The 72,089-nt window shown below is 35.9% G+C and overlaps 1 protein-coding gene across 1 annotated transcript; it reads left to right on the top strand.

Annotated features, from left to right (window-relative positions):
• Positions 1-13,540: 13,540 nt before the first annotated feature.
• RGS21 (regulator of G protein signaling 21) lies at positions 13,541-37,305 on the top strand. The gene is made up of 4 exons (XM_035009510.1): positions 13,541-13,551; positions 17,982-18,058; positions 22,543-22,709; positions 37,102-37,305. The coding sequence occupies exons 1-4, from the start codon at positions 13,541-13,543 to the stop codon at positions 37,303-37,305; spliced, it is 459 nt and encodes a 152-aa protein (XP_034865401.1).
• The last annotated feature ends 34,784 nt before the right edge of the window (positions 37,306-72,089 follow it).

Below are 72,089 nucleotides of genomic sequence, written 5' to 3' on the forward strand. Positions count from 1 at the left end.
ATGATAGACAGTAATATGAAAGACAGTGAAGTCAAAAGAGCTCCCCACAAAGTTCTAGCAGACACAAGGCTCTAGTACCCCCTTGGTTCTGTTTTAGAGTATTGTCAAGGATGGTAGGAGAACCAAAACTTGCTTTGTTTTCTGGGGAAATAATTTTACAATAACTCTTTCCAGAAAAGCTTTACAATGACTCTTTTTAACAATGATTCTTTCAACCATTTCCTTGAAAAAATAATAAGAGAATCTCTGGGAACACATAAACTCCCCTTTCAATCTGCATCAAATCATAGAGATGTTGTTAAACATTTTAAAATAACTGGCCTAAGAAGCTGTTAAGAGTCAGCCAAAAACCTTGCAACCTTAATAAGGAGATGGATGTGCATTACCAAATGGTAAATGGCAATGTGTATAAAGAAACTAAGTGCAATATAAAATAAGCAGAGCCTGGGAAAATGACTGGAGCTTTACAGAAAAGTTTAGGAGACTAACTCTTTTAGCAACAAGTAGATCATATAAATTCTAGAAAGCAGGAAATTGAAATATAAATAAAAATCCTGAGTTTCAAAAATGTATGAAATAAGAAATATTGTATTTTTAAGCGTAAGTGAAAGCATCTTTTTTTTTCATATTCTTTATTATGTTATGTTAATCACCATACATTACATCATTAGTTTTTGATGTAGTGTTCCATGATTCATTGTTTGTGTATAACACCCAGTGCTCCATAAAAACGTGCCCTCTTTAATACCCATCACCAGGCTAACCCATCCTCCCACCCCCTCCCCTCTAGAACCCTCAGTTTGTTTCTCAGCGTCCATAGTCTCTCATAGTTCATCTCCCCCTCCAATTTACCCCCCTTCATTCTTTCCTTCCTGCTATCTTCTTTTTTTTTTTTTTTTTTAACATATAATGCATTATTTGTTTCAGAGGTACAGGTCTGTGATAAGTGAAAGCATCTTAAAAAAGATTTGCTATATGGAAAACAAAATCCTATTAAATAATTAACTGTTCATTTGGGGAATGTAGAAAATCAGTTATATCCTTAAAATGATGACATGAAGAAAAACTTGGCAGAAAATTGAGATTGACTTCATCATCTGTAGCAATAGAGTATTTATAATTTCTTATGAAATGCTTATTATTTTTAAGTTGTATTGCCTAATCAAATGAAAACCGTGAAAATTGTCTTTACTTTAGCAAAATCCAAGTAATTGGCAATGCGATTATATCTCATATACAAAATAAAAATGTAATATTCTCAATTTTTAAGAATAAAGGCATACACAATGATGTAGACCTATTGAAATTAACACTGATTTCATATAATGTATACATATTATGTAATAGTATATTATTTAGTAATTTATCAGATTGGAGATATAGAAATTAAAGATAAAGGTTAAACACGGATGGTTATGATTTACCTGTAATTAGTTGGTTTTATTATTGGTAATGTGCTTAGTAAATTCCATTAATAATTTGTCTCTCTAGTTTTTTTTTTATCTAAATCAAATATATTTACAGATTCCAGGTAGGAGTTCCAACAAAACAGAACAGTTTCATTACCTATGCTATACATTTTATCACTTCGTTCAATCGGAAAAGGCAAATGCTTCAACTCATCTCAACAATGAGTTGAAAAGTGTGTGTAAATGCGAATTAGTAAAAACTCTCTAATGGGTAGTTTGACAATAAGAATAAAAATGTGTATTGTGCATAAAATTTGACCTAGCAATCTTATTTCTAGGATTTTACACTGATATAACTACATAGTAAATCATGTGACCACAGGAATGTCCATCACAGTATTTTTTACAATAGTGAAAGAAGGGAAACAACCCAAACTTTAGTAGAGGATTGACTAAATACATTATGACATCATTTGCAGACACAAGTTATTATGTTCAAGAAATATATTTACTGATACAAAAAAATTAAAGGTTAATATTAATGGGATCTCATACTAACACATTATAAATGTGATTAAATTTAATTAATTTATTTGTAAATCATTCTGTAGTTTAGAATTATTTCAAATAGATCAATTCATGAAACAATTCCATGAGTCACTGTTTTTCCTAAAGGACAAAAAGAGGTTTAGAGACATTAATCTCAATCAGAGTAACATAGGTAATAAGTTATTTGATCCAATAAATCACAAATTTAATATTAACAAGTTTTGTTTGTGCATCTAGTGGCTTTGTACTATCAGGTTTAACTGGAAACAAACTGACAGCACTGCACTAAATTCAGTGAAAAAAGTAGATATTGGCTGCCTAAATACATACAGAACTGATCTCACTAGTGTGAACACAAAATCCAATTACCTATTCTTTTTTCCTTTGAATATATGTTAGCATCATGATGAGCATAAATTTGCATCCCATCATTAATTTTGTTACTCAGAGCCATTACCCTAAGATTAACCAGGTCTCCTGTTTATCAAAGTAATGTTGTGAATATTTCTGACTCTGTGCACCTATTTTTAAAAAGTGAAATGTGAAAAGGTTTTTTAATTTATCTGCTTGTTTTTATTAAAGAAAAAAAGGTAGTTATGCAAACTGCAGCTAACATAAGAAAAATAAAATTGTATGAGCACCTGTTACTCTGACTTAAGTATTTGTAACTGAGGAATTAAAGTATTAAGACAATTTCTTAGACTATGAAGGAGAGAGATGTTTCTCAAATGAGGTGTGTCATGAAATTAAAGTAAAACTATAGCCAAATCTTTGCGCCATAGTCTTGCTGCCTGAGGCAATAATACAAATGAGGACTGGAGGTCAACATAGACAGGAAAGAGTAAAAAAAAATGGAATCATGCTTCAAACCCAAAAAATCTACATATACAGATTTCCACATTATGAGTAGCATTAGGTATGGGAACTTATTTATTTAAATAGCAATACTCTAACTCAAAGACAAATTCCATCTTGCAGGTATGTTCATGGCAAGTTAAAGCCATGTTGCCATGAAAAGCTATTGAAGGGGGACATAGAATTTTAAAGTTATTTTTAATTCCAATTTAATTATTTTTATACCTGATGTTATTAATATTATATGTCAATCAATTTTGTTGTTACATATGAAGTAATGTGTTAAGTATTGAGAAGGAATTCAAAGCTGACTAAAAACTTATCTTCGTGGATAAGAAATCTATAAGGGGAAAGAAGACATGCTCATACACCAGCAGTACCCAAGTTAAAAAGTGATTAAGCATCATATAGATGTGATGGAAGTTCAGAGCAATAAGAGACCACTGTCAGCTCTGTGGATGAGAAATGGGAAAGCATGCAAGCCAAATTTTAATTTATGGGCAGAATTTAGAAAATTAAATATGATGAGGCTAAAGCAATTCCAGAGGGGATTTAGAGTATAGACAAAGATACAGAATAGATTAATGGAATTTACATGGGAGCAAAAATAGTTTTCCTAAAGTACAACCTACTTTGAGACAATAAACTTTGGAAGAAAAATCTAGAAAATTGGGTCGGACGCAGATTTTAGAAGATGTTGAAAGTCATCTGAAGAGGTTCACACATAATTTAGTAAGTAACAGAGGGATAGGAAACACGACAGAAAATAATGAAATCATACGTGTTTTCAGTAAGGCTCTTCTACGATATATAGGATGATTTGGAGAGAGAAAAATCTGGAGACAGCACAATCAGTTAAGACAGGTTAGTCTCACTAAAAAGTGAGGGCATGGACTAGAGTAATATTGGCAGACCTGGGGAACTATAGATAAATGTGAGAGTTATCTAAGTGAGACCTGGCAATATATTATCTTTGTGTGAGGTAACATTAATGATAACTGTGAAATTTACACCAGAGTGGCTGAGAGTAGAGTTTAGTAATAAGCAACATATGAGGAATGAATGATAAAGGATAGAAAATGAGGAAATCAGTTTTGACACATTGAATTTGATGAGCTGAGGGATAACCAGGTTGAGGTGTTTAATAACTGGTGATGTGGCACTGAGGCTTATTTTGATAATTAATAGGGTAATTGCAATATAGCAGTTATATAGTATTGATGCCTGCGTATATATTGTAATAGCCCATACTTATGGTTGATGTATACTATTTGGTCATGCCAATCTCTTTAATGAAGATTTAGTGGCAGAGTACGTGTAGCCTGGGTAAAGAGAAGCTCTGCATTCTCATTTAGATCTAGCTGCACTGTAGCAGTACAAATTTTTCACAACTTACTTTCTTCCCTTTTACTGGATCAAGAAGCTGTAGGTGACCTGATAAAAAATTTGTTTTAAATAAACTGATTTCTCAGCTTCATTGAGTCATAATTGTTGAATAGGAATTATATACATTGAAGGTATATATGGGATGTTTTGATATATGTGTATATTATGAAATAATCACCACAATCAAGCTCATTAACATAACCACCACCTCACATAATTGCCATTTTCTTTCTTAGTGAGTGTGTGTGGTAGGAATCTTTAAGTTCTACCCTTTTAGCAAATTTCAAGTACAAAATACAGACTATAGTCACCATGCTGTATATTAGATCTCTAGAATTAATTCATCTTGCATAACTGAAACTTTGTACCTTTTACCTAATATGATTCCATTTTCCCCTTGAGTCCACCCCTGGTAACCACCATTCTATTCTGATTCCATAAATTTGACTATTTTAGATTCCATATGTAAAATAGATCATGCAGTATGTGTCTTTCCGTGTCTGCCTTATTTCACTTAGCGTAATGCCCTCAAGGTTTACCTGTGTTGTCATAAATGGTAGGATTTCCTTCCTTTTTAAGACTAAATAATATTCCAAGTGTATGTGTGTATGTACGGATATAGATACAGATATCACCATTGTCTTTTTTCATTCACCCACCGATGGACACTTAGTATTAAAAATAATATTTGTGGGGCGCCTGGGTGGCTCAGTTGGTTAAGCATCTGCCTTCGGCTCAGGTCATGATCCCGGAGTCCTGGAATCAAGCCCCACATCGGGCTCCCTGCTCTGCGGGAAGCCTGCTTCTCCCTCTCCCACTCCCCCTGCTTGTGTTCCTGCTCTCGCTGTCTCTGTCTCTGTCAAATAAATAAATAAAATCTTAAAAAAATAAAAAATAATAATAATATTTGTAAGTTACATATCTGACAAAGAACTTATATGATGTACTATATATAAAGACTTCTCAAAACTCAACAATTTAAAAATAATAACTAATGGTCTAATTAGAAAATGAGCAAAACTCATGACGAGATACTTCACCGAGAGGATATCTACAAGGAAAATAAATACATGAAAAGATGTTCCCCATCATTAGCCATAAGGGAACTAAAATAAGACCATGATGAGCTATTACTACATACCTATTAGAACATATAAATACAAAACAGTGACAAAACTAAAGCCGGTGAGAATGTAGAAATGCTGGATCTCTCATACATTGCGGATAGAAATTTAAAATGGTAGTCTCTCTGGAAATATTTCATCAGTTTCTTAAAAAATATATATGTGTGTGTATGTATATACATATATACGTACATGTACATATATGTGCAGTTACCAAATGACCCAGCAATTACAACCCTCACTATATATTCCAGATAAATGAAAACATGTCTACATAAATAACCTACACACAATTGTTCATGGCAGCTCTATTTGTAATAGACCAACAACTCTAAACAACCAAAATGTTCCTCAATAGATGAACAGTTAAACAAACAGTGGTACATCCATACTCTGGAATACTACTCAGAAACAAGAAGGAATAGGCTATTCATACACACAACTTGGATAGTTCTCAAGGATACTATGCTAAGTGAAAACAGCCAATCTCTACAGGTTACATACTGCCTGACTTCATTTACATAGAACTATCAAAAGACAAAAAATAGAGAGGTGAGAACAGATTAGTAATTTCCAGGGGTGAAGAGATGATGCAGAGGGGGAGACTGTAAAGGAGAGGGATCACGGACATGATGGAATAGTCCTGTATCTTGTTGCAGTGGTGGTTACATGAATCTACACACGTGATAAAAGGACAGAACTATGTACATGTATAAAAATGTCAATTTTCTCATTTTTAAATATATTTGTTTATTTATTTATTTATTTTTAGAGTGGGGATGAGCAGAGGGAGAGGGAGAATCTTAAACAGTCTCACCTCCCAGCACAGAGCTCAATACGGGACTCAATCTCACCGCCCTGAGATCATGAAAATGAAGAGTCAGATGCTTAACTGCTGAGCCACCCAGGTGTCCCTCAGTTTTCTCATTTTGATATCATGCTATAATTTTGTAAGATGAAACCACTGAGAAAGACTTAGTGAGGAATATATGGGACCTTTCTGTCCTATTTTTATGATTTCCTGTGAATCTATAATTATGTCAATATAAAATGCTTTAAAAAAGGTAAATAAAGCATATTGTATGGCTTAAAATATAAGGCAAAATTATATCATTAATTCTGTGATAAAAATGAATTACTTTGACATATGGTTCTTTAAACACATTGTGGTTATAAAAAGATGGACTCCCTGTATATATAACACTGTCTTTGGGTCTGCATGTCCTTTGCTAAGCTAGGAAATATTTTAAGATTCATCAAAATGTAGTAGAAAGCATATTTGGATTTAGAGAGATCTGAGCTTCATTCCAAGGTCCAGAAGTTGTTAATTTAAGAAATTTACTAGCTATGTAATCATAAGTAAAAATCTTAATGCATTTTCTGAGCTTCAGTTTATCATCTTTAAAGTGAAGATAATAAATAGCAATTGTAGGGGCGCCTGGGTGGCTCAGTCATTAAGCATCTGCCTTCAGCTCAGGTCATGATCTCAGGGTCCTGGGATCGAGCCCCGCATCAGGCTCCCTGCTCCGTGAGAAGCCTGCTTCTCCCTCTTCCACACCCCCTGCTTGTGTTCCCTCTCTCGCTGTCTCTCTCTCTCTGTCAAATAAATAAATAAATAATCTTTAAAAAATATATAAATAAATAAATAGCGATTGTATAGTTTTGTGGTCAAGATAAAAGACAATTTATAAAGTGATTTCTACCAACATTCTTCCATTTTAGTTTTAGAATTGAATTTGTCTATATTGGAAGGAACTTACATCCCTTCACAGAACAATGAGTATAACCTACTTTTATAATCGTATCATGACAGGCCACTTAACATATGTTTATTTCTAATTTAGAAACCTCATGAAATAAAGAGAATAAGCAACGTCTAAACTCTGCTGAAATATTTGTAGGAAACTGAGGATCCCCCCAAAAATTCAGGGAAAGACAAATGCTGAAGCAGAGGAGATGAAATAAAAACGGAGTTGCAAACAGATACTAGGGAATAATAATGTGATGCTTAGGTGTGCACATTTAGCCTGCAAAGAGATTCCATGCAATAAAGGGCATAAAGTATGTGAAATCATACTGTAAAATTTGCAAAAGAAAAAAATTTGCAAAAGAATATGTGCTCTATCCACCCTCTCTTCACTTCCTTTCCCTTCTCCCACCAAGATTGGATTGATACTAGGGTAGCCCTTCTTTTAAAATCAGTTATAATGCATGAGCTACTTACATCATTACAAAACTTGAAAAGCTGCCCTAATGAGTTTGCACAAATCTTATTTTTAAGTTGCATTTCATATACTTTGCCAAATAAATATTTAAGACCATATTAGGACCTATAAATAACGGCATTAAGATGGGATCCTGAACAAATCTGTTCATTATGTTATTCTCACAGACATGTCTTCTATTAAAAAAGGTAATTTCATAGGTCATCAGAACAATGCTTGATGCATTTGTTCTTTTAAACTTAAACCAAATATCTTCACATTGAAGGATGTACATAACTTGAAATTTTAAATTATATGCAAGGAAAGAACATAGGTTTTAGAATCAGTTAAGCCCATGTTTGAGTCCTTACATAAATCTACACATGTGATAAAAGGACAGAACTATGTACATGTGTAAAAATGTCAATTTTCTCATTTTTAAAATATTTTGTTTGTTTGTTTATTTATTTATTTATTTATTTATTTGTTTATTTATTTATTCATAGAGTGGGGAGGGGCAGAGGGAGAGAGAATCATAAGCAAGCTCAACGCCCAGCATGCAGCTCAATTCAGGGCTCAATCTCACCACCCTGAGATCATGACCTGAGCCAAAATGAAGAGTCACTTAAGCCAAGTGACTTTTGGGAAGAAGAAACTGACTTTTTCAACTTGTTGCCTCACATATATAATGAGAATCTTAGAATTATTGAAGAATGAAATTAAAAATTCTATATAAAGCTCTCTGCAGGATATGGCATATAATAGAGACTTGCTACTGGCAATCACTCTCATTCATTAGATTACCTATTAATCTCCTTCTCACTGTTGTTTATTTTTGTTTTCTTTTAATACTGCCAGTATGTCCCTTAGTTTTACATATGCTTTCATACCATATCCATCTCATTTTATTCCTTCTGTAAATATTCACCGGGCATCCTTACAGTGCAAGGTACTATGCCATGTGCTTTGAGATACACAAGACTGTCTCTGCTCCAGACAAGAAAATAAGACTGGCACACAGTATTACCTTAGGAAACAGGTGATTAATAACATTGCAGTGCTACTCGCTGAAGGTTATTGGTAGGATGGTCCTTTGGAGAACACCAAAGATTCCTAAGAAGTAACTTTTAAGCTATGCTTTCAAGGTATTTCAGAAGACAAAAAAAAAAAAAAAAAAAAACGGGTAGACAATTCCAAGTAGAAAAAAAAATCCGTGAATAAGATAGTTCAAATAGTTTCCATACTGTCATGCTAAGGATTTTGGACATATCGAGTAAACAATGGGAAACCAGTGAAGACTTTTGTTGTTCAGGAAAGTACACACTGTAAGAGTATCTACGTTAACAACTCTGTATAATCTCCTTCTGCGAAAAGCATATTGTCTAAAAATCAATTGATTGAAAATTAATGTATATAAGACATTTCTGAATTTCCTGTGGCCAGTCTATAAGTCAAACCTAAGCACCGCAGATCAGAAGATTAAAAGGCTCAAAGAGTCAAAGAATGATAAATGATAAATTCAATGGAAGACAGTGCTTCTGTCTGCTTCCCGGCAATGCACATATTTGATGACTTCCTGCCTTCTTTATAATGTTGAAAAGAGAGTTCTTAAAGCAATAATCTACAAATTAAGAGAAACTCATTCATCCTGTCAAAAAATTAAATGGTTGAATGTCCCTAAGTATCTAGCCAGATATTTTACTAATACTTGCTATAAAGAGTGAAGAGTTTTTCATTGCCTTTTTTCCTCCTCCATTCTAGAAAAGAAATTTTGCAAGTTTAAAAGTTACATATGTATTTATTTATTTATAATATATATTTTCATATCTATGAAAACAAAATTATTGAGCAAGGGTAAATGCCTTGTTATGAAGAAAAGAAATGAAAATAATCTTGTCATGTGTTAAGGAAGAAAGGTAATTGGCTTGGTGAAAATTTTATTTGCCTTTTTCGTTTTCCCTTCTGGATAACTAAAAAGTAGAGAGGGCCAGGTTGCCCCTAGCTGGAGTTTGGATTTGGTTGAAATAATATAATTAATATTTTTTAATTTGTGTCATGGCTTGGATAATTGATTCTAGTAATACATAATAAAATAAATAGAGCTATTATTTATAAAATAGTAAAGAATACTGTATGCTATGCTTGAAATATATTTAGATGTAACAGAGAACTTCAATTTAGACACACATATGTGAATTGTGTTTCATCCATTCTTCTTAGGGATTAGTGTCCTCAGATACATGTAGCACCTTAGTATCTTCTCTCTGTTGTATGTTTTAAAAAGCTCCAATGTCCAGAGAACTATTCAACTCAATATTTCAAAATTCCACTCCTCAGACTGTGGTATTTATTCCCTATGAAAATGTCTTGAATATTCTCCTGGGCCACAAAAAGTGAACAAAATATTTTTGGCCAAAGATGTATATAGATTCCAGTTGCAATTGTGTTCTATAAATCATATTACTAATTTTATTAATATCTCTCATGACAGCTATGTTGCCCTACATGTTTTTGCACTGAACAGGGAACGCTACCAGATAGTAAAGCAGAGAAGTTTAGCTCTGGAAAAAAGTCAAATAGTTGCTGTGTGTACGAGATGGAAACACAGAAATTTGAACTATGGGGGAGGAAAGTCAATTAAATGGTTATTTACCTCTATGTTGTTAAAAATCTCAGCTGGAGTAAAGAAAAACTGCAAGGAATTAATGAACAGATATTATGAAGACTATGAGATTATAATGTGGAGTTAAATATTCTTTACTGAAAAAAAAAAGAAAGAAAAGCTGATCTTTTGATTTAGATAACACTTTTAGCTCCAGTCATTTCAAACTATCCAAATTTAATCCTAATTAATTAAGTATATGAATCCATTAAAATGTAAAATGGCATTTAATTTTTAAAACATAAGAAAAACATTTTTGCTTGCATCGGAAAGCTTGTTCAACTTCTAAACTACTTCACTTTACTGAAGCAGATATTTCTTTGACTATCAGTGACTTGGTATTCTAAGATAACACAAAGAAAGTACATTCAGGACATACAACATGAGATGTGACTAGCAAGTAATGTGACAAGCATACAAAGAACTAAACATCCAAATGAACATTATATTTCTAAGCAGACACTTTGGGAGATCAGACACATTTCAGTGGTGTTGCCATTGCTCAAAACATTTCAAACTTCTCCTTTAGAATGCTCTCAGAAATAATTTATGAACCATACAAACTCAGGCTCATTGCTTTATAAATTGCACCTCATATAGCCGTAACTTGAAGCAAAGCAGAATTGAAAAATATAATTTTCTCTTTTGTTTAAAAAAAGAAACTTACATTTTAAAGTAGTCTCCAAAGAAACTGTTTTTATATAAATCCAGAAAAAACAATTGGAAAAGTAATAATAATAATAATAATAATAATAATAATAATGAAATTCTTCCTTTTTCCTTATAATTTGAATAGAAACATAATGTGGACTAAGAATCAAAGCAACTTGGGGCGCCTGGGTGGCTCTGTCGGTTAAGCGGCTGCCTTCAGCTCAGGTCATGATCTCAGGGTCCTGGGGGTCGGGCTCCCTGCTCAGCTGGGTGTCTGCTTCTCCCTCTGCTCCTCCCCCTGTTCGTGTTCTCTCTCTCTTTCTCGCTTTCAAATAAATAAATAAATTTTATTTTATTTTTAAAAAAAGAATCAATGCAACTTTGTTGTGAAGTATCATCCATCTAATCTCAACTTTGTTGATCCTGTTTGTTTTTCAATGACCACCTTGGCAAATTTTCTCTTTCCTCATTCTTCTTAACCTCCTTTAGCTATCTGACACTCCTGATCATCCTTTCTTTTTCCCAAAATGCTATGAACAGTGTTCTTAAAGGAAATTCCACACCACTCTATATCCTTAGCCTTTTCTGAACTTACTGTGCTGTCCTCTTCCCCCATTCAGGTAAGCATTACTCTATGTACAGAAGTTATTAAAGTATTTAAATACTTATTGAATAAATAAATAGGCAAGCCCTTGGTTCTCTGCTCTATTTTCCTGTGCTATTTCTCTTGTTAAACTAAATATCACGGGTGTGACTATCACCAATGCTCAAATATCAAGTCCCCCCACTCTACCTCTCTCTTTCCCTACCACTCTCCAACTGTGCGAATGTAAGCAAGTGATTTAAACTCTCTGAGTCTTAGTTTCCTCATATGTAAAATGGGGACAAAATTATTGTCTCTCTCATAAAATAATGCCCAGGGAGATAGTGCTTAAGAAGTTCCTGATACATTTTAAATGTTCAATTATTGGGTTTTGGGGGTTTTTTTTGATAAAGATTTTATTTATTTGAGAGGGAGAGAAAGAGCACAAGCGGGGGAGAGGGGAAAGGGAGAAGCAGTGCACATTACACAAATAATGACTGGGTGTTATGTGGAAGGATGTATGAGAAAGAGCATGCTCGGGCGCCTGGGTGGCTCAGTTGGTTAAGCGACTGCCTTCGGCTCAGGTCATGATCCTGGAGTCCCGGGATCGAGTCCCGCATCGGGCTCCCTGCTCGGCAGGGAGTCTGCTTCTCCCTCTGACCCTCCCCCCTCTCATGTGCTCTCTCATTCTCTCTCTCTCAAATAAATAAATAAATAAAATCTTAAAAAAAAAAAAAAAAAGCATGCTTGCAACGGCATTGAACTCCAAATAGAAATTTACCATTTTTGTTTTAAAGTTTTAATATAAAATAAGCCTATTCTTGTCTTGTACTTCTTACAGACTTAGTATGGCTTTTACCAAGAGGGTCTTTAAATTTTGACAGTTAATTTTTCTAAAATGTACATGTTCAAATATATATTTTAAAGTTAGGACTTCATTATACACCCCCAGCAAAACAAAAAGTCTAAATATGCTTAATGATTCAGTTTTTGCATAACATAAGAACATTGCTTAATGGTGCTTGAATTAACAAAATGAATTGAGCTAATTGATGACATCCCTTCTTAATGAGACACTGACTTTCTGAGTCATCTCTTGAACTTCTGTCAGTCTCATTAGCCCAGGGCCACTTGCCTAGTAGGTGTCCTTTTGCATGTCTATAGATCAGCTAAATGGGCCTGTTTCAGTGCTAAATCAGGGAGAAGCAGATTTCTGTGGTCTTCTGACTCCTTTCTTTCTCCCACCCTGAAAATCATCAATCTTTCAGGAGTGTTAAATTTACTTTGAGGGTCATAAATATATACTGGTGGAATTTTACTACTGAAGAACTCTGTTATATTGAGATAAAAGCTTGATGAAGCATGGGGTTACCTGTACAAAACTTTGACTCCAAATAAAAACACCAATATATGGACTTTATTTCAATAAATATATTCAAGCATGATTACCTTCAACATCAGCATTGCAAAAAGAAATATTGCCATGAGATTCATGGTTAAAAGAAATAGAGAAATATGTGTTATTAAGCTATAAAAAGTGCATACATTTTGAAAAAATATAATGTCTTGTACTAGAACATTTTTGTCCACGAGTAAAATTGTGAAAATAATTAAACGCGCATAGTTGTTGAAGATAAGTGTATTAAAAGTAGAGTTTTCCTTAGACTTTCTGAAAAATCAAAGAACAAAGGGGGAAAAAATGATCTTTTAAACAGAAGAAAGACCTAAAGGTGAATATTAAATTTTATATACTTTTCTTTCTGAGTTGATCTAACCTCATGTGAACAATAGTTGTCTGGTAAATGGATGTACATGAACTTTAGAAACCAAACTTTCTAAAGGAATTCATTTAAGTTATGCCACAGACTCCGAGAAGTGTCACATTTATTCCAAGAGTTATTTTGTTACTTAGCAGTTTAAGTGTTTTGACCAGTGAAAAGTTAACAACAAAACGAAAAAAGCTGAGCATAGCATGATTTAAAGAATGCCAATTTGTAACCCAGGGGATAGGTATTTGCATACTAATTGTAATGTTCCTGCTGTCACATTACCTTCAGCTTGAAGATCAGTCAGAAAAAGAAATTCGGCATCATCTGTGACAGACAGTGGAAAGAAAAATGCCAGTGAAGTGAGTTGCTGTTTAAAGCTATTTTTAATCTCAGAAGATGTACAAATGAAACACTTGAGCCTTCATTAGTCTCGATGTTTTGTTTCCTTCATTTATGATAAATATGCTAATTTTGTCTTTCTTGCTGATTTATTTTTTTCCCCTTTCTCTATTGATTTCTTCTTCTTTTCTAAAATATGTCAACAATTCATGACTTGCTTTTGCAGTTAATTCTTTATATTTGCCAAGATAAAGAAAGGTTATGCAGGGGAGAAAAAAACAGTGAGTTCTTTTTTTTTTTTATGTGAAGCTTTTCAAAATTACTAAGTGTTAGAGTTTGAGACAAAAGATACATATGATCCTTTTTTTTAAGATTTTTTTTATTATGTTATGTTAATCACCATACATTACATCATTAGTTTTTGATGTAGTGTTCCATAATTCTTTGTTTGCATATAACACCCAGTGCTCCATGCAGTACGTGCTCTCTTTAATACCCATCACCAGGCTATCCCATCCCCCACCCCCCTCCCCTCTAGAACCTCAGTTTGTTTCTCAGACTCCATAGTCTCTCATGGGCCGTCTGCCCCTCCGATTTCCCCCCCTTCATTTCTCCTTGCAAAAATTACTCATTATTGCGATATTTATTAAGAAATTTGAAAACAGATATTAAATGCCGGGTAAGGAAGCAGCTATCATTTCCTGGGGCACATGGACCCCTTGCTTGAATTTCCCATTCTCCAGCACACTGCTAATTGAGTGTGAACAGCTAAGTTGTTGGATTCCACACTTCTTAATGCAGTACACCCCGTTCTAGCTGGCGCAATTAGCAAGATCACTGGTAGCTTTCACGCAGTTCCCATCTGGCCTGGCTCTTCTCCGGACACATAATGTCGGGACTGCTGGCCTTGATGGCGCTCGCTTAATGAAGGAAACAGAAAGGAAATCAGCCAAAACCCCAGGAAACACTAAGTGCAATTTTGGCTCCAGATAGATGGTGAATTTTCATGGCAAATATGAAATGTGACTCTGATTATGCCTCACAATTATACAGGAAATGCACACACAGTCACAGATGAGAAGAGTCAGACAAAAGCTTTGTCAGAGTTACAACTAAAATCAAACTAAAAGAAAGAGAAAGAAATGATAGAGTGGTACATTATCCATTTACTTAAGGTAAAACATACCAAGTAAAATTTAACCAAATCAGTACATTTTTAAATCAGCCACCTTCTTTTTCCCCCCAATTTAAATTCAGCAGTTTCTTTCTTAACATTTGTATAGTTGCATTTTTTAAAACATAAAACATATTTCTCACTCACATCTAACATGAGAAATGTCCTATTTTCACTTGACAACGTATCAGATTTAAGAATCTATCTTCTGAAAACTTTCTATTGAGTACTCGATTACTGCAATTTAGCTATTATTTACAGGAAATATTTGTATGAAATGCAATAAACTCTATTACAGAAAAAGCACTTTCAAAGTATTTATTATAAATGTTCCAAAACATGAGCAAAGTATGAGCATATGTGTGTTGCCTCATTCATCCTAGGAAGGATTGTAAGGAGAGTTTGGGTTATAAGGAGACACACCTGGGTTTGAATTCTAACTGCCCATTAGTATTTGCAAGATATTGCACCAGTCATTAGCATCTCTGAGGCTCCTTACCCACTGGTAATGTAGAATTAAAACAGACTGTCATTTACAAGATTAAATAAGGCAAAGTAGATGACATGCCTAGCACAGTGTGGTATAGATGGTGAACATTCAATGCATTGTTGAACATTTTGATGCTGGTAAAAATATTATTTCAGTTCATTCATATATAACATAATTTACTCTTCCACAGAATTCTAAATATACAATCAACCCAGAATTTAAAAATTTAAACAGCAAATTAAGAACATTATTCCTTTAAATAGTTGCATCTTGCCTAGCTCCGGAAAGGGAATACTGCATTTCCACTGACCTCCCATCATATTAGGTAGTCAAAATTGAACCTTTCAAGTCAAACTTGAAATTGGTTAGAAAATAGTGAGCCGAGAGCATCCCGGGATTTGTCACACACCAGCAGGGATATTTCTTCAGAGAGCTGAAAGGCAGATTTTCCTTTTATAATAATGAGGCATTTGATGGGCCTTAAGTAATTCTGGAATATCCAAGTATCTCTAATTCTATTACCTATAATATTCTCTATCCTTAGAAAATAATATTCTAGTATATCTCTCTAATTCGAAACATTAAAATTTTTCTTTTGTCCTTGGTTTTACACTATTCCTCAGACTTTGTTTTCTTCCTTTGTTTGTACAGTTTTCCTACATTAATGAAGGTAACAAGAATAGCTACCATTTATTTAAATACTTCCATTCCTCAAAGGCCCCTTTACATCTGATAAGGTTTTCACTGAATATTCCCTTTTGCTTTTGGCGTAAGCAAAATCTGGCTCTCCCTAAATGACATGACTAGCCTTGATGCCTTCTAGAATGGATGTTATCCATTTTCTCCAATTTCATATTCCTCAGGGATGAGAGGACAGTGGTCTGTCGCTCCCCCGTGATGTTTTCACATCATGTCTCCTCTTCCTTCCACCATTAATTACACCCTTTGAAGCTAATGCAGTTCAGTTCTCACTCTCAATAGCCTTCTTATCACTATCACCTGCCAGCATCTTGAAAGCCATTGATCTGCTTCCATTGAAGGTTTTTTAATACCTGCCACTATTTAGGGTTTGGTCATTCATTCATTATTTGATTATATGTTCAACAAACATTTTTGGACCAGAAATACTGTTCTTGGTAGTGGAAAATAACAGTATTTATTCCTATCATCAGAGACCTTACACAACAGGGAAGTGTATGTTCATCCCTGAATGCTTTTTGCCTAGATTGTTTCTCAGCGGTTTTTGCTTTGTTTGGTTTTCTGTGTGGTTTTTTTGGTGGCTATTCCTCATTCAAGATGGTTGTAGTGTGTGGCCAGGCTTGGGCTCAGAATTCCTCACTGCCCTGTTCATTAACATATATTTCACTCGTACTAAGTGGTTTGCAATCTGAATACTATTAACCACCAAATACCAATCTTCAAATAGAGACAGTTATTTAAATGTCCGTTTGAATGAAAAACCACTATTTCAAAATGATTTCACAGAAAATCTTACATCCCTAAGATTTAGTAAATCAAGGGAGAAAGGAAAATCAGCTGTCCACCATTAGGGAAGAAAGTTTCAGACAGGAAATGTAAGTAATGGAAGAGAGTAAAATGAATCTCCAGTCACAGAGCCCCCTCTATGTACCCTCTATAAGGAGAACTATTATTATCTGAAAACACAATCACATCTGCAACAGCAGAAGGGAGCACAATCAATCCCAACACAAATAATAAAAACAGCAGCAAATTACAAGAAGTAATACAATATAAAAGCATAGAGATCGCTTCACATAGCACATTCAAGATCAATCACCTTGATATGCAAAGGTAAAATTTTATAAGAATGACTAAATATGAGACTCTATTTTATCATCATTTTAATAAAAAAATTTAAATTAGCTCATCCCTTTCCATAAGTAAGTCATTTGCACACAACAGCTACATAATCTAAGATTTTTTTTTCTGGGTAGCAGATGCTTTCTATGGATGGGAGCTTATCTCATCAGGATCTTAGTTTATTAAGGGGGAATAATGCATGATATATTTGCATCTCAGAAACTTTATACCTTAAACCTGATTTACTATTTCTTCATCACATCCCCCAAAGTATACCTTCTTCAGAAGACTTAAGTCTATAAATTTAGGACTGCTTTGGAAAAGATATTACTCTGTCCTGACAGATTCCTAGATTTAAATAAATCATCCCAGAACTGGAAGCATACCAGTCTAAGGAGAAATAAAGGCTGATTCAGAGTGGGGCAAAGCCTTCTCAAAATACTATAAATAAACACTTTTAAGATCATCACATGTTAGAAATCCTTAATTGAAACTTTTTTTAAAACTTTGAGATACCTAATTATGACATGGATAATTTTATATACTGTGAAAACTTAGAAAATAGTTCATTCATCACTATTGCTATCATGACAACTTTTTGGGAATAGACCAGAGTAATGCCACATAAATTAACAATCAATATATTTATAGTTGAGAAGAAATCCACTATACTTCATAGAACCATGAGCAATATCTCTCTTGTGCCTTTATTAGAATGTAAGAATTTGCAAATATTAATAACATTGTAAGCTAGATTAATAAATAATTGCTGATGTCAAGTTATATCCCAGTCTATGTTGCTATTGCTGTGCACTGTGGAAACATTATACAATTTTTGTTGACCTTTTGCAGTTTGATTAACGGTGCAAAACTCTTTTAAATTATGTAATTCAACAAATACGCGTAACTCAAATATTACTACAGGTCATAGAAGAAAAAGATCACAATGCTATTGTCAAGGGTAGATGTTGTTTTTACAGGTCACCAACGACAGAAACAATGGTGTGGTCTGAAAATATAGACACACTTTTAACCAACCAAGGTAGGATCTGACTAAGTTTAAAAATATAATGATTAAAAGTAAATCATTAAATTCTGAAAGCTGTAGTTATTATAAAATATGAGTTTGATCAATATTTGAAGCATAAGATTCCCAACAGTCACACAAATCTAAATGGAATATAGGTCCCAAATCTCAATGGAATTAGGTTAGACCGAAAATACGACATGATTATAGCAATCCAAACATTAGCACAAAAAGAAAATCCCAAACAGGAACTAAGAAATTTGTCATTTTCTTAGACTCATTATCATTTGATGTATATATATTGGCTATTCTTATTACAAGTTGAAAGAAACATACAAATTATTGAAAAGTTGAAAATTTAAATAAATCACTTGTTTTGTCAGGTCTCAGAGGCTAAAAACAGTTTTAAGTATTTATTTCAACTGAAATTCTAATTTTTAGTGAAAACAAAAACATATTTAAATGCATTAATATGTACATGTGTAGATATGTATTTATATTATTTAATATTGGCTCAATAAGGTAATTTGATTTTCAATAAATAAAATACCCCATAATTTGATTCAAAGTAGTCATTTGGAACTTCTGTTTCTGTTATAGACAATTCTGTTTTGCAGCAGTTTTATTTCAGTTGTATCTCATACAGGAAAAAAAATGGCTCTACAGAGACATGTATTAAAATATGTTTAATAATTAATATTGCTGGTACTAATCAAATGGAATTTCTACTTTAAATTTGTAAAATAAATATCAGAAGATTAGAAAAGTTTAAAACATAATAAAGTTGGGGGAATTCTTCATAGCTGTTTATTCATATGAAAAATTAGATTGAATTAGACAAAATTATTCTGATTTTATGATTCTTAAATAATTAATTCCTAAAGCATAGACATAAAATAATCCACATCACTCCTAGAATCCAACTAAGGACATATACTAAAGACATCAAAGACATGGAATTGCATTTTTGTAAGTTTTGAATGGCATGTTTCTTTTTTACTTAAGTGTATAACCAGTGGGACAGATCAGGTTTACTAGAAGCCTTGAGAAAGTGTCTCTGCAGGTGGTGGGTTGGCTGGTTGGAGTAGGGGAGTTCTAGGGGACAGCACCACAATACAGAGGCATGGAAGATGTTGAGCTGAAGGCAAATGCTTTCATCTGCATATCTCCTGAGATTTTCTATTTCATGCCCACATAAAGTAGAAGAGTCGTAGATTCATTTGAGCAGATGTTTGGTTTTTGCTTTTTATAATACCAGAAAAATAGCTTGGAAATAGAAAATGCTTTTTAATGTTTTAAACAGCTAAATGACTCACCAGATTATCTGTTTTGTCAACTTGGGGATATGTCTTGCAGGTACTGTGCATTGGCTTTCATGTAAGTTTCGACACCTAGTGTTTATTCCATTTGTCAGCCCCTGTTAAGCCTAACCAGTAGCCATTCCATTCTGTAGAGAGTGCCCTCAGAGAATATCATTTTAATTGCATGTAACATATTGTTCCAAAGTCACATGACATCTTTTGATCATTCAAATTGTATGTAGAGAATAGAAGCGTATTTCAATAAAATAGTATGTCCAAGACAGAGATAACTAGCTCATTTTAGCTGTTTATTCTGTTTCGTTGTGTCCCGAACTGAGTGTTGGGAGAGGGAAAATAGACAATAGCTATTATCTCCGAGTAGTCCTTCATTAAAATTGCAGGATGTGAGAAAATAATAAGTTTCCTGATCTCTAACTTCCCATCTCTCAGGGATACATTTAGGTAATCCTCAGTGGGAGGAAGCCTCATATGCCTCAATGACACATATATAAAATATTGCCAGACAGGAATCTATAATTTATGGTAGAATAATGGTATTCTTTCAATACCATGAAAGTATACTTTATCCTCTCTATAAAATAGATTTTAGCATAAATTCTGTTTTGAACCCTCAAATTCATCATTGTTCAGACAAAACTCATGGAAATTTTAATTGAATGTTAGTAAGAAGATTTTTATAACCTAAATTTGTGTCACAGAAGCTTCTTGGATGTATTTTTAAATGCAATAAATGTGTAGTTAATTGAATTTTTTATAGTGCTCACATATTAACGACATCCACATTCTCCAATATTTCTACTGAGAATTTTAATTGGTACCTGATAACCTTTTGCAATGGCTTGTTATTTCAACTGTATTTCGAATAATAAAAAAATATTAAATCTATTTTTAATTTCCCAATGTTTTTAGATGCTTTTATCTTGCTCCCTGAAGCCTTTTCTATTTTCTCTCACTGAAATCACTTTGCTTCCCACCTGCAGCAACCTGCAAATAGCTAATTTTGGTCCCTTTTCCATAAACTTTCTCTTACATTTTCTTTTCCACTAGTTTATTTTCCCTTTCCCCTGATTCTCCACAAGCTCTTTCGTCCCTACTTTGGCACTAGAAGGATCAGATCTCTGAGTATGCAGTCAGGGAAGAGCTGCTTTGAGCAAATGCAAAGGGTTCCTCGTGGCAGATGGAAGAGAAAGTCACCAATGTTTTGGAAGGCAAATCCCTCCTGAGGCAAATGTGCTGATGTACATTTTCCTGCTCAGAGAGATCCACAGTCTCATTTATAAACAGATACTGACCTCAGGCAGGTACAATCTGTGACACCAAATAATATGAACTCAAGATACTACCTTAGTCCATTCAGCTGTGGGAATGTGATAATGACCTTTCTAACCTGCTCTCTAACTAGAAGCACAATCCTTTTTTTTAAGATATATATATTTATTGCAGGCAACACTCACTATTTATGCTACCAATCCCCTCAAAATTACACTATTTTAAAAATTCCTGATGTTGAGCTTAAATTTTCATTAGTCAAACAAAGACTGATATATTTTTCTTTCTCAATTCTCCCCAATACCTTTTGTGTTATAAAAATAATTAGATAACCAGATCTTTTTTTTTTTGTCCTTTTTTGTTGGTTTGATTTTCTTTTTTTATTTAAATCCAATTAGCCAACCCTACTCATCCCTAACTCATTTAGCAAAAATTACCTTCTTCAGTGACCTCTAGATATACTAAAGAAGAATATTTCAGGGCACATTTTGATGAGGAAAATAAAGAAAAGAACAATCTTAATCTCAAATAGGAATAATACACATGTAAATTTGGCTGAAAGTTGGGGCGCTTGAGTGGCTCAGTCGCTCAGCGTCTGCCTTTGGCTCAGGTCATGATCCCAGGGTCCTGGAATCGAGCTCTGCATCGGGCTCCCTGCTCAGCAGGAACCCTGCTTCTCCCTCTCCCATTCCCCCTGCTTGTGTTCCCTCTCTTGCTGTGTCTCTCTCTGTCAAATAAATAAATAAAACCTTAAAAAAAAATTGGCTGAAAGTCAAGTAATGGGGAGAAGTGGGACCTATGGGAATCACAGGCTGAAAGCTCACTACCTGTTGTTATTAAATTTAAAAGAAATAACATACTAATTGAGGCAAAGTAAACAAGCCTGCAAGTAAATGGCCTAAAGTTTCCCGAGAAACGCATGCTCAGGAGAATACCTGGGAGCAGGAGAAAAATACCATGCACAGGCTAAGTAAGAGCAGGTACCATGAGGGAGAATGGGGACATCAATGTTTTACTTAAGGCAACACTGGGGAAAAGCCCATTCATTTGCTTTATTGACTTAAAATTGCCTAATACCACATAAAGCGAAGAAACACCAAGTCACACCAAGTATCTTGCTGGTTACTTTTTTGGTTTAGAGATTTGAATTGGCCAATATATTCACTCAAGATTAACAAATGCCAGTCCTTCCTTCTTTGCCTTGAGCCCAAACCCACACAATCTAACTCCTCAGCATCAAATTGTTTCCTCACCAACTCATAGCAACACAGATATTCTTACTCTGAAGTTAGTATAACATAATTACTTGATTTGGGTTTAGTTTATTGAGTGTAGAAAACTAAGTCCATGGATTTCCCATGAAGTAACTGCCATCAAGACTTTCCTCTAAACACAACTCCTTGATGTTTCAGATCTAGAAAGAAAAAGTACAGGTTAATGTGTTAATGGAGCTAATTGGAGAAATAGAGACAAGAATATCTTATGTTTATGATTACTGATCCAAAATAAGGTTTCTAAACCTAAAAACAAAAACATATAACTATATAGAGAGGGATGATAAATATTTACACTGAATACTCAGTGAATGCTTATATATATATATAGCAATCTAAATATATATATAGATTAATATATTAATCTATATATAGATAGATAGATTTTATTTGACAGAGAGGGAACACAAGCAGGGGGAGTGGGAGAGGGAGAAGCAGGCTTCCCGCAGAGCAGGGAGCCCGATGCAGGGCTGGATCCCAGAACCCTAGGATCATGACCTGAGCCGAAGGCAGATGCTTAATGACTGAGCCACCCAGGTGCCCCCAGTAAATGCTTTATTATACAATGTATTCATTTTGGTTATTTATACTGCACTGTATGATATACAAAAGTTTTTTTTTTTATATTTAATAGCTGGTTTGGATGCTTTTCGAACATTTCTAAAATCAGAGTTTAGTGAAGAAAATGTTGAGTTCTGGCTTGCCTGTGAAGACTTCAAAAAAACAGAAAGTGCAGAAAAAATTGCTTTTAAAGCCAAGATGATTTATTCTGAATTCATTGAAGCTGATGCCCCTAAAGAGGTGAGTAAAATATTCCAGGATAGTGAATATTCATCTCCTAGCAAATTTGCTCCCAATTATTAGACACTTAATCCATCTAAAGGGAAATCAAATTGTCACTATGTATTCAAATAGAAATGTCTGTAAACTCCAATAGAAGTGCCTTAAGATGATCCTATTTTTTATTGACTCAACAAATCTTTTCAACACCTACTATATGCCAGATATGACCAATATTTTTGTTTCCTTAGCACAACATGCAGACTCTTGAAAAATGATGTCCATTATCTTAGATTAAATCACTCTAAAATTTACCCTATAGAAATGTTACTTAAGTGTGTTCTTGCATTTCAAGTTCACTTTTGTTTTCCCTTTTATAAATCATGGTGGTCAAGATGGAATAGAATTCTAGAATAAAATAATTTATTTAAAAATTAAGGATGATATGTGGGGGGAAATAGGACTACTAACCAACAGCATGAATTCTTCATTTTTAATATTTTGGATGTCCACATTATGGCATGTAATGTCTTAACTTTCCAAAGAAAGAGTTTGCTTACCTTTATTTCTTTGAGGGTAAAAGTAGCCAAAGCTGTGAGACAATGTTTCAGGTAATCAGGATCCGCCTATGCTGTTTTAAGATCAGGAAAGGAGAAAGGGCCTTCCAGGAGAAACCTGGAATGACTGATAATAGTCCCCCCCCCCAAAAAAAAGGGTTCAATGTGTGTAACAATTCATTTATATTTGATTTCATTTCCAGAACCAAAACAATGATCATCTCCATATACCCTTTACTATTAAAACTTTGAGCAATTTATAATTTAAAACGATTTCAGCCATGAGAGATTGTGGACTCTGAAAAACAAACTGAGGGGGCGCCTGGGTGGCTCAGTTGGTTAAGCGACTGCCTTCGGCTTGGGTCATGATCCTGGAGTCCCAGGATCGAGTCCCGCATCGGGCTCCCTGCTCGGCAGGGAGTCTGCTTCTCCCTCTGACCCTCCCCCTTCTCATGTACTCTCTCTCATTCTCGCTCTTTCAAATGAATAAATAAATCTTTAAAAACAAAACAAAACAAACTGAGGGTTTTAGAGGGGAGGGTCTGGGGGGATGGGTTAGCCCAGTGATGGATATCAAGGAGGGCACGTATTGAATGGAGCACTGGGTGTTATATGCAAACAATGAATCATGGAACACCACATCAAAAACTAATGATGTAATGTATGGTGACTAACATAACATAATAAAATAAAATTTAAAAATAAATAAATAAAATGATTTCAGTTCCTCACTGAATATATCATATAAGCAAAGAATTTTAATGCATAAATAATAAACAGAAAGCTACATTGAATTACTAGTACCAAACATAAACTATTAGTACGAGTCATCTTTCCTATGGAGGCAAAACACCAATTTCCTCCTAGGGGATAGTTATCATATTTTCTGATCCAAAATTAGGATTCATGGTGTGAGAAGGATTATTACACTTATGGAGACAAAGAACAGAATAGATGAAATGAAAACACTTACAGAAAATCCAGGACATAAAGTGGCTGTATTAATAGTTCAAGTTTTAATTGGACATTACTTACACAGCATACATTGGCTAGTATAAATTTACACACATACGAGCTACTAAAGCATAGCCTGGAATTCATGGGGGGACAGTGAAGAGGGTGAAGAATTTTAACTGCTGTGGAGCCATTTCAACATTCATTTCCCAGTCACCATCTAAGAATCAATAAATAATTCTGGAAAATTGAAAATATAGTATACGAGATTTGTCAAGTTGATTAATGTGTCATTCCCTAAAAGGGCTTGAAATCAGCTCTAAAGATATCCTATATATTGTGATATTGATATGAAAGCCAGATTTTTTTCTTCTTTATGAATTCAGCTAATTAACAGTGATTGTTTTAGAATAGCATTCTCAAACATTTTGCATGAGAAGTCTTCTAATAAGAAATGTCATCTTTTAATTATAGCTGAATTCAATCTTACAATATATAATAAATTATCAATTTTGACAAAATAGTTTTGTTTACTTTCCTAATCTTTTCTTCTAAAATAAATTTATATGGTAATAATTTAAATAAATAGCACAGTTAAGCATATAAAACTTGTATGACTTTTTATACTTTGTCCATCTAATTAATTTGACTAAATAAAATATAATTAAATTTATGGCTGCTTTTCAAGTAATAATTATATTTTCTCCTTGAAGTATCTAAAAATGTTATCATCAAATATGACAAAATTCACTGAAAACAAAACACTATATAGATATACATTTGAAAGTCATTATCTTTCTTATTATTTGCCATTAGTTGTTTCCAGTTCAACAGATTACTAAATTTCACTTCCCAAATTACTAAAGGGCATTTGCCTTTTATATTATGTATCAGTTACAGTTTTCAAGGTATTTCTCTGTAGTCCATCGGTTTTATGTTAAATATAATACAACTGTGAGTATATTGACTCATTAAACTGATTTTTTGGGTGCCTGCCCCCACAATGAAGTCACAAAGCAGGAGAGACTGACATGTAATAAAACCAGTCAAATACACAATAAACAATATAATAATAAAGCCACATTTAAAGTTCATTATTAGCACACTGGAAAAGTGATTAAATCTGGAGAGTTAAGGGACACATTTTCAGGATGATTCACACATGAAAAACGTATGTCATGAAAAGAGTAATATCAAGACGCAAATGAAGAAAGAATATTTCAGACTGAGGGCACAGTGATATAACATGGAGGCACAAAGCTGCCTAGTGTTTCCTGAAAATTACAAACATTTTGATATTGCTAATGAGAAGTGGAGGATGAGGTTGGATAGGCAGTAGTAAAGATAAAAAAGGGTGGGAAATATTCTAGATTTATCTAGGAGGCAGACTTAATAAGACAAGGTCATATCTTTGATATGGAAGCTGGAAAACATGATTTTCACAAGTAAAAAAATTAATCCAAGAATGAGATTTATATGAGAATATGCTCTATTTTTCCATATTCAATTATAGTTGTATAAGTGAGTCATAAAGAATCAAAATTACAACTAATTTTCTTGATAGAAAATCCTAAAGTAAAGAACAATGGCAAAGTCATGCTATGTAGAGGTCTATTAACTCATATTTATTTTCTTTTCAATTTCTCATGTCTCTATTTCCTCATCTATAAAATTGCTAGTATAACTTAATTTTTAATTGATGCAATTAGACAATTTATAATTAGACTATACTAAATTTACTAAACAATCCCTTTTTATAAGTTGACATTACTAATGGTTCTCCGTTTCCTGTTCTAACAGGCAAAGACAGCACACTGAACAAAACAACAAAAATTGAACTTCTAGGTCTCGATGAGAAATGATAATAATTGTAACTAGACTTTATGCCCTCTCCCTTACAGGATTATCTTTTCTCTGGTTTCTACACTAATAGAGAGTTAGTGTGATATAGTAGATAATTGGAAATTTAGAGATACCTAGACCTAAATTCAAATCCTGTAGTAATCTTGTGGTAAGCTGTTTTATCTCTCTGAGCCTCAGTTTCCCTCTAATCATTTATCTAAAAAGCAAGCACATAACACACAGGACACATGAGAATGATGAATGAGATCACATGTCTGTGGTTTATATCATGCAGAACAGCTTTTAGGAAATTGTAATCCTTTTTGTTTTTTTTAAACAAGTCACTATAAGGGCTATAGTTTCAACCTGAAAACAACCATTATAAAAAAACGTTAGCAAAGCACTAGTTTCAGATAAAAAGAGCTATTCATTGAATGGACTATACCTAGGTAGTTTCAGAAGAAAATACTGAGGGAAAAAAAAGTATATATATATAGCCAGGTATTTTAACTAAGTGATTTGAAAAAGAAAATTATTAGACAAGCCATATTTTTTACTTTTTATTTTTTTAATTTTTTAAAATATTTTATTTATTTATCAGCAAAAGGCAGAGATAAAACACAAGCAGAGGGAGCAGCAGGATGAGGGAGAAGCAGGCTACCTGCTGAGCAAGGAGCCTGATGCGGGGCTCAATCCCAGGACCCTGGGATCATGACCTGAACCGAAGGCAGATGCTTAACGACTGAGCCCCCCAGGCATGCCGACAAGCAATATTTTTTAAAGTGCCTCTACTTTGCACACAATAGGAACCTATAAGTGTAAAAGAAATTCATAAACTTTTATTTATTCGTCCTTCAATTTGGACCACTCATTTCATAATATTTGGAATTTTAAGAAAATAATATTACTTGGTTTCAACAGAATGGAACTCTTCAAACACTTCAAATAATATTTTCATATTACTGAAAACACTGACAGATTTAAATATTCATGTTTTATTTATATCATTTATATATATTATATTTCTGTCATTCTTTTTATTGAAAAGGAAATTACTCAGGATGGAAAATATGTGATTAGAGAGAAAAATGTTTATGTTTATGTTGATTGTCATTCTGAGATAGTAGAAAATGTTCCAAATCATACAACAGTGTAATGTTTAAAATTATATAAATTCAACTGCATATTATCACACTGGCAGTTTTTTAAGTCAAAGAATACTAGTACGAAATATTTAATTCTTAAATGTACTTATTAAATGGGGCACCTGGGTGGCTCAGTCAGTTAAGCATCTGCCGTCCGCTCAGGTCATGATCCCAGGGTCCTGGGATGGAGTCCAACATTGCTGTCATTTGGCTCCCTGCTCAGCAGGAAGTTTACTTCTCCCTCTTCTTTTGCCTCTCCCCCCAGGCTTGTGCATGCTCTCTCTATCTACTCAAATAGGTAAATAAAATCTCTAAAAATAAAATAAAATAAAAAAGTATTTATTAAATGTGAAGACACCATAACTCATAAAATAAAGAAGAAACTATAGTAATAGAGGAGAAGGTATCTTAATGGGCGTGTGCAGGACCCTTTTTAAAATATCTATGTCTGTTTTTTTGCTTTTATTTTTAAGTCAGTATAATGTTATTTATTGACATATTTTATTTCACATCAGCAAATGCTTATTCTGTGTCTACTATTCACCTCCTTATAAGATAAAGTACCTCCATGAAAGGGCAGCTCAGTTTAGGCAGGAGAACAGATTAAAAAAACACTGAAGTATAATGCAATATGTTGTGTGAACTAGGCAGCTTGATAAGGAAATGCAAGAAAGCAAAATAGGTTGAAACTATGGTTTGGCTCAAAAGAAACTTTGAAGCTAGTTGGGTAAAAAAAATGAAATTTATGGAACTAGGGAAAAAGAGCAAAACAACAAATGATTAAGTGCAAAAAAAAAAAAATTTACAGAGGAAACTTTGCATTATACCTAGAAGGATATAATGATTGGATAGTAGTGAGACAAGATATTGAGATAAGGTCTTTATTTTAAATAAGGTTAGCTTTAAATGGAATCTCAAGGAAAGGAAATAGATATATGAATTATTGGTAGAAAGAGGCCCATGAAAATGGGCATTTGGAAGCATGTCTTGATATTACTCTCATGCCAATTTTGTATTCTCCATCTTAGGTTCAAATGTTTTCTTTGCATTTTTAATGCCACTTTCCCAACATGTGGATGTTTTTATCCGACCCCACAAATTGCTGCTTATCAACAGTGTCCCCCAACTCTAGTATCATCTCCAGATATAATGAGTTTGCTTATTTATTAATTTCCTAACTTTTGGTTCACTCATCACTAAGTGTCTAGTATATGCCAGGAAGCATGCTGGTGCAGATAAGAAAAAAGACAGAGTCCCTGGGTGGGTAAAGCTAACCATTTTGAGGGGAAGACTCCAGTTAAAAAGTAATCCAATAAACTTTCATGAGAGTCATGGTAGGGAACACAGGTGATGTGTAGCATGCAACAGGAAAATCCGATTCTAGGGGGATGAGAAAATGTATCTCAAAAGAAGTAATTTGTGAGCTTTGACCAGAAATGGGAGTATAGAGGGAATTAGACATAATGGGAGAGAAGGATAGGAAAGGAAGACAAAGAGGAAGTCAAGTAAAGGACCAGCCAGTGCCTAGGAGGCTAGTCCCGTAGTGAAGGAAGCCTAGCACGGTATGTCTCAGAGGGGAAACTGAGGCAACTGCACTTCCTGGATCCCAATAATTTCCTCCTCCTTATTTATTTCATCTTAAAATAAAGGGCCTCTGAAAACATAAGAGAGAGAGAGAGAGAGGAGAAAAAGGAGGAGATCGAGGAGGATGAGAAGGAAAAGGGGTAGGAGGAAGAGAGGTAAAGGAAGGAAAACAGAGTTAAAGAAATTATAAGTGACATCTCTGCACAATGCTTTTACGTGAACTATCTCATCTGATCATCATGACCGCTATCTTGGGGAGGTATTGCAATCATCCACACTGCACAGGTGAAAATGAAACTGAGCCCTAGAGAAAAAATAATGAGTCCTGCAGTCATAAAGATACAACGGGTCATGAGAGGAGAGACCCACAGCCCATTCTCTCAGGTTTCAAATTCCTTTCTCCAGATCTACTATTTATTTTAAATGTTTGTAATGCAGCCTGGGAACCTTGATGTTTATGCTAAAGGCAAAAGCATAAAATTATCTTGGCACATAGAGTCTATCTTCCTTTCTATCAAAAGCTTTATTTCTCTTCTCACATTCTCTTTGTATAACTTCTTAAACCACGAAGTTTAGATTTAACTATGGCATTAAGAGGGGAAAGAGTTGCAGGACTACCTCTTCTAAATAATCTGCAGTAGCATTTTCGCCCTCTGAAAAACTGGGGGCTGCATTTTAACTTGAAAAGAAAACACCCAGGTGTTTTTTGAACTTCTGTGGGTCTCTGTGCTACTGAAATTAATCTTGGATTAGCATGTTTGGGTTGGTAAATGAAACCAGTCGATCGGACTCCTTCTCAGCTATTCCAGATAGCTTTTACTCACATACATCTATTTTTAGCAATCCATATACATTATCCATCTACATTATGTACATCTATTTTTGTCAACTTATGTGATTGCATGTGTTATAATTTCTTCTGTTTCTTTTGCCCGATTTGAGATGTTAAAACTACCCCCCAACATGTGTCACTGATTTCTGTCTCTAAAACCAGTAAGAGCAAAAGGATGAAGTCCTGTGCAGGGATGGATTCCTTCAAGATGTTACAGACTTTGCCATTCTCAATTTTAATAGCCACCCTTGAGAAGATATTTCAGGATATTCGTTTTCCTTTAATGATGCCAAAAATGAAGTAATACAAGAGGTGTTGGTGGTGATTAAATAGAATTATGCAACCAAAAACATGATTATGGGCGGCTTTAATTTGAATAGTAATTTTTAAGTTTTGTTGTGAATGAGGTCTAAGAGGCTGCCTGCTCCATTTTAGTAAGGTGTTTTACATATGCATGCACACACCCTGTGCATAATGACAGTCTCTTGCTCCACTATATGTTCTAGATGAGGAAAATGCTATCTAATTTGAATGTGAGAACACAATTGAAAACGTTTCATTCAAATTATGTAAAAATATAGAAAGCAGAGTGGAGGGTCACGGGAAAACCAGCAGGTACCCTTTAAAATGTATTCTTCCTGATAAAATAATTTGTTGGAAACCAAAAGGAGTTAACACTGCTGGTGAAGTAAAGAGGAATTTAACTGCCATACCTTCTAGTTAACAATATCCCATGAGTATTAAAATATTCTGGGTCTTTAGAATAAAATTGTTTTTAAACAACTACCCCAAACATCATTCGGAAGGCAGTCATTTTAATGCAATGGATTGCTGTCAATGTTACCTGTGTCAAGGCCTTTTCAAAACTGACAGAATTTAAAAGCCTCTAGATGGTTGTGATGACATCTCCACTGTCAGAGATTCGGTAAGAATCACAATTCTTTTCTGAGACTGACAGTGCAGTGGGCTCAGATATCTAAGATAATTCATAATCTTTTGAAAAAATAAGCAAAGGAAATATTATATTTCTCAGAATCCTTGAAACTAAAGTGTGTATCCATACAAATAAAATGCAAGTAGCTATCATATTAGTAAGTAATGTAACTCTGTTTATTTCATTAACTGATACACTGTTCAGCCCAGGCTCTGGACCTAAGAGTTTGACCACTCAGCGAAGTCTAAGCTTCCCTGTAACTCCCAAGACTCAACATCATACCACTGGAAAGGTTGCATATTTAGAAGGTCACTTCCTGATGAGATCTTAACCTTTGGTCTACTCCAAGCTCAACATTTCTTGTCTTACTTTTTGAGATAGAAATTTATCCATGTATCTTCTGGTAGAATCCAGCCAAAAATCATAGTTGAGATTTATGCAAAGTTGAAGATGCAGCTCACAGACATGGCCCCAGGAGTGATTCTTTTAAAGATATCTAACTATCTCTCTACATATATTAGGCCTAACATTTTCACTTTTTTTCCAGTTACTGAAATTTCAAGGAATTTGAGAAGAAAAGAGAAGACACTTTTGATAGCCTAATTCTAATACCTCACCCAAATTGACTTCTCAATGGGCATTTAGCAAATTTGATCACTCTCTCTTAATTGAAATACTATCTTCAATTGATTCCTAGTACTTGATTTCCTCCTTCCTTACTGACTGCTATTTAGCAATTTCTTTTACTGTTCTGACTCATAACCCAACAGACTATAATGAGAGAAGGTAATCCCCTTCATTTTCTGCCTACATTCATTCTCCCAGTGATTTTCTCTGGTCCCATATTTTTATTTTTTTTATTTTTTTATTTTTTTAAAGGTTGTATTTATTTATCTGAGAGAGAGAGAGAGCACGCATGAGTGGGGCAGGGTCAGGGGGGAAAAGCAGGCTCCCTGCAGAGCAGGGGTTCATGTTGACCTGAGCCAAAGGAAGACTTATAACCGACTGAGCCACCCAGGTGCCCAAGGTCCCATATTTTTAAAAGGGCAGCTCAAACTTAACAAATTCAAATATGAGTCCTGATTTTCTGTTCAAAACTTTCTTCTACCTGAGTCTCCCCATCTCAGTTAATGGCAGTTCTGTTCTATTTGCTCTGGATAAATAATTGGTAGTCATCCTTGATTTTCTTCCACTTACATCCCATGTCCAATCCATCAGCATTTTCTATCATCTCATTCTTCAGAATATTGCTAAAAGCCAGCCATTCCTCAAGATTTTGTCCCTCATCCTAGTGCACTATTCAATCACAAGTTCCACGCATTCTACTTTCTAGATATTTTTAAAATCTATGCACTTCCCATAATTCCCTGTGACATTTCACAGCCAAATTCACCATCACTGCCCACCCGAACTTTTGGTAAGGTTTTCTCATTTTTCTTCCTTTTATCCACACCCAGCTATGATACCACATGGCATCCAGTGATATGATTTTTTTTTCAAACATGTGTTTACAACATGCCCTTACTAAAAATTCTTCCCATTGCTCTCAGGTTAAATAAAAATTCCTTAACAAGAACTACACAAGGTCCCACATGACCTGGTACCTTGATTCCTTTCCAGGTTCGTGCCTTTCCTCCTCTCAAAACCCACTGGGCTTCTTTTGGTTTACCTGCCCATGTGCAAGTTCCATTCTTAATCTATCTTTTCATGATAATAATTCAAAGATCTGCTTAAGATCTCATTTCCTTCAGAAAGCCTATTTTTTCCTTTGGATTACTTTTCCAAAATCTGTCTTCTTGATTAATTTTTCACTTTAATCACCTTTGTATCTTCAGATCCTTCACACAATTCCTAAGCATCTACTCAATATGATATTTCAAATAAATAAATTCTAGGAATGACTACAAATAAAATGCCTACTTTCTCAGATATATGTTAGTTTTTTTTCCCCAGAAAAATGGGAATAATAATACTGTATATCATATAGTTGTGTGTAGGTGACATAAAGTAACCATAGAAAGACAGTGTATCAGTACTAATAGTTAATAAATAATAACAATTATTATTTTCAGTTAAAATAATCATACCTAAATATCATTATGATTATTTTAGAGATAATACCAGTGTTCAGATATTTAGCCAGGGAAGAAGACAGGGTAACCAATGGAAAAAAAATCTAGGATGAGACTTGGGATAGAACTGAGAGAATGCATAGCTGCTTTGCTCCTATTTGAGGGGCATGCAGGGAAAAAGGGAATTAGCAAAAGAAATAGGGAAAAGACAACAGATTAAAAACAAGTTAATTCCATGTCATGAACTATTAAATTCCCTTTGCAGTGACAGATCTTCCTTCTCTGATAATCAGACTGAGTAATTAATGCTAGCAGCAGCCTTTGTATCTAAATTTATTTAAGCAAGAAATCAAATTTCTTGATTTCTAAATCAAAATAATGCATAATGATAAGGAAATTATAGTGACTTTCCTTCTGTGGCCAAGGAAGGCTTCTCAGAGGATATTCAGCTTAAGCTAAATGATGAAGGATAAGGAAAATCTGTACAGAATGAAACTGTGGGGGTGAAAGCGATTTTAGATGGTGAAAACAACATAAACAAGCTTTAGGTACAAGATTTGCTTTGGGAACAGAGAGTAGACTAGTTTTATATATACTGCTAAGGAAAGTAGAAGATTTTGAAACAACACATTGAAGTCTGAGTGCGAGGAAGCTCAAATGCCAAGGTAAGATATTTACAGTTTAGGTTATAAAGAAAAATGGATTTTCAGCTGAATATTCATATGCTGAAAGTGATATTTTGGTGAAATTGATATAGTTATACTTTCACATGTGCAGAAGGGAAAGACATTGTAAGAAGAGGTATCAAACTAGAGGTAAATTTCAGAATTTGGGATAGAGATTCCATTATAAAAGGCTGAACTGGAGAAATAGGAGTGAGAATGAAAAAAGCCATTGTGAAATTACAAAATAACAGGCAAATGAGGGAAAAAATAGGGAGAGAGAGATCAGAGGAAAAAGAGGTGTCAGAGATGTTTCCTATGATTCGAGCTTGAAGAACTTGGAGAAAAATAATGACATTTATACAAACATGTGGGTGTGATGTTTTGTCACTGACATTAAGCTGAATTGCCAAGACACAGCCTCATAAGACTACTAATTATCTCCTGGGATTAGTATATCTGCTCATCACTCAGCTATCATGGCTGATGTTGGCAGTTCCTTGGTTGGAAAACAGACAAGTCAGAAAAATGAGAGGGATAAGTCAGAAATACAAGCTTCATCTATTTTAATAAATAACATTGATTACCAGTACATGTTGAAATGGAATAGTTCCCTTTAAAATTTAAACATCATTTTTAACAAATATAGAAACATTTTTTTCACTTTATTTATGCAGTCCATATTCGTTGAGTCCTTACATGGCACAAGGCATAGAGAAGGAGGCACAAAATGTAAATATGGTCTAAGTAACACAAAATCCTTTGACAGATCCAAAAAGGAAAGAATCCATGAGTAAACTTCACAGGGTAAATATTACTTGAACGTAGCCTCAGGGCATCAAAGATGTGTGTGAAAGACTTGGTGAGAGGAGTGACTTTCAGGTAGACAAGGATGGTATGAAAAAGATGTTCATAGGTGGGAAAATACAAGGAACTTGAGGGGAAGTGTCTAGCTTGGTAAAAATACAGGGCACACATAGAGGAGAAAACAAAATGTGTAAGTTAGGACTCTGTTGTAAAGGCCATGAATGCCAAAATCAAGGCTTCGGACTTTTTAAATAGGAAATGGGGAGTTATTGCAGGTGTTCAGTTCTGATTAAAATAATAATAAGCCAATCCATGGACTAGGCACACACCAGCCCTGCTGTCAGTGAATACTCCCCCAATGAATGAATGCCTCAATGAGATAAATTGCTATATTTACTATCATGGGGGATACAAAGTTAAGCAAATTGCAGATGATGCCACTTAGTAATTAATGGCACAGCTAAAGAAGAAAACAGGCAACATTTATTCTCATATCCCCACAACATAGGATAGGATTTATGAAACAGACTACCCTAGATGTTTAAAAAACTGCAAGGGCTTGACAACAACCACTATTCACTGATCCCCACTACAAGTCAGGCAGTATTCTAGGTCCATACCATATCATCATGCCACTTCCCTCCTCAAAAACCCTTCAGGGTCTTCCTATTGCTTCTAGTAGAAAAATAAGAACTCCTTACACTGCACATAAGCCCTACAAGACTTGTAGGCAAATCTCATTACAGGAACTTTCTCACACTCTATATTCCAGCCATCCAGGCATAGTGGCTTTTCAGAACATAACGAATTCTTTCTTGCATCTTTGCATTTGTTGTTTTTTCTGCTAGAAATGTTTTCCCCCAGAGTCTTAGAGTACCAGCTTCTTCTCATCCTTCAAGTTTATTTCTAAAATAATGCTATTTATTTAGTTGTTGGTTATCATTTCCCAAGTATAGAAAGCATTTGGTACATAATAGATCATCATAAATATTTGTGGAATCCATGAATGCAAGGATCATTTTATTTTAATTCTTATAAAAACTCAGTCAGGAACTACCTGGCTTAATGATGAGGAAGGATTGCTCAGAAATATTAAACTAATTCAAACCAGGTCACCAAGGTGCTAAGTGTTAGAGCACAGGTTAGAAAATTATCCCAAAGTCTTTCCACTGCCCTCCACCATCTTCCTTTATAAGGAAGGAGAAATTGATTCCAGATTTTGAGGCCTTCAGAGAGTTGTAGCATTTGGCCTGGAACTTTGATGGAGGACGTAAGAGGATGATCAGAGAAATAAAGGTGCAGATGTGGGATCACTGAGTAGCTGAAATCCCTTAAGAAGGAAAACATCTGTGAACAAAGAGTGGCCTTTTTCTGATTCTTTTCTAATTAAAAGTTTTTTCTTCTTCTCTTCTTCCTAGAATAATAATATGAAAATACTTTGATATTAAACTTATCTCATTTAGTCCTTGAAACACTTTAAGATAGATGCTGTTACTCTTCTCTATTATACCGTGGAAATCAAAGATTAAAAGAAATTATAGAACTTGTTTCACCCATATGAATAGCAAGTAAATAGCTGAGGAAAAGCTTGATTATAGGTCTGCCTGCCTCTTTTAACCTCAATTCAATAAGCACGAATTGTCATTTATAGTCTTTCTTTTACCAGACCCCCAAATTATGGCATTTTTACAATTTCCCCATTTTGTCAAGAGACATTTTAATTCTCTTCAACAAATATTTATTGATTGCCTATTATGTGGCAGATACTCTGCTAAGTGCCAGAAAATAGAAGGATGAATAAGACGGATATAGCACCTGCCTTTCTTGAGTTTTTAATTCTAAGATTCAAATCTCTTTTGCACTTCATGAATATTTTCAATTTAAATTAGACAACTTGGATGTGAAATTTTCTGCTTCGCAGAATATATCCTGGAATATGCATAGAGTTAGACAAGCATCTTCCCAAGGTTTGGGGCATTTTACAGATTTGCAGATGAATGGTGTGTTCCAATGTAATAGATCTCTCTTAGACCCTGATGAGGATATTCGTGTATGGTAGTGGTTTGGGGACAAGGATATACACACACACACATGCACACACATATAGGTATATTCTGTGGAAGGCATGGGAGTCAGTGAAGAGGGGGATGTTATTTGGTTTATTTTGGCAAACAAAAAGAAATACAAATTAGAACAAAAAGCAATGTTGTGTGGGAAACAACATGGGGAAGTATAGAGAATGGGAATGTGTTGGTAGAATCCAACCTACTGAATTCTAGTTTTTGTTCTGACTTTGGAAAATATACTATTGGTATTAGGGTTAAAGTACTAGAAAAAAAGGATTTATGGGAAAATAAATTTAAAATCATGAAATATCTTGTTTTTCACCTTTGCCATTTTTTTATAATCTCAAAATAAGGCTTTGCCTCTGTTTTCTGTCAATGCCAACCCTCTCTACCTAGGAAAAATAATTATTTTTTAAAGAGGTTATTTATTTATTTGAGAAAGAGAGGGAGCGCACGAGAGAGATAGAGATAGATAGAGCAAGGACCAGCGAGGGGAGGGGCAGAGGGAGAGGGAGAAGCAGGCTCCGCTCTGAGCAGGGAGCCCAATGTGGGACTTGATCTCAAGACCCTGGGATCATGACCTGAGCGAAAAGCAGACACTTAACCTACTGAGCTACCCAGGTTAATTTTTAGTCTCTGGTTGGTCTCTTCACATCCAGCATGCCTTAGTTTGCTGCTGGCTGCTTCCCCAAATGAGCATCTTTTTACTGTCCTCCCATTAAAAATATGAAAAGATCACACACACACACAAAAAAAAAAGAAAAAGAAAAGAAAAATAATTAAACCAAATACGTGTTCTACATTCCAGGAAAAAAATGTATGACTTTTTCTGCTGTTGTGCATCAGATTGACTTTGTGTTTAGAAAAAAAATTCAAATAATATGTATATCTACCAACTGTATAAACCATGTATTCCTTGACTAAACTAATGTAATGATATGCAAACTTATTTCCACAGATCAACATTGACTTCAGTACCAGGGACCTCATCTCAAAGAATATTGCAGAACCAACTCTCAAATGTTTTGATGAGGCTCAGAAGTTAATCTATAGTCTTATGGCCGAGGATTCTTTTCCTCGATTTCTAAAGTCAGAGATTTATAAGAAACTGGTAAATAGCAAACAGGTTGGAAATCATAAGAAATGGTTCCCTTTTTTGTAAGAAGGTAAATGATAAACTAATAATCAGGTTGTAATTTGGGGAAAAACAAGTAACAGAAGAAATCAACTTTTAATCATTATACTCAAGGCTAAAATGTTTTAAATATACAAAAACAATATAATTTTTTTAAGGTTTAGAAAACATTTTTTTTACTCCAGCAGAAGAATACTTTTTTTATATATATGAAGTTTGAATTTTTAAGTCTTTTGTTTAGAATTATTCATTTTATCTTTTTTAAGAGAATTTTGAACATATATATATTATATATAATATATATTTTCTTATTTTTTATTTTATTATGTTAATCACCATACTTTACATCATTAGTTTTGATGTAGTGTTCCATGATTCATTGTTTGCATATAACACCCAGTGCTCCATTCAATACGTGCCCTCTTTAGTACAAATCACCAGGCTAACCCATCCCCCCACCCCCCTCCCCTCTAGAACCCTCAGTTTGTTTCTCAGAGTCCATAGTTTATCAAGTACTTAGAAATCTCCTACTGGAAGAGTACAAGGGAGTTAATAGAGATGTAATACACTCTTAAATCGTAAGTGGATATTCTCATGACATTATGAATTCAAGAACTATATATCTTCATGTTGCTGAGTGGGAGCCTGTTTAGCACTATATACATGATTTTAAATGCCATTTACATTATTCAAACCTTACTTCTGTAAAAAAAAGAAATTCTGAACCAAAACACAGCCCTCCTTTTAGTGTATTCAGCTATGTCCTTTTAATCAGGATCTGCCACATAATAATGTGGTGATTATCTAAATTGCTATGGCCCTCAGATTAATTAAAAAGAAAATTGCAAGAATGTGTGTGTGTGTGTGTGTGTATATATATATATACATAATAACACCATGGATCAAAGTTTGTCAAAATATATCACTTGGTTCAATTCAATGGCATTCAATTCTAGGCATATGCGTAGAAAGGGCTCTGAGGGTGCAGAGGACTGATTTTCTTGGATTTATAAGAACGTAAGGAAAGAGCAGGAATAAAATGGATAAATGAATGGATAAGTCCTTATATAATGAACTGCATAGCAGTAATTGTCCCACAAAATAAAAAATTATTGCAGCATATCTACTTGAATTGGGGAGTTAAGTATCTATTCACTCATTCAGTACTGGAACTTGTTTATGGAACTCAAAGAAATTTTCAAAATGCATTTTTGAGATGTTCCTAAAATTGTTTCTTTCTATATATAAGTATGAATAATTCCATGTCAATATGAAAAGCTATAAAGATTCAACAGATCTTCCATGTTTTCATTTTATTTGTAAACATTTATTTATTTTTGTTAGTATCTCCAATTTGGGGATTAATTCAATATTTAAAAATAGAGGACAAATAGCATGGCTTGCTTTGTGTTTCCACAAAGTGTTCATTTGATAGGCAAAATTTTGTCTCCTCTTTGTCATGAAAAATAAACACTTAAGCACATGCAAATGGAATATTCCCTATACATTTGCAAATTCTTTAAAGGAAGGCATCACACACACTGATTGTGAAGTATTCAGTGCCACCTTAAAGGGGCACGTAGTGAGAAATAGCTACATACTTTTCACCATTTACTCTAAAGGTTCCAACCTTAAGTTAGTCTCTCTTTCAATATGAAATTTAAAAATTATTCCCAGGGGGGAAAAAAAGATGATTCCCAGAGATGAAAAAGAATGAAAAAGACTTTACAAGTTAGAAGGAGACTTAGAAATTAAAATTACATCCCTCCTCTTAGACACACAACACACGAGCGCTCAGTTCTTCCCTCCAGTCTCACAGCTGGTAAGCGGCTTCCCAAGGTGCCACACTACCAAGAACCTGGTAACCTTCTCCCAAGGTGCCACACTGCCTCTTCCCACAGCTGCTGTGTAGACTCCTTCCCAGCTAGAACTGGGCTGGACGCCTGGCGAGCTCAAGTCCTATTGATCCTCAAATACCCAGGCACTGCTCCTTTCATTGAGTATTCCAATTGATTTTTTAATACTCTGTGTGCAGCTTTCTTCTTGTTATCCCAGAGTAAGACTTGATGTTTAATGCCTGTCTCTCAGGTTTTCTCTAACAATGCAGGGGAAGCCACAAGTCAAACTTACACTACCTAGGAGTAGGAGATGGTTGATAATGAGTAAAAATATGGTAGGTGTCAAAACAACTTGTTGAAAAATTGGAAGCTGAATGACCCCTAATTAAATAGCCATGCTTTCCTCCCACTTCCCTGACTCCTTCCCCCTCCCAAGCTATAGTTGTAGGTTTTCTGATTTAATAGGACAGAAAAAGGAACAATTGCAATTTTTGGAATAAAAAAAAAACAGGTTTTTGGAATACTTGGTAGTAAGGATTTTCAGTAAAATACCAGATATATAACATACACATGTGGCTCTATTTATGTCTCTTTCACTCCATATGCTATTTGATTTTATCAGTTATCACTGATGAGCAATCTTATGAATGGAATTTTTAAATAAAAGAGATTAGCTTGCAAAAAAATGAATAACAACATTAACATCCCTGGTAAAATATTTAAATATTCAATGAGTGTATAATGGCATTTTCTAAAAATAGGTCATTGGCTTTAAGAAATGAAGTGCTTATATTAAAAGCTAAGCTAAGCAGTAGAATAGTAATAAAATTACAAGATATTGTTATAGATATAAACTTCAAATTATGAGTTTTTTTCAAACATGATGTTTTCTGTTTTCTGACGGTTCCTACAGAATATATTTTAAAGCAATTTATGTTTGACTTCCGTTAGATCAGACCTAAGCAAATTAAATTATATATTCCTTAAAAAATCTTCGCTTTTTTAACCATCCAATGCGGAACCAGGATCCATGAATTTATTCAAAACCCTTTTGAATTTATTTGACTATCAAATAGCAATAATTCATCAGTAATGATTACTTATTCTTATAAATTTATGCAAATATGGTTTCTTGTATTTGCCTAGAAAGGATCTATTTCGGCCTCAAAATAAAATCAACATTTTTTTTTTTTTTTACTAATACTATATTGTAAAACTCTAAGACCTTTAGGGCATTGCAAACATGAGCTAGTATCAAACTTTACCTTCCCAAAACTTTTTTTTTAGTTTGTCTATATATAGAATGCACTCTTCTCACCTTCAGTGCTTTACTTTTCTCTAGAGTTTTCCTAATTTTTTGTGGTGCAGTAACTATGTGCGTCTGATGAGAGTACCATTGATACAGTAAAGACAGAGAAAATTTTTTTCCGTTTCTTTTCTTAGAAACTTAGTATCATCTTGGCTTTTTTTTTTTTTAATTTATTTATTTGACAGAGAGATAGCACAAGTAGGCAGAGCGGCAGGCAGAGGGAAAGGGAGAAGCAGGCTCTCCGCCGAACAGGGAGCCCGATGCGGGGCTCGATCCCAGGACCCTGGGATCATGACCTGAGCCGAAGGCAGCCGCTCAACCAGCTGAGCCACCCAGGTGCCCCTCATCTTGGCTTTTAAACAATAGTAGCACTCTGGCCCATAACTTTGGAGAACAGGCTAGGTTTCTTTCCTGAATTTCAAGAAAAGTTCAAATCTATTATCTTGAACTTGAAATTTAGCTTGAATTGACTTTCCTTTTGTTTAAGTGGATGTTGGTCAGCTCATCTTCCCAATCATATATTTCCTAACATAAGCAATCAATATGAATCGTTGCAAAACCTTTAAAAAAAAAAAAAGCATTCTAAAAAAAAGATTCTTTTTGTCTTGAAAGACAAAAACAGACTATTTGGTCTCAGTATCACTAGCACACTTGTGTGCTATGCAAAAATTCTATCTCTAGCTTTCCCCCACACAATTTCTATATAACAGTTTCACCCCAATTATATCTAATGTGGGCCTGAGTTGCTTCCCAAGCACACGGTCATGTAATTTATTTCATGGCGATGCCAATTAATTTAAAGTGAACCCTTTCACCACTATGTGAAAAAGGTTGGATGTTGTCTACAATAGCAATCAATTATTATATGACTAAAGAGTCGCTCATTCTATGTTCCTCTTATTGTTCTGTCAGATCTGCCATTTCATTTTAATGGGACATCATCAGGAAGCAATATCAAATGACAACTATTTACTTTAGCTATGTCATTTCAGAAGAATTTTTATAGTTATATACAATTACTATTTATAGTGTATGTTCGACTATAAATTGCATATATGTAATTAACTCTAACAATAAATGAACAGACATTGGTGTGTTTCCAAGTATAACAGAGGTGGGAAAATAACATTTTTTAAATGACTTCATTTCTTTAAGAAACCACATTATTTTTTCTCCTTATTTTAAGACACAAAAACAGGATTGGATGTCTGGTAGAAGAAGGAAGAAAAACAACAAAGTTTAACCAGGTTATTGTTTAGCCATTAAATATTTATGCCTTGTGTTATGTGTTATATCTAGATTAAAACCAGCTATGAATATTTCTGAGAAAAGAAAACTGTCTTGTTCAATTCATATGCTTTTCTTGAGTAATGATTGTGTAATTAACTATTCCTGGATATCTCACATAAAACCTTATTGCATTGACTTATATTTTTACAAATGAGAATTTTGAAGCAGTTAGTTCCTTACAAATATGATGTATTTTTTTGTTCTAATACTTTTAACTTTTTATGCATTTAGGAAAATAAATTGTAATATTTGGATCATTAATTTTGCAAATAATGATGGCTCAGATACAAAATATAATAAATATCTGGCTGTTTAAAAACTGATTTAAAAAGGTAAAGTTTTCATAATGTAGATATATTAAATATTCTTGCATTTATTTCATATAGATTTTCATTACTATGTCTATTTTTAAATTATCCTCATAGGACTTTAAAAAGTAAATATTTTTGTTCATGATGCCTTTGAATTATTGTTTTTGGTCTACTTTCCAAATATGTCATGTTTACCATGAAGACATTATCATGAATTCAAAATCATAAGACTCACTTTCCTTACTTCTTATAAACAGAAAACACAGGAGGAATTCTTATTATTTAATAGGAAAAGTGTATTTTAAAATTAATCATTCAAAACAGCATTTGTTTCATATCTGAACATAAATCTTTCATGGGATCATAACAAAATCTGTAATTAAAAACCAAGAGCACTTCAAGGGAGATTTAAATGTGGAATTTATGATTGATTAATTACAAATTTGCTTTTAAAGTATTGTTTATTGTCCAACAATTCTATAGATTCTTTTAAAGGATTTCCTTTTTGCTAGAAGCTGTCTTTTAAAATGAGTAAATAAACCCTAACGCTGGAAGGTTAAAGATTGATTGGAAACTTCAAACCATGAGCCCTAACTCTGTTTTAAGCCACATAAAAAGCCATTTTCCCAAATGTTGTTCATATATTAAGTGGTAGAAGCCAATATAGAGTAAAAAGTATCACTAGGTAGTGATTTTAAGCACCTTCGATTTCTCAATGACATTCTAGATGTACTTATATATATATATTTTGCTTAATATAAGCAAAATACATTTACTTTCTCATTCTGTAATCAATTAAAATGAAATCACTAGCCCTGAAACATGGATGAACATTTCTTTTTTTTTTTTTTTTTGGATGAACATTTCTTAAGTCAATGTTGAAAAACTATAATTGTATATTCATGTGTTTTAATAACTATCATCTGATCGGTTGAGTTTTAAGAATTTCTCACTGAGTTAAAAATTTTGAAGTGAGCAGTGTAGAAGACAAAAAAAAATTTAAGTCTTCAAAAAATGTGCCACAAACTGGAAAGACAGCAGATTTGTACAGCGACTCACAAAGTATTTTCACAGAGAAAAGTAATTTTTACCTTGTGTAAAATATACAATTAAAGAACTAAGGCATACATGATAATTGCAGGATAATATATGTGTCTATAAATTTTGATAATTAATATCATTACATATAAATATATACAGACAAGGCTAGTTAAAATGGGGTCAGCCAAGACTTAGAAATTGAGAATCAATGCGTGAGAAATGCTGTGGCCATCCACCAGAGAAGAGCCAGAGAAAACATGAACAAAGCATGCAACAGCATATCAAAACCAAAGGTAGAGGGCCCAGTCTGACAGGGAAAGAAACTGCAAAAGAACTCCTTGTAGTGGTTCTTTGGGCCTTGGAAGAATGGTAGAATAATGCTAAAACTAATAGAAATATCTTGTTACAAAATCAGAATGACTGAAGGAAGATCACCACTTGGGTTCACGTTAAAGGTATTCAATGTAACAATAAATACAATAAACAATGTAACAATAAATAGGGCTGCCTATGTATGTCTCGTGGTTTTGAGGAATATAAAAGAAGTCCATGTTCCCCTTCAAGTAGCTAAAACCTCTTCCTCCCAGCTTCCAGGAACAGTTATAAATGCTCAGGTCTTCCACTTTTAATGAAAAAGCTGTCTCCACACTTAGTCCCTGCTCTATTTCTCCCATGGTGTATCCTCTTCACAACCAAGCATCAGGAAAATTTTATCTGCACTTCGTCTTCACCCATCCTAAATTCATTATTTAACTTAGTACAAGTGGGGCTTTCTCTTTGGCTCTCACTTTTCACTGAAACTGCCATGGCTGTTTGAGACTAAATCTAGTGACCAATTTTCAGGGCTCTCATTATGGTCATTCTGAGGTTTTGAACACCCTTAACCTCTTCCTTCTTAAAATCAACTCGTGTGGTCTCTGTGATGCCCTTCTTCATTCTGTGGCTGCTCTTTTTCCATCAGCTTCATGGACTCCTCTTTCTCTGCCTGCTTCTTTATTTTCCAAACTTAGGTTTCTGTTCTTGTTCTTGTTCTCCTGTCCCTCAGTACACTCTTCCAGGGGTATCCACACTCCCCAGTCTCCACCACGATGAGTATTTTGACTCCTGGAGTGATTCAAGACCCATGGGGTCTGAAGCTTAGACAATATAGAAGGAACACAGAATTCTGGATACAAAATTAGGTTTAAAAAAGTAAATACATACTTAAACAAAAAAATCATGTTTGAGAAGTTGAAAAAGACCACAATACTATAGAAACCAAAAAACTAATACACTTTCCTTAATTAACTGTCTGGCATGACTCTATAATTTACTCCATTTCCATTATTTTGTAACATTATAGAAAGAATGGAAAGATACATCAGTCTTTCATTTGCATGGATAATCAGATGTAGTTTTTTATTACTGATATATGGAATGCAAAATACTTGAGACTTCTCACACAGATAAATTCGTTCTATGTGGTGTTCTATAAATTTATGTCTGACAAAGGAATTTTTTTGTTTTGTTTTTAAAGATTTGATTGATTTATTTGAGAGAGAGAGAGTGTGTGTGAGAAGGAACAGAGGGGGGGTAGAGGGGGAGCAGAGAGAGAGGGACAAGCAGAGTCCATGCTGAGCACAGAGCCTGGCACAGACGTCGATCCCAAGACCCCAAGACCATGACCTGAGCCCAAACCAAGAGTCAATGTTTAACCGACTGAGCCACCCAGGCGCCCCTCAGACAAAGTTTATTTCTTGCAATTCCCTTCAAAAAAAATGAGGCATTTATAATTCTGTATTTCATTATCAAATACAACCATGGAAGAAAAGAACTTCTGTTTGACCAAGCATTGTAAGAGCCAAATTCTCCACTGAAAGTTTTATACATCTGCATGATTAGGAGAATTTCCCAAAGAACAACTTGCAGTTCCAGACATTCACTTTGTTTCTCTTCCATGACCCACATTATTCTATACTAGGCCCCTTGGGACACTTGGCCCTGTCTCTTCACATTATATCAGACAAGTCAGCACATGGGGAGTAGACGTGTTTCTAAAAACCTTTCCTGATACAGGATGGCTAGCAATAACTCGGTTGTGTGGGGATATGATTATAAACATCCTAACTACTTTATCCTCAACCTAAACTATTGTATCATCATCACTTCTCAGTTAGATCCCCAAAACTCACCCAGCCATTGTCGAGAGGGAGAATGTGTGTGTGGGAGGAGGGGGGGAGCCAGAGTGGAAAGGAACATTAGTCTTAGAAAATTGTGGTTAAAATACCTCATTTTTGCAAATTTTATAAAAGCGTACGACCATGTGAGCATGTTATTAGGGTCCTTCCCAGAGCCATGCTAGTGAAAGCCTTAAAGTTTATCTAATCCAGATGGACCTCTCCTCCTAGCTGTTACACAGATATCTCAAGTTGTACACACTCAAAAATGATTTGGCAATCTTACCTCCAGACAACAGCACCTCTCGTATCGTGTGCTATTCCTTCAGTTATCAGTCACCCATCACCTGGGTGCCTGAGTTGAACATCAGGGAATCTTTTTTACAATTCTCCTTCAACCTCGTATCTAAATATTTGCTAGCTGGGCGCCTGGCTGGCTCAGTCGGAGGAACATATGACTCTTGATCTCAGGGTCTTGAGTTCGAGCCCTATATTGGGTGTAGAGATTACTTAACTACATAAAATACAAAAACTTTAGACAATAAATAAATGTTAACTGCAACTGATCCAACTTATTTCCATCCACACTGCCGTAGTTATGCCACTAGCCTAGTTCAGAGCCTCACCATTTCTTCTGCTTTTCCAACAGCCACCTAATGGGCACCCTCTGTGCCGGCCTTACCACACTGTGATTCACTTTTATATTTTGCCAGACAGAAAAAGCTTTCTGAACTGAAAATCGCATGAAGTCGCGCTGTTGCCTAAACCCTTAACAGATACTCATTATGCTCAACACAATTTCCAAACTTCTTAGTCTGGCATATAAAACCCTTCATAGCATAGTTTCTGCCTTTTTTTTTTTTTTTTTTGAACCACACCTCTCATCTATTCTCTACCCCTTGTCTCTGCACCATCCTATAGTCCGGTAATATTAAAATATTGTCGTTGGCTACACCATTGTCAAGTATTTACATCCGTTGCTCCTTCTGCCTAAAATATCACCACCTAAAGAACTGCTTAAATTCCTCTGGTCTTTTGGAACTCTTCCCATGATGTCTTCTTTGACCACTGCTGCTCCTTCCCAGGTAAACCCGCTCTGAGCCTTTATTAGGGTAAGAACAGGTATTATAACTGATGTCATTTTCATACTAAAAAATGCATTAATTGGGGCACGCAAATCTTAATCTCAGGGTCCAAAGTTCAAGCCCCACCCTGGGTGTGGAGCCTGCTTAAAATAAACAGACAAATAAAAATGTCAAAGGCTTCATGATCACAGGGGAAGTGCTTTAAGTGAAAAACACAGGATACAAACATTACATATAGAATTATCTCTGCTATTAAAAAAAATGCATTAATTTGGGGGACAAGACTCTGACACCTGGAGGGTACTGTAGTGGTTTTTAGGTTTGCCATATTTGTATATGACATGTTGATATCCTGTTAAATGTTCCATGAGAGTTGAAAATAATTTAAATTTCCCACTAAGGCAGACGTTATTAACATAAAAGCTGAGATTTTTTACTCTCAGGAATCATCAAAATATCTACTCTAATATCTTTATGGGTTTGAAGTAGTACACTCCTTATTTGATCATAAATCATCTTGTTCAACATGATCAAGACCAATTAAGGTGAAGACTCATAAAAATAAGTGAATATATAAGAAAATAAGTATTAACTAAGATATTTTTACTCTGAATGAATCTATTTTTTGGTTTCAGCTTTTTTACCTTTGTCTTTTGACTCCATACCCACAATCCAGATTCTTCAATTTATAGTTCCAGTTTCTTTAAAGTGAATGAGAACTTAAAGAAATAATCTGAGTGCAGATATCCTTCCAGATTTTTATTTTCCAAATGTGGGAGCCCAGTATAATTGTGGGGTCAGCAGTCAGACTATTTATAGTAGTTCCTTACATTTTCTGAACTTGGGCAAAGAGAAGAAAGTTCAGCTATTTAGAACAAAATGTATACCTGCTGCTCCATGCCTTCCACATGTCTCACCAAGTGCATGCTGGGTTATAAGGGAAGAGTCTCTCTGTGACTGGGCTTTTAACCTCAATTAGCCCCAACCCACACCTAAGAAAACATGACTACCCTGTTATCATATTAAAAGGTAATAAATTTTCAAGTTGTTACTATGCCATGAGGCATAAAGCTATAAGAGAGAGGCTTTACATATAGCATAGAAATTTTCAAAACTAGGCACTTCCCAATAGAGGCCTGATCATAGTCAAGCACACCAAACTTTTGCTGCTGATTCACTTATACTTAATTGCATGGCAATTATTTAGCAATTCACCCTTGTCTAGGCTTTTCAAAGCATTCAGTTTGGACTTCATTGAATCAACTCTCTCTTTCTGCACTGATTTTATTTGTGTATTATTTAATTAAATCATGTATTAACAATAATGAGTAAAACTTACGTAAAGAGAAAAAGAAAAAAAAAATTTCCCTGTCTTTTGATAAACATACAATTCTACTGGTAGGAGGAGATGAGCACTAGCTATGAGGATTCAATGTTGCAGAACTCAAACAGTATGTTAATAAAACATGGAGGGGGCACCTGGGTGGCTCAGTCAGTTAAGCATCTGCCTTCAGCTCAAGTCGTGATCCCAGGGTCCTGAGATCGAGTCCCACACTGGGCTCCTTGCTCAGCAGGGAGCCTGCTTCTCCCTCAGCTTGTGAGCTCTCTCTTGCTCTCTCTCTCTCTTTCTCTCTCTCTCTGTCTCTCTGACAAATAAAAAAATCTTAAAAAAAAAAGAAAAGAAAAGAAACTGGTTAATGTCCTAGAGAGTAATATAGCCATAATCTTAGGATATCTTTTCTGCCAGACATAAATCTATTCCTTCTCAAATGGACAAAAGTCATTTATAACTTATCAATTTATAAGTTATCATATACCTTCATGGAGTCTGAATCCTGATCAATAGTAAATAGTAAATCAAACAATGGTTCATTCCCCTAGAGCAAGAGTTGGCAAATATTTTCTATGAAGTGCCAGGTAGTAAATATTTTAGTATTTATGGGCCACATAAAGTCTCTGTCACATACTAATCTTTGTTTCATTTTTTTAATAACTCTTTAAAAATGTAAAACCCATACTTAGCTCAAGGACTGAACAAACACAGGCCTCGGGCCAGATGTTACCTGTGGGCCATAATTTGCCAAAGCACTGCCCTAGACAATAAAATAATCCTTGGATGAGCCTGCTGCAGACACTGAAAAAACTTGCAGTCTTCCCTTTTCTCCAGGCTTGGGGTAACTTTTTAGCCATACAAATGAAGAAGCAGAAACAAAGAGAGTAAACTGGCTCAAAATTCTAAAGCAAGATCTGTAACTGGGACTTGAGTTTGATTTCAATGCCTTGTTCTCTCATCTCTTTTAATCACATATATGCATCCAGACAGACACAGACACACACGCACAGTTGTTACACAGTTTTCATGAACTATTTTAAAAAGAATTTATTGGGCTGCCTGGGTGACTCAGTCGGTTACATGTCAGACCCTTGATTTTAACTCGGGACATGATCTCTGAGTCAAGAGATCGAGCCCCAGTCGGGTTCCACACTCAGCAGGGAATCTGTTTGGGATTTCGTCCTGCACTCTCACTCAGGTGCTCTCTCTCGCCCACTCTCACTCTCTCTCTCTCAAATAAATGAATAAAATCTTTTTAAAAAGAATTTATTTTACTTACGTATTCCTTTTATATTGTGATACATAAGATGGGTAAAAGAAATCCAGTCAACATTGTTTTCCATATTGTTATGTTGGGTAGTTGTAATCATAGCCTGTTCTATCTGCAAAAAAGTCCATGTCAGCTGAGGAGTAAAAAGTTAAAAGAGAAGAGAGAAGAACCTAGAAGGAAGGAGTAAAAGAAAATGAAGAAACTGACTAGTAAGGGCCATAAAGATTTTTATCACTTTAAGAGAGTTGTCAGGGTCCAGTAGGGAAAACAAAACCATTCTGGGTATGTTAAAGAGAGCACATTTAATACATGGAATTAGTTATAAGAGTGATGGGTGAGCTGAAAAGCTAAGAAAAGGACGGTGATGAAATGCAGAGATTAACATCAGCAGGAAGGCACTTTTGCTTTTCGGGCTCGAAGCCCACCAAAAGGAAGGGGTGTTAGTGGCCTTCGAAAGCCAGAAGTGCCTGTTCTGGCCAGGACACCATGGTGGTGGTTGACTGGCAGAAGTTGGAACCACAGAAGGAGGGCTATGTTTAGAGCACTGGAGAAGACACAGTCACTGTTGGAGGGACTACCCAAGACAGAGAGGAGGGAAAACACTGTGGATTCTCCCTTCCCCACGCCATTCACCAATTCTGGTCTATTCTCAAGACTAAGCTTTCATTTCTGCACAATAAAAGTTGCCAGTCCCTGGTAAAGCACCCAAGTTAATTTATGAAAGGTAACGTGTTAAAAAAGGGGGGGGGGAAAAACCCTATGAAATATATATAACTCCTTAATCTCAAACATATTTATCACTTTTAACATTATAATTATCAAACACTGACTATTTTAAAAACCTGCTAAATTTGCATAATGAAAAAAGGACACTATTATCTCTCTGAATTTGCATTTTTCAGATAATTCTACATCTTAAATATAATAACATAGTTATGCTGAATTATTTTTATTACCTCTGCAGTATGAAATTAAAAATGTATTTAAATCTTCCTGTAGGTGCTTAATGAAAATTTCTATCTTATGAAATATATGTATTATGAAGCTATATTTTGAGGTATTTAAAATTGTTGTTTAAATTAGGCTTTTTAAAATTTTTGAAAGTGCTACAAACTTATAAACAATTATAATGTACCATGAATTTAGGAGAGTATTTAGTAGTAATTAAATATTTGCAAGTTTTAAAATACAACCATATTTGAATGTGAACAAACATAAACATTTTTATTAAGCCTGAATATTTCAGAAACATGCCTTGAGAAAAATACGATTTCTTGGGGACATGAAATGTGAGAAAATAATTGAAGAACCTTATGGTAGAAACTATTTGAAATTTTTTAAATGTAAAACTTTTAAGATTATTTTTCTCCCAAGAATAAAATGTTAAGCTTAGAAAGTTGCAACTTTTCAACAAAACATGCAGTGTACCGGCTGTCAAAAGGCAACACAATACATTATGCAAATGTAGTTTTGCCCTCACTTTAACACTGAATAAATACACATACTGTATCATAATGAAACATGTCTTCTTAGTACTCTTCTAAACTTACCACACAACAACTTAGCTATCAGCGAAGGGTTAGTTAACATATGTTACAAGTATTTGTTAAAACCTAAGCTATAATTAATTCTATATCACAATGCTTAAAATAATATATCTTACCTTACTAGTCTCACTTACTGTGAAGGGTATGAGATGTTATCTCATTTTTAAGCTAACAAGTTAGCCTGCTAAAATTCCATAAATGCTAGCAGAAGACACAAGACTCCTGAATCTGAGACTAAAAAATGTTATTACTCATAGCAATAGTAGTAGCCAGACTATCAGAATCCTTGAGTCATATTTCCCACAGGGCAGTATGCAAAAGGACAGGGGAAGCTGCTTGCTCAGTGGTTTGTTATAAGAGAGAAAGCCTGAGTTTAGAGATCTGAATCTTTTATAATGAGCAGTAAACATGGCTATCCTTTGTTCTGCAGAGACAATATTTCCTAAGGCTGTTTGCTACAAAAACATCCTTGAAAAATTAGACCGCAACAAAAGTGGTCAGTGCCTCTGTATTGTATGGATGGAGGTTTTTTGTTGTTTTTTTTTAAAGATTTTATTTATTTATTTGACAGAGAGAGACACAGCGAGAGAGGGAACACAAGCAGGGGGAGTAGAAGAGGGAGAAGAAGGCTTCCCGCAGAGCAGGGAGCCCGATGTGGGGCTCGATCCCAGGATCCTGGGATCATGACCTGAGCAGAAGGCAGACGCTTAATGACTGAGCCACCCAGGCGCCCCTGGATGGAGGTTTCTGTGATTTGTCCTGTATAACTGACAACCTGGACCTGCACGGACGCAGGCAGGCTAAAGAATGTTGTGTGCAGGGCACCTGGGTGGCTCAGCCATATAAGTGTCTGCCTTCAGCTGAGGTCATGATCTTGGGGTCCTGGAATCTAGTCCTGAGTTGGTGAGCAGGGAGTCTGCTTCTCCCTCTCCCTCCACCCCTCCTCCCTCCTTGTGCACACGCTCTTCTCAAATAAATAAATAAAATCTTAAAAAAAAAAAAAGAATGTTGTTTGTGAGACTTGTGTGCATGAGTGATCTCGGGAGCCTGATTAGTTGACATTAGCTGGCATCCAGGTCAGAATTGGCCCTTCTGGTATGGATGCTAAGAGATATAAATTTTGCCTTACATCCTCTCTGGCTGCAGGCTGGCTGCTCCCCCCTCCCCCAATGGAATGGGCGGGGTGGGGGGGAGGAGGCAAGCACACCTAGCCCAGGCTCCTTGAAGATGTAAACACAGAGGGAGGAAAAAAAAAAGATGTAAAGACATAATAACATAGGAATGCAGTTTGCTCCAAACTACACATAGGTTTAACTTCAGACCCTCATCATTTGCCCTATCGGGATGGCCAGTTGGAAATCTCAGCTGAGACAAGTTTGCTCCGCCCAGGCCTCTCAACTGGGACTCCAGCCTGGCTGTCTCCACAGGGCTTCCCCAGCTGATGAGGTTGGATTTTTTTTTAATTGTTATGTTAATCCCCATACATTACATCATTAGTTTTAGATGTAGTGTTCCATGATTCATTGTTTGTGCATAACACCCAGTGCTCCATGCAGAACGTGCCCTCCTCAATTCCCATCACCAGGCTAACCCATCCTCCCACCCCCCCTCCCCTCTAGAACCCTCAGTTTGTTTTTCAGAGTACATCATCTGTCATGGTTCGTCTACCCCTCCGATTTCCCCCCTTCATTCTTCCCCTCCTGCTATCTTCTTATCTTTTTTTTCCTTAACATATATTGCATTATTTGTTTCAGAGGTACAGATCTGAGATTCAACAGTCTTGCACAATTCACAGCACTTACCAGAACACATACCCTCCCCAGTGTCTATCACCCAGTCACCCCATCCCTCGCACCCCACCCCCCACTCCAGCAACCCTCAGTTTGTTTCCTGAGATTAAGAAATCCTCATATCAGTCAGGTCATATGATACATGTCTATCTCTGCTTGACTTATTTCACTCAACATAATACCCTCCAGTTCCATCCACGTCGTTGCAAGTGGCAAGATCTCACTCCTTTTGATGGCTGCATAATATTCCATTGTATATTTATACCACATCTTCTTTATCCATTCATCTGTCGATGGACATCTTGGCTCTTTCCACAGTTTGGCTATTGTGGACATTGCTGCTATAAACATCAGGGTGCACGTACCCTTTCGGATCCCTACTTTTGTATCTTTGGGGTAAATACCCAGTAGTGCAATTGCTGGATCATATGGTAGCTCTATTTTCAACTTTTTGAGGAACCTCCATACTGTTTTCCAGAGTACCTGCACCAGCTTGCATTCCCACCAACAGTGTAGGAGGGTTCCCCTTTCTCTGCCTCACCGCCAACATCTGTCATTTCTTGACTTGTTAATTTTAGCCATTCTGACTGGTGTGAGGTGATATCTCATTGAGGTTTTGATTTGGATTTCCCTGATGCCGAGCGATACTGAGCACTTTTTCATGTGTCTGTTGGCCATTTGGATGTCTTCTTTGGAAAAATGTCTGTTCATGTTTTCTGCCCATTTCTTGATTGGATTCTTTGTTCTTTGGGTGTTGAGTTTGATAAGTTCTTTATAGATTTTGGATACTACCCCTTTATCTGATATGTCATTTGTAAATATCTTCTCCCATTCTGTCGGTTGTCTTTTGGTTTTGTTGACTGTTTCTTTTGCTGTGCAAAAGCTTTTTATCTTGATGAAGTCCCAATAGTTCATTTTTGCCCTTGCTTCCGTTGACTTTGGCAATGTTTCTAGGAAGAAGTTGCTGCGACTGAGGTCGAAGAGGTTGCTGCCTGTGTTCTCCTTTAGGATTTTGATGGACTCCTGTCTCACATTGAGGTCTTTCAACCATTTGGAGTCTATTTTTGTGTGTGGTGTAAGGAAATGGTCCAGTTTCATTCTTCTGCATGTGGCTGTCCAGTTTTCCCAACACCATTTGTTGAAGAGACTGTCTTTTTGCCATTGGACATTCTTTCCTGCTTTGTCAAAGATTAGTTGACCATAGAGTTGAGGGTCCATTTCTGGGCTCTCTATTCTGTTCCATTGATCTATGTGTCTGTTTTTGTGCCAGTACCATGCTGTCTTGATGATGACAACTTTGTAATAGAGCTTGAAGTCTGGAATTGTGATGCCACCAGCTTTGCTTTTCTTTTTTAACATTCCTCTGACTATTTGGGGTCTTTTCTGGTTCCATACGAATTTTAGGATTATTTATTCCATTTCTTTGAAAAAAGTGGATGGTATTTTGAGGGGATTGCATTGAATGTGTAGATTGCTCTAGGTGGCATTGACATCTTCACAATAGTTGTTCTTCCAATCCATGAGCATGGAACGTTTTTCCATTTCTTTGTGTCTTCCTCAATTTCTTTCATGAGTATTTTATAGTTCTCTGAGTATAGATCCTTTGCCTCTTTGGTTAGATTTATTCCTAGGTATCTTATGGTTTTGGGTGCAATTGTAAATGGGATCGACTCCTTAATTTCTCTTTCTTCTGTCTTGTTGTTGGTGTATAGGAATGCCACTGACTTCTGTGCATTGATTTTATATCCTGCCACTTTACTGAATTCCTGTATGAGTTCTAGCAGTTTTGGGGTGGAGTCTTTTGGGTTTTCCACATAAAGTATCATATCATCTGCAAAGAATGAGACTTTGACTTCTTTGCTGATTTGGGTGCCTTTTATTTATTTTGTTGTCTGATTGCTGTGGCTAGGACTTCTAATACTATGTTGAATAGCAGTGGTGATATTGGACATCCCTGCTGCATTCCTGACCTTAGGGGGAAAGCTCTCAGTTTTTCCACATTGAGAATGATATTTGCTGTAGATTTTTCATAGATGGCTTTTATGATATTGAGGTATGTACCCTCTATGCCTATACTCTGAAGAGTTTTGATCAAGAAAGGATGCTGTACTTTGTCAAATGCTTTTTCTGCATCTATTGAGAGGATCATATGATTCTTGTTCTTTCTTTTGTTAATGTATTGTATCACGTTGATTGATTTGTGGATGTTGAACCAACCTTGCAGCCCAGGGATAAATCCCACTTGGTCGTGGTGGATAATCCTTTTAATGTACTGTTGGATCCTATTGGCTAGTATTTTGGTGAGAATTTTTGCATCCATGTTCATCAGAGATATTGGTCTGTAATTCTCCTTTTGGATGGGATCATTGTCTGGTTTGGGGATCAAGGTAATGCTGGCCTCATAAAACGAGTTTGGAAGTTTCCTTTCCATTTCTATTTTTTGGAACAATTTCAGAAGAATAGGTATTAATTCTTCTTTCAATGTTTGGTAGAATTCCCCTGGGAAGCCATCTGGCCCTGGGCTTTTGTTTGTTGGGAGATTTTTGATGACTGCTTCAATTTCCTTAGTGGTTATAGGTCTGTTCAGGTTTTCTATTTCTTCCTGGTTCAGTTTTGGTAGTTGATACATCTCTAGGAATGCATCCATTTCTTCCAGGTTATCTAATTTGTTGGCATAGAGTTGCTCATAATATGTTCTTATAATTGTTTGTATTTCTTTAGTGTTGTTTGTGATCTGTCCTCTTTCATTCATGATTTTGTTGATTTGGGTCCTTTCTCTTTTCTTTTTGGTAAGTCTGGCCAGGGCTTTATCAATCTTGTTAATTCTTTCAAAGAACCAGCTCCTAGTTTTGTTGATCTGTTCTACTGTTCTTTTAGTTTCTAGTTCATTGATTTCTGCTCTGATCTTTATTACTTCTCTTCTCCTGCTGAGTTTAGGCTTTATTTGCTGTTTTTTCTCTAGCTCCTTTAGGTGTAGGGTTAGGTTGTGTACTTGAGACCTTTCTTGTTTCTTGAGAAAGGCTTGTATTGCTATATACTTTCCTCTTAGAACTGCCTTTGCTGCATCCCAAAGATTTTGAATAGTTGTGTTTTCATTTTCATTGGTTTCCATGAATTTTTTAAATTCTTCTTTAATTTCCTGGTTGACTCATTCATTCTGTAGTAGGATGCTCTTTAGCCTCCATGTATTTGAGTTCTTTCCGACTTTCCTCTTGTGATTGAGTTCTAGTTTCAAAGCATTGTGGTCTGAAAATAGGCAGGGATGATCCCAATCTTGTGGTACCGGTTGAGACCTGATTTATGACCTAGGATGTGATCGATTCTGGAGAATGTTCCATGGGCGCTAGAGAGGAATGTGTATTCTGTTGCTTTGGGATGGAATGTTTTGAATATGTCTGTGAAGTCCATTTGGTCCAGTGTGTCATTTAAAGTATTTCCTTGTTGATCTTTTGCTTAGATGATCTGTCCATTTCAGTGAGGGGGGTGTTAAAGTCCCCCACTATTATTGTATTGTTGTCGATGTGTTTCTTTGCTTTTGTTATTAATTGCCTTATATAATTGGCTGCTCCCATGTTAGGGGCATAGATATTTACAATTGTTAGATCTTCTTGTTGGATAGACCCTTTAAGTAGGATATAGTGTCCTTCCTCATCTCTTATTACAGTCTTTGGTTTAAAATCTAATTTGTCTGATATAAGGATTGCCACCCCAGCTTTCTTTTGGTGTCCATTAGCATGGTAAATGGTTTTCCACACCCTCACTTTCAATCTGGGGGTGTCTCTAGGTCTAAAATGAGTCTCTTGCAGACAGCATATCGATGGGTCTTGTTTTTTAATCCAATCGGAGAGCCTGTGTCTTTTGATTGGGGCATTTAGCCCATTTACATTCAGGGTAACTATTGAAAGATAGGAATTTAGTGCCATTGTATTGCCCATAAGGTGACTGTTACTGTATATTGTCTGTGTTCCTTTCTGGTCTATGTTGCTTTTAGGCTCTCTCTTTGCTTAGAGGACCCCTTTCAAGATTTCTTGTAGGGCTGGTTTCATGTTTGCAAATTCCTTTAGTTTTTGTTTGTCCTGGAAGCTTTTTATCTCTCCTTCTATTTTCAGTGACAGCCTAGCTGGATAGAGTATTCTTGGCTGCATATTTTTCTCATTTAGTGCTCTGAATATATCCTGAGTCCATTCTGGCCTGCCAGGTCTCTGTGGATAGGTCTGTTGCCAATCTAATGTTTCTACCATTGTAGGTTACAGATCTCTTCTCCCGAGCTGCTTTCAGAATTTTCTCTTTGTCTCTGAGACTTGTAAGTTTTACTATTAGATGTTGGGGTGTTGACCTATTTTTATTTATTTTGAGAGGGGTTCTCTGTGCGTCCTGGATTTTGATACCTGTTTCCTTCTGCAAATTAGGGAAGTTCTCTGCTATAATTTGCTCCATTATACCTTCTGCCCCTCTCTCTCTTTCTTCTTCTTCTGGGATTCCAATTATTCTAATGTTGTTTCGTCTTATGGTATCGCTTATCTCTTGAATTCTGCCCTCGTGATCCAGTAGTTGTTTATCTCTCTTTTTCTCGGCTTCTTTATTTTCCATCATTTGGTCTTCTATATCACTGATTCTCTCTTCTGCCTCACTTATCCTAGCAGTTAGTGCCCCCATATTTGATTGCCTTTTTTATTTCTACTTGGTTAGATTTTAGTTCTTTTACTTCTCCAGAAAGGGTTTCTCTAATAACTTCCATGCTTTTTTCAAGCCCAGCTAGTATCTTTAAAGTGATGATTCTGAACTCTAGATCTGACATCGTACTAATGTCCATATTGAGTAGGTCCCTGGCAGTCGGTACTACCTCTTGTTCTTTTTGTTGAGGTGATTTTTTCCGTCTTGTCATTTTGTCCAGAGGAGAATAGATTAATGAGAGAACAAAATGCTAACCGGGTAACAATATTCCCAGAAAATATGCTCTAAACAAATCAGAAAAGACCTGAAGCAGTGGGAAAAGAAAGGGAAAGAGAGAAAAAAGAAAAAGATAAAGATAAAGATAAAAATAAACAAAAACAGAACAAAACAAAACAAAAAAACCCAGAATGTGATCACATATGATCAGGCTGGTATATAGATCAGTGCCACACATTAGATTTTGGGTGTATTTTGGTCTGTTAGAAGAAAGTGCCTCCCAAAATTTTAAAGAAAGAAAAACTTATATATGTACAAAAATAAGGGTTGATATGATGAAGGGATGAAATATGACTGTAAAGATGAAAATTATAAAATATTTTATAAAAGGAATTGGTAAGAAGTTGTTTGAAAAAAGAAAGAAGAGGATTTAAAAAAAAAGAAAAAAAAAGGGAGAGAATGTGATCAGGCAGGGGAGTAGAAAAAAACCAAACACTAGAGATTTAGGGTATATTTTGATCTGTTAGAAGAAACTATCTCAAAATTTTAAAGAGAGAACAACTTATATATACATGCCAAAAATACGGGTAACTACTATGAAGGGATAGAATATGACTCTAAAAATGAAAAATAAAAATGTTTTTTTTTAAAAAGGGATTGATAAGATGTTGGTTGAAAAAGGGAAAAAGAAAAATTCAAAAAAAAAAAAAAGACAGTTAAAAAAAATTAACTTTGAAAGACTAAAGAATCATGGTAAAAAAGCCATGAATTCTATGTCCATTATTCCCCTAGCGCTGGAGTTCTGCCATTCTCACTGATCGGTAAACTTGGTCTTGGCTGGCTGTTCTCACTGATCTGGGGGAGGGGCCTGGTGCCGTGGTTTCCAAAAGTCTTTGCCAGAGGCGGAATTGCCCTGCCCTTGCCCAGTCCGGCCTAAGTAATCTGCTCGGGTCTGCTCTCTAGAGATTTTGTTCCCTGCAAGCTTTCCGTACAGCTTTGGAGGCTGAGAGTGAAAATGACGGCCTCCCAATCTCCACCCCGGAGGAGCCGAGAACTCAGGGCCCTACTCCTCAATGAGCCCCCAGAGAAAAGCCGCCAGTCACTCCCGTGTCCCCGGTCTCCGGCCACACTACGTGCTCACCCGGCCTGTGACTGCGCATTTCTATCTCTGGCACCCGACTAGGTGTGGAGTCTCCAAACCCAGCAGATCCCTGCGGTGCACTCCCACACCTCTCCTCCTGGGGGAAGAAGGTGAGTCTCCCCGGATCTGCCGCTTGTTGGGTCCCTGCTGGAGGAGCAGTGGTCTGACTGTGCTGCAGATCACGGTTTATGGCAACCCTGAGCTGAGAACCCACGCCTTGGCTCCGTCTCTGCAGCCAGCTTCCCTGCTCCAATCCCTGGGAGCTCTGCTGCACTCAGGCACCCCCAGTCTTTCTGTGACCCCGAGGGTCCTGAGACCACACTGTCCCACGAGGGTTTCACCCCCTGCTTAGCCACCAGAGTGACATCCCTCGGCGGAGCAGATTTCTAAAAGTTCTGATTTTGTGCTCCGTGGCTCTATCACTTGCCAGAAGCGGCCAACAGAGGCCCCTCCCCCGCCGTCTATCCTCCCGCATATCGCCTCGGATTCACTTCTCCACACGTCCTACCTTCCAGAAAGTGGTCGCTTTTCTGTTCAGAGAGTTGTTGCTCTTCTTTTCTTCGATCTCCTGTTGAGTTCGTAGGTGTTCAGAATGGTTTGGTCCCTATCCAGCTGAATTCCTGAGAGGAGACGAAATCCAGGTCTCCTACTCCTCCGCCACCTTGATCTGCCTCTCCCCCCAGGTTGGATGTTTTAAGTACCCGATGTGATGTAACTCTGTCTTACTCTCCCTTACTACTTACTATTGCCCTCATCTATGCATAGATTTCCCCTTTCTTCTTTCTCTTTCTATTAGATTTTTATAATAGCGATAAAGTGGTTTTTCCCCTTGGAAACTGAGAGTACAGCTGCTGTGAATCTTTTCCTCAAAACAGCCTCTACTGGACGCCTGGGTGGCTCAGTTGGTTAAGCGACTGCCTTCGGCTCAGGTCATGATCCTGGAGTCCCTGGATTGAGTCCCGCATCAGGCTCCCTGCTCGGTAGGGAGTCTGCTTCTCCCTCTGACCCTAACCCCTCTCATGTGCTCTCTCATTCTCTCTCTCTCAAATAAATAAATAAAATCTTAAAAAAATAAAAAAAAAAACCAGCCTCTACTTCCAACATGGGCAGAAATATGAGGGGTTTGTGGAAAACTGTCTCCCAACAACCACCCAAAGACTAGAAAAAATTAGTCTTATTATAAGGAATATGGGGGAAATACTCAGACGTCTTTGTTCCATTGACCATGACTATAGAGTTACATCTGAACTTGCAGGAAACCATTCCCTGAGAGAAGGAGGGAAAAAGCAAGAGAAGAGATAAGAGTCATCCTTTGCCAGAGAAGCACAGTATGTCAAAGTACATTACTTAGTAAGAGATGGGATTTTTCTCTACGGAAACTCTTCCACAAGCTGCCTACAGATGGATAAGAGAAATGCCTGGGACAAGAGGCCTATATTTTTTTAAAGATGGTAATACTTTGAGTTAACAGATTGCATTTAAAATAAGTGTCACAAGTGAGATGACTCAACTGAAACTTCACTGCTCCCAGATCTGCTGTTTGCCATCTTCTAAAAAGAAGTCATCATTTCAAATCCTAAACTAACCATATATAGATTTCGTTGTGTCACACCTTGTGACTCCATATTATGGTTATGCAATATTGCAGCTGAGCAATGTTGCCCACTTGAAAGTCAGTTTCATTTACTGTGTTGCTTTAGTTTGGAAAGCCCTCTGCAGTAGACATCAATCCATTTCCATTTCTGCTTAAATCAATTTGTGTGTATTGGGAGGGATACTAAATTCTGGTGTTACAGAAGTTTTTAAAATAATTAAACACAATTCCCACTATGAGTGGCACAGGACAACTCCTTATCAACTCACTGTTCATCAAGTACATAGATACAATTTATGCATGCATTAAATCAACTACAGTAAAAAAATTTCAAGGAAAGGCATAATCAAAACAATGGTTTAAAATCACTGTGTTTTCTTTTCTTTTTGGGGGTGGTGGTGGTCTATTTTGTAAAACTTATGCTCTCTCTATGCCAACCCTAACACAAATCTCCATAAAATAGGGAAATGTCTTAAGTAACTTGATGTACTATTGTATAATATAAATGTCTAAGACTGTGCACCAGACTGCTTGCAATATGTTCTTTAATGTATTTTATTTTATTATTTTGCTATTAATTTCTTCCTGCAGTTTTTACACTCATCTACCTAATTTATTATTGGAACATAATAATTCAAGTTGACAAGATAATGGAACAAAGCAGTTACTGCTCCAATTCCTCTTTCCATCATCCATCCATCTATCCATCTGTCCTCCATCCATTTGTTCAGTCATCTATGTAATCCTTTCAATCATTAATACAACAAATAATTAACTGTTGAGCTGCTTCATAATTGTGGTTGATAGAAAAGTGAATGAAGAAGCAGGGACTTCTCTCAATGGGTTAAATAATATGTTATTTTCACTGATCAAGTTATAGGACAATTGTTATAAGAATACAATGATACAAGCCCCTGTTTTAAGTCAGATCAGATGGAGTAGAGAGCTTAAGAAAGAGTATATGTGCATGAGTGTGTGTCTGTTTGCCTGTTTGGAACAGAGGCTCGAGAGAAATCTGAGGAACAAGTTAGGTTTAAACCAGTCCTCAAAACCTACCAGATAGGGTGAGAGGATATGGAGAAAAAGAGAGAGAGAACCATGAGTTAAGGAAACCTCAATGCCCAGCCAGCTTCATGCTTGTCCTATGTCAATTAGCATTCATTGATCTCCTCCTTTCTGTAGCTGAATGTGAAAATGGAGACATGTGGCACCCCTAGAAATTCTACCACTCCTCTCCCCAACCAAAACCTAATAAACCAAGATTGTAGGTGTCCAAACAAAAGAGGAATGAACTTCTCTTGGCTTGGTTTTGTTTCCTGCTGATGTGCCACAAATTAAAGGTGTTAATTCACACATTCCAGAAATCTTTATTGAATACTTGCTATGAGGTATGCAATGTGCCAGTTTCTAGAGTTACAAAAATGAATAGAAGAGATAGGATACCTGCCTCTATGGAAAGTACAATTTAGCAGCAAAATTAAAGAAACCCAATGATATTTTATATTCAAGAGAAAGGACAGGGTTCATGGAAGAATATATCAAAGTCTGACAGGGACGGAAAGCTCAGGTAAGGTGTCTTTTCGAAAGGCACCTTAGAGTCTGTGTGTTGGAGTGAGAAGCAAACTATGGTAGAAGTGTAAGCAACGAAGTAACAACCAAAATTTTGTTTTAGAAAGATAAATGTCTGTAATGTTGAAAAGCCTTGGAAATGAATAAAATTTCTGCTTCTAAATGTTAAATATTTATGTATAATCTTGTAAATATAGGAATGTTTATCAAAATAGTCTATTTCCTCTACCTCCTTTCCACATATAAGTTACAGGCAACTTCAGGGCAAGAAGCTTCCTTTCACAAAGCAGTGGGACAGTGCTTCATTCTGTGTTTAGGAAATCAGTAAACACATTTTACATACTCTTGTAATATCTGATCTAGAACCAGAAAATACAACGAACTGAAGCTGGCAGTGTTTGCTTTCTGTAAACTATAAACAAGTTGTAACCTTAATGGTGGGTACAAATACAGTAGACATGATTATAAACACCGTGATTTTGTAAGCTTTTCATGTTCTGCACACCACTGAATTAAAAAATTATGTCAAAGTTTGCCTAAAGTTCTGTAACCAGTTCTTTAAAAATATCAACTAGCTCCTCTCTTGCCTATTCCCTTGGTCTACACCCTAGAAGTGTGGGGTCCTGGGTGGGGAAACAACGGAAACTTTTCATTGACTGAACTCTTCCCTGAATCCCTCCAGCTAATCTTCAGAGGAAATTCCTAGTGGGACCCACATATGTATTTCAGAATGAGATCACCTTCCTACCTGATCATTTCACATCAAAATTCATACCACTGGGGGAAAAATTCACCACTAAACTTTCATCCAGTTCAAAGTCTAAATATGGGAGGAAGTGAAAGACCACCCTGGTGGAAAAATTAACTGCTTGTTGCTAATTAGGTGCTTCCACAATCCCCCAAGGAAGGCCAGCTAGCTAATTAAGCTTAACTGCTGAGCGCCAGGGCCTAGGTGTCTAGCCCCCCTGCAGAACTCACGGCTGGAGCTGCAGGGACTTCTTCACCCAGAGCAGGGTTTCAGCCCCATGCTTCCCAAACTAATCTCAGTGACATTTTACCCTAATGCCAAGTCAAGAAAGAGAACATATCTCAAATTTACAATGTTGCCGTATTATTTAAGATGGGCTTCCAGTTTTCTTTTTATGAGCTTCAGCATATTCCCCAGTCTTTGCCACTTACTTAGTTTATGATAATCCAGAGAAATGCTGCAGACAAATACACCTGTGGGAAAAGATTGCAAAATTATCATTATAAAACTCAAGACACACAATTTAATAAAAATCAGAACTCACTAGATATATATTTCTTTAATTTCACACACACACAAAATTATTCATTGCCTCTAATTTAGAAACTATTCCAAAAATTGTAGTTGTAGGAATCTCAAGTAACCTGCAAATGAATAGATTGCATATATCCATCTTTGTAAAGGTATGGTTTTCTGTTATTATTCTTTCTCTAAAGCTTTTTTCAGGATCTTGATAACTAAGACTATTCAGGATACATTCTCCATCTAACCTTGACAGGAGTAAAGTCTCAAACCTGTGCCTGACTCACTCTCTTTTCAGATTTATTTTTATAAATAAGTAAGTTGCTATGCCCCCTAGTCACCATGACAGCTTTCTACAATGCCTGAAAACACGCCCTTTCACACTGACACTCCTGTCCTACTCAGATTCCACTATTTGCATTTAAAATGAATGAATTCTGAGTTATATTCTTATTCAAGGCCTTCTGCAAATGGGTTTGCATGAGGTTGCTGCTGGAGTGTGAATAATTTCCATACTGCATTCATTAGTCATAGAAACAAGCAAAGACGATTTATAGGAAATGATTGAATCTGGAGGCTATTTTTTTTTTCTTTCTGGTGGCATTATTGATTTCTTGACTCCCTCCCATTTTTCTTTAGTTCTAAGAACATAAATGATAGGCAAGAAATTTACTAAAATATACCATCTCCCAAGAAAAATTTTTTATATGAATTAAGACAAGAAGTGTATGTACAGAGAAATCTAGAAAAAAAAAGCATCAATGCTTACATATGAGGGAAGGATGAGAAAAAGAAGAGGCCAAAAAGGAGAAGGTCACATTACATAAGTCCTATATCAATTATGATTATAAAGAATGTAATGGATTTTACTTTGCGATTTTGATACAAGTATCACTACAATCTAGTTATACATCATATTCATGCATGCTATACCTTGATAGTTTTCTCTATGATGGTCAATTGGTCCTAAGGCTTTTGATTCTCTAAAATCGCATGAATGTGTCGAAAGAGAAAAGTGGGCAGAAAAGGAAGTGAAATTATTTAAAATCAGATCTTTCCAAGCTCTAGTTTAATTGAATAAATAACATCATAAGTAAATTCATGGGACAATTTGGAAGAGGTTTAAAAATAGATACACATGAAAATTTCTTTTCTACTAAGCAATTAATCATGTTAGAAAGTTTCAAGAACATTGAAAAAATGTACAGAGAATAAAGCTACATACTTTCATAACTTCAGTCAGATGTTGTATTAGTTTGCTAGGGTTTCCATAACAAAGTACTACAGAGTAGGTGGATTAGGAGAGATTTATTGTCTTATAGTTCTGGAAGCTAGAAGTCTGAAATCAAGATATGGGCAAGATTAGTTCCTTCTGACTCATGAAAAGAACATCTATTCTAAGCTTCCAAGCATCTCTCCTTGGCTTGTAGACGGCCATCTTCAGGTTCGCATGGAGTTCTTTCTGGGTCCAAATGCCCCTCCTTTAATAAGGACACCAGTTATATTGGATTAGAAACCCATTCTGCTCTATTATGACCTTATTTTAACTAAATACATCTGCAACAACCCTACTTCCACATAAAGTCACATTCTGAGATGCTGAGGTTTAGGACTACAACCTGTGAAATTTGGTGGGGATACAAAATTCAACTTATAGCAGATATGAACCTCTTCTAAAAGGAAAAAATATGCTAGCAGATAACCAACACTGATGAATGATTTTTATTTTAATGTTACCTGAATAAGTAACAAAATAAATCTGTATATTATAATTTACATAATAGTAAATAGCCAAAAACAAAATTTAAAATTATATACAAATAAAATTAATTTAAATTAACAACACTAATTTATCAGAACAGAAATGCGATTTTGTTGCAACCAAGCCATACTTGAGAAAATGAATGTGCTTTGTGCAGCTACAATAGTAGTTCTTTTGATTTCAATTTGTGCCATGGATAATTCCATTTTTCCACTAAATTTTTCTATTTGAACCTCCAAAAGCAGAAGTGGTCTCAGTAATACATGGTTTCCCCCTTTTGGACATCTAGTATAATTGAATTAAGAGGTAATATCTCTTGCTCTGAATCTCTTTCCAGGTATCAGTGTAATATTGTATCAAATGTATCAAAATAGTATTTTTCTCATTACATAATCCGTTTATTCATTCCCATACCCTCAATTACTATTCCTACTTCTCTTCATTCGTGTCCAACTTTTCCACCTTTGGAAGGGACACTAGGTTCAGCCACTATGCTGGTCTAGATTGCTAGTAAATATTTCCACTCAGTCCCCTCCCATTCATGTTAGGGTAAGGTTACGCGGGTACAGAACTGGTGGGCTTTCTTGACCAGCAAGCAACACAGCTGCATTTACTGTTAGTCCCAACTTTGCCAGATGGGTAAAGGCACAGCCCACCTCATCAGGCCCTTAAGAAGTCTGACATAAAGGTTTAAAAATATCATTACAGTTTCTTGCTTGGGCATCATCCCTGTTTCCAGCACTTATTTTTGCCACCCTGGTCCTATCTATGTCCACTGCATCAGGTAGGAAAAAGAAAGTTGAGTGATGTGGGAAGAAAGGAAGGAAGGAAGGAAGGAAGAAAGGAAGGAAGGAAGGAAGGAAGGAAGGAAGGAAGGAAGGAAGGAAGAAAGAAAGAAAGAAAGAAAGAAAGAAAGAAAGAAAGAAAGAAGAAAGAAAGAAAAAGAAAGAAAGAAGAAAGAAAAAGAAAGAAAGAAAGAAAGAAAGAAAGAAAGAAAGAAAGAAAGAAAGAAAGAAAGAAAGAAGAAAGAAAGAAAGAAAAGAAAGAAAGGGAGGGAGGGGGAAAGAAAGAAAGGGAGGGGGAAAGAAAAAGGAAGGAGGGAAGGAAAATATAGTCATACCTGTGTCCTCTTCTACCCCCTCTGCTCCAGACCCACCAGAAAAACAGAGGAATCTATCCAGTGGGGACACTCCTTTGGCCCCCGTCATGTCAAAGGTGAGGACATACCTGTGAGGATGGATAAGCCAGCCCTTCATGCCAATATCTCTTCCTGTTTTAGACAACCAATGTTCCAATGGCCCATTCCAGTTTTCTATCAAACTATTATTCTGAGAATGTCTCTCTGCCCATTGTTGGCCACTATGGGCTGTAAAGTGTGTTTCTTGTTCTGAAGAAATGACAGAACCTGTAGCAGCAGTGCATTTTATGGCAAAGAAGTAACTGTAGAACTGCACTAGTAGAATTTGCTGGAAATATGTCCTTTAGAATGCTAGGTAAAGCTGTTCATGAGGAGACGTCTCACCAGACCCATTCTGCTATAAAACCTCCCATGATGCTACCAAGGGGAAGCTGCTGGCTGCCATGCAGCATAGGAACCAGGCATTGAAGCAAGTGTGCACCCTCTGCTGGCAGAGATTCAATGCCAGGGGGCAAAGGAAAAATATTTAAAGGGCCCCTGTCCACTTTCACAGATCAGACAAGAAGGATTAATTGAGAGTTTAGAGGCAATAAATCAACAAGCAACACACACACTTTATCATTACCATCTTTGAGTGCACAGATCATTTGTATACTAAGATCACTCCATTTTTTTCTTATTTGCCAATGACAACAAAGTACCACTGGTTTACAATTGTTATCCTCACTTTCTACTCTTGAAATGATTTGAAAACCAAATGATTATCATAATTCATGTGACGGCAAAATCTGACCTGACCTAATAGGAAGAGAATATTTATGGTCTTTACCTTCTACTTAGTTGAATATGCAAATCTGTCATTGTTGAAATGTGATTGTGTTGATTTCAGGGTTCTGCTCCTCGTTCTCTGGGGAAATTACAAGGCACAGCATTACCTTTCTCAAATCTAAAATTATGAAAAACTGGCCCCAAGGGTCTCAGGTAAGGGATTGTATACCTTACTACTTAGAACCAATTTGATCTTAAATACAAAAGCAGATATGGAGAGGTGACTTCAATAAGATGGCAAAATAGGAAGTCCCTGATCTCATTCTCCAACAGAAACATCAACTCAAAAACATATAGTCCAAGAAGCTTTTAGGAGAACTCCAGAAACCAGTCAGAAAGTTGCAATACCCTAGGTAAGCTCAAAGTCAAGGCCAGTTATACTGAAATGGGCAAGAAAAGCTATTTCCTGTCAACTACATAGGCACCTTCCCTAAGCAGGTGCAGCTTGAGATCAGGAGGAAACGCCACACTCTCAGCTTCTCCCTTGGGAGGGAGAGAAGAGTGGACTGTGGGTCTAACATTTCAGCTTTTGGTGCAGAGGGCTATCCTAAGGAATGGTTTCTGTCTTTCCTGACCCAGAGCACTGATGAAATCGGCATGGCTGGAAGTCTGGGGGTCCCAGAGAACAAGAGAGCTGACCAGCTTGTTGCACCACAGAGCCTGCAGTACCACAGAGAGACACCAGAGGGAGCAAGATGCCACAAACCCGGGAAAAAGAAACTAGCCAATCTCTGCGGGGAAAATCACAAAACAAGGCCAGTGAGGACATATACCCATAACAAGTTTGAAAGGCCTCCAGAATCTCTAGCCAGACTGATCGGTGAAGGTTTTCCCCTATATGAGGCCAGTTTATAAGGACTAGAAGTGTCTGTTTTGTTTTTTTTTTTTCAAATGCAAAACTCACAACAACAAAAATAAGGCATGCGAAAAAACAAGGAAACATGGTCCAAAGGAACAAATTAAATCTCCTAAAGAAAACTGAGATCTATGAATTACGTGACAAAGAATTCAAAACAACCATTTTAAAGAAGCTCAAGTACTACAACACAGGTAGATAACTAAATGAAATCAGTACAATGCATGTACAAAAACGAGAATTTCTTCAAAGAGATAGAGAGGATAAAAAAGAACAAAACAGAAGTTCTAGAGCTGAAGAATTCAGTAACTGAACTGAAAAATTCACTAATATGGGTTAACAACAGACTTGATCAAGGAGAAAAATCATTGACCTTGAAGACAAGTCAACATGCTACAGCATGGATGAAACTTGAGGACATTTATATGTTAAGTTAAATCAGCCAGTCACAAAAGACAATACTGCTTGATTCCACTGACATGAGCTATCTAAAAGGGTCAAACTCTCACAAATAGGAAGTAGAAGGTGTTTGCCAGGAGCTCCAGGGAGGAGGGAAAGGAGAATTTCAATGGATACAGGGTTTCAGTTTTGCAAGATGAAAAAGTTATAGAAATGTTGCACAACGTGCAAATTGTTAACACTACCTTACCCTACATTTAAAAATTGTTAAGATGATAAATTTTATGTTCTGTGTTTTTGAGCATAATAAAAAATAAAACAGATATGAGCTCTGAGATGGTCTGTGTTCAGTTACAACGTGGTTATTCAGGTGATTCAGAATATGCTTACATGATTTTGTAGGTACCTATATAAATAAAATTTTTAAAATTTTTAATTTTCTCATGTAGAGCCAGAGTCCTTTCTAGAATAGTCTCAGAATGTGGGGAGTGGGGGAGAGGGAGTGTACAGGAGATGGAGGGGGTAACTTCATACCCCAATTTGAGAAACCCAGTGCATGTGATTAATTCAGACCTCATATATGAAAGAGTAAATAAAGCTTTAGACATTGCTTCATTGTCCTTGCAAATGTCACGTCACCAGGAGGAAACAAAATATAGGGTGCCAACTTCCATAGTTAACCCTAACCCTGAACCTAACCTTCGTTTCAGCAAATTCTTATGTTTTGGGTAGTAATAAGCTTTATTTTCAAATGATAACCTTGCTGTACATGGGAGCAATGATAAATAAAACCATTCTAATAAAAAGAAATTTGACCACTCTTAATTTAAATTTCCACCATATCTAAAAATTTCTAAGCATCAGTCTGGTAATAGTTTCTGTATTTTATTTTTTTGGGTTGCCACTCATTTTTTTTTTTGGAATATATTCAGTGTCAATATATTTTTCATAAATTCCATGAATTTTAATTGAAATTAAAATTGTAAAGCAATACCATAGAGTTGTCCTAAGTTCAGAGTACCACCATTTTAACACCAAACTTGGTGCAGAGCAGACATTGTTCATTTCCTTTATATATATTTTATCAAGTCCATGGCTCCAATCTTTACTGTAACTGCTGTTGTAGAAAAATATAACATCAGGTGTAACCTCTTGTGCTAAGGAAATCTGATTGATCAATTCAACACCAAAATTATTCAAGTCATATCAGACTTTCACTGTATAATTGGAGTGCAATTTGATACCCCACAACAGTAATTTAATAATAAAATACCATAGGAAATAAAATAGTGGCCGCAAACTTGGAAATAATGGAACATTAAAGCAAAGATTTAACCACCATCTCAAGCAAGAACTTCTCTATTGCATATTTGGCAGGCAAACGAAGACCGTGACATCCCCAGCTAATGCTCAGATATCAGTATTATTAGGACATTGATTCTTGCAAGGATGGCTCAGATAATTGTTATAAACCACTGAGAGTACATACTGTCAAGCATTCATGTACTCGACCCCAAGCAATTAGAATGATTTTCTGCACTTCGAAAATGTAACTGGCTAGGAATGTGTCCCTTGTAACAGAAATACAAGTGTGCTGTTTGGAAATTAAAATACAGGCCCACCCATTGTTGTAAATTAATTTTGTTAACGCATTTCATGAGAAAGTTTGAAATAATGGAAACCTCAAATAATTTTATAGTTCAGTTGATAATGTTAAATTTGCAAAGTTGGCAGACCAAATGGATTCTAAAGTCTGCTTAAGCCTATGCCTGCCATGGAGGTAGCACTTTTTCTGGTAAACAGAAATATCCACTTCTAAACTTTTACAGTATCTTGTGATCCAAGCTGTTGTCTATACACATAGGAAATTTTACAGGTGGTTTTGATTACCACTGTGCTCTTATTTTAACATAAAATAACATAATTTTTTTAAAAAAATTCTAATAATTTCATGTAAGCATTCATTAAGCATCCAAATCAGTAACTTTGGAATGCAAGTTAATATTGAAAAAAAGAAAATACGATGAGGATAGCCAAAGAGCCAGCACGACTTACTGTGCTGTTAACTTGGAAAATTGCATTCTGTGATATTTTAGAGATAAAGCTGAGAAAATAAATATACCATTAAGACAGGCACACCTTTAAGTTAGCCAGAATCACATTCCCAGCAAGAAAAATAGGAAAAATGCAAGCAAATTGTTGGCAACATGCTTCCAGTTTTACAACCAGGAATGTCTTTCTCAAGGACCTGAGAGTCATTCTTTTGCAATGTAATCATCGTGGAAGATTGCACCCTGATCTCCCAGTCTCATGGGAAGATAGGAGACTAACTTCAGTGGACCTCTTGCTTCAAGTTCTGACGCAACCTCCTGTCACGATGATGGGAGAAAGTGTATTTTCCTTTGGCTAAGGTCAACTAGCAGACTCAGATGGCCTGCATGCCTTCACCCTAGCCCTTTGTTTCAGTGGAGCTGTTATTCAGACCTGGTCTTGCTCTCTCTCCTCTTGCTAGAAATAGCGTGGGGGAAAAAACAACTTCTGCCTGCTCATCTTGTTCAGTTCAGTCTTTTTCTTTAGCAGGAGGGTTTTGAGGAATGCTCTTCCTCCACAGAATGTGGACTCTCTATACGTAGTGACGGGACCTGACAGCGGAGCAGAGAAAACAAGGGCTCAGGAAGTGGTTCCGGAAGAGAGTAAAATGTCTCTGCTCTCCGATTCTCAAGGGTTGCACTGTCAGCCCTAGAACGTAAAAAAAAAAAAAAAAAAAAAAAAAGCGGGACAGGGAGGTGGTGTGTACTTAGGGAAAGCTGCGGCAGAAATGTTCCAGTTCCATGATTCTGGAAGCTATCAGGTCTCCACACTCCTCAGAAGAAGCACATTTAACGGTAATAGGATTTAAATATCAAGAGGGAGAAAGAGCACAGGAGACAAGAGGAACAGAGTCTCATTCTTTGGGAGCCCGAAGTCTTTAAGCCTTGCATGGAGGATGCTAGCAGAACAGAGGGAATGAGCTGGACCTCAGGGCAGACTATGCACATGACACCTCTTTGGTTTTATTAAAAGGAAAGGTGGGGGAAGAAATTGCTTTTCTCATTTGTAGATATTGGATACTTCTTAATTTATGTCCAATATGAGGAATTAATAGTATATGTTAATGTGAATCAGATGGTCTTTGAAGTCAAAGAGTAGAAAATGTAGAGAATAATATAGAACACTTGTTCCAGGTAAATAGCTCTCCTCAAGCCTTGTTGAGTTTAGAATTCCAGCAGATTTCCCCCACATTGAGGGCAACATCACCAGCATGTCTTGGACCTGGTGAGGGGACTAGTGGTCCTTCTGGGCAGCTTCCCTGTGTCCTTTGAAAAAGGAAGAGGTCATAGAGGTCTGATGAAGCTTATTTTTCTCTTGTTATTCAATGGTGCTGCTTCTCAGTGGACAAGAGGTAATTTATAGCTCAAAACTTTTGTTAAGAATCCTATACAGAAATCTGAATTCATAAGCATCATATTTTTAATTTATTCCTTGTTGACTAGAATCACAAGCTGCCTGCATTCTACGCTGACTCTGAGTGGGGAAAACTTAAATTGGGTCTCTTGACAAACTAAGCAAGAGTGAGAGGAGGAGGAGTAGTAGTTAGCTTTCAACTCTCAGTTGAGAGAAAAATGTCCTCAGAATATCCTGAAGAAATCTGTAACTTCCAATCTAAATGGTGAGAGATTAATGTTTGCACAGAGGGGGGAGCCTTCCCCACAACTTAGACAATGCGAATGTAACATCACAGCCCACTTACATTAGAAATGTATTTATCCAGGGCGCCTGGGTGGCTCAGTTGGTTAAGCGACTGCCTTCAGCTCAGGTCATGATCCTGGAGTCCCGAGATTGAGTCCCACATCGGGCTCCCTGCTCAGCAGGGAGTCTGCTTCTCCCTCTGACCCTCCTCCCTCTCATGCTCTCTGTCTCTCATTCTCTCTCTCGCAAATAAATAAAATCTTTAAAAAAAAAAAAAAGAAATGTATTTATCCAGCAAATATTTACTGGGCACCTAGTATGCCTAAGCACCTGAGTAGGTAGAGAAGATACAGAAGTGAAGATTAACCAGGGGAAAACAATCAATACAACAAACAAGAAAATACAAGACAGTAATAATTGCTAGAGGAAAATTAAAACAGGGTGATTTGATAGGAAATGTTTTTATGATTTTATAATTAGATTGGTTGCTCAGGAAGCCTGACAGAGGGGGCAGATATTTAAGGTAAAAACACAAGAAGAGATCACTCATTTGAAGATAAAGAAGGCAGCTAGTATAAAGACCCCAAGATAAAGAACTTGATTGTAGGAGGAATGGAAATATCAGTGGGCTGACCTATTGGGGATGAAGTAAGGAATAGTATAAA

The sequence above is a fragment of the Mirounga leonina genome, unplaced genomic scaffold (genome assembly GCF_011800145.1).
Source record: "Mirounga leonina isolate KUSES-001 unplaced genomic scaffold, KU_Mleo_1.0 Mir_154, whole genome shotgun sequence".
NCBI lineage: Eukaryota > Metazoa > Chordata > Mammalia > Carnivora > Phocidae > Mirounga > Mirounga leonina.

Bases quoted from the DNA above. Each gene is read 5' to 3' on its own strand.
- RGS21 (XM_035009510.1), top strand. The intron at 18,059-22,542 runs GTAGGATCTGAC...TATATTTAATAG, and splicing joins CACACTTTTAACCAACCAAG to CTGGTTTGGATGCTTTTCGA. The intron at 22,710-37,101 runs GTGAGTAAAATA...TTATTTCCACAG, and splicing joins AAGCTGATGCCCCTAAAGAG to ATCAACATTGACTTCAGTAC.